A 72,089-nucleotide genomic window follows, 5' to 3' on the forward strand; every position below is an offset into this window, starting at 1 on the left:
GGATAGGGAACTCGTTGGACTTTCTAGCCACGTTCATCTTGGCCAAGCGGGTCATTTTCTTGTCCGCCATCTGCAAGAAGGACACATACAGGATATCTTAAGAAGGGCACCCAATAAAATAGACACGAAAAGAAAATGGAGGGATTTTACCTGTAGAAGCGCTCCTAAAAAAGGCTTTGAGCTCCGACTTGCTGTTATTGCTCTGAGAATATTAGCAGGAGGTGAAAGAAGAAAACTTAGAAATGAGAAGATAGGAAGTAGTAGCCTCTCCTCAATTCTTTATATAAGAGGAAAAGGAAGTTGAAGGGACGAAAGCCCATTAAGGACAAAGGCCCATGGAAAAAGCCCAGAAAAAGGAACATTCCAGAATATTCCAAGGATTCTAGAGGATTCTAAACGGATCAATATTAAGCCCAATAAAGGAGGCCCAATAAGTTTTGGAGAAGCCCAATAAAGGAGGCCCAATAAGTTTTGGAGAGGCCCAATAAAGAAGGCCAGGCCCAAATCCAATTAGGATTTGGAAAATAAAAATACCTTAAATTAAAGCCAAATAAAAAAAGGCTAGTGAAAGACCAAGATTCAGGTCGAATTCCAGGTCGTGGATCCTGCCCGAAAACTTTCGAGCAGGCACCCGAAAATAACGGATAAAAGAGACCAGGATTCAGGTCGAATTCCAGGTCGTGAATCCTGCCCGAAATTTTTCGACTAGATACACGAAAACAACGGAAAAAATAGGACTGAATTGAGGTCGAAACCTCGACCAGGAATGAGGTCGAATTAGCCAAACATCTTTCAGGAATGAGGATTAAAAACCCAGGTCGAAGTTCGACTAGGATCCTGATCGAATTTCAGGTCGTGGATCCTAGTCGACCTTCGACCAGGAAGCAAGAAAACCAAAGAATTTTTGAACAGGATTCAGGTCGAAATATCGACTAGAATCCTGGTCGAAATCCTTGTCGATAGGCTCATGACCAAAAGCTAAAAAAGGTGGGGAAATTTTCGACCTAGATCCAGGTCGAAATTTCGACTAGGATCCTGGAACCTAGATCCAGGTCGAAATTTCGACTAGGATCCTGGTCGAATTCCAGGTTGTGGATCCTAGTCGAATTCCTTCGACCAGGATGGCAAGGCTGACCCCTATTTCAACTAGGATCCAGGTCGAAATTTCGACTAGGATCCTGGTCGAAAAAGGGCTGGAAATCTGAAAAATTCAGAAATTAAGGATAAATCCCAGAAAATTAGGGAAAAATCCAGAAAATTAGGGAAAAGTCCAAAAATTAAGGATAAATCCCGGAAAATTAAGGACAAATCCCAGAAAATTAGGGGAAAATCCAGAAATTAAGGACAAATCCTAGAAAATTAGGGAAAAATCCAGAAATTAAGGATAAATCCCGGAAAATTAAGGACAAATCCCAGGAAATTAGGAAAAAATCCCGGGAATAAGGGAAAAATTCCTGGAAATTAAGATAATTCCTGAATAAAAGGAAAATTCATTGTAAATGTGTAGGTCGCTCCACACTTTACGCGAAAACAAAACCCTGTAAGGGAATAAACAGACTTAACTTCTGCGAAACCTAATCAATGTTTCCCAAAAGTTGGGGGGCAAATGATAGGGATAAATAAATTATGATAGTATAATTTATTTACTGTAAGGTGTGGGCTGCTAGGCCCAATAAAAAGATATATGATACTCAGACCAGAAAGGTTAAGCCTGATGGACCAGATCAGGCCTGATGGAATAAAAAAGGCCCAAAAGCCCTGATTATTAATTAATTTCGTAATTAATTAATAAGGGAAAAATCAGCTATTGAGAAGAGTCCCGATAAGGATATAAATCCTTATAGATTAGCCTCAAGGGGACCTAAAAGGATAAGGAATCAGTTTCCTACTATCTAGGACTCCAAAGTCCATTCTAATTATGAGACTTGCCCACCAAGTCTCCTATACCAAGTCCAATTCAAGGACTCCCAACATCTATATAAGGGGCCTCACCCCACAAATCAGAACTACGTTTTTTGGCTTGATTCTCTAATTCACAGAGATACGTAGGCATCTCGTAAAGGCAGAATTAAGCTACAATACACGAGAGCAGCCATTAAAGGCCTTGAGCTCCCGAATCTTAGTAATAAATACAGCAAATAATAACCTTAGTTTTTTATCCATAACAAATGAATTTATTATGATTTATTGAAAATTATTTGATTAATTATAAAAATAATTAATCATTTTTAAATAATTAATAAATAATAACTAATATTTAAATAATAAATAATTGAGAAAATAATTCAATCTGATTTTTAGAAATTAATTCAGAATTATTTATAATATAAATCAATTAATTAAATAAATAATTAATTAATTTATAAAATAAATAAATCTGATTTTATAATAAAAAATAAATAAAATAAAAATAAAATTAATTCCCAGAAACATCTGTCAGAAATCAAATCCTGACAGAAACAGATCAAACCCGGGTTAACCAAACGGGTCAACCGGGTCACAATCCGGGTCATGAAGAACATGACCGGATTTTTCTAGAATCCGGTGACTTCACCGGATTCCGGTGAATCAATTACAGGCCCAAATCAGCACCGTTTGGTACGGTTTTTGGGTGCTTTTCATTGCAAATCACATCAACAACGCAGTCCAACCATGTGTTCAACAAAATCATCCCTGTAATAATTCTCCGGCCAAAATCGATCAAACACCTACCTAAACTCCAGCCAAAATCCTATCTTTTGATTCTGTAAACGAAACTTAATGTTCTATAGTGCAAATCAAAGCTAAGAACATATACAATCAAAGCCCTAACCTTTCAGAAACCAAAGATTCACAGAAAACATCGAGTTGTAATTTGAAAATTCAGTATAAACCCTAATAATCGTGAATCACGATACAGACATCGTTTAATCGATTAAACACCATGAATCAACTGTAAATCATCTGACAAAACTATATCAATCATCAAAACATCAAAATGACCCTGAAATCAAAAAGGCCTAATTCAAACATAAACCCTGGAAATCGAAAATAAAAAACGATGCATTAAAATATGAAATTAATATCAAAAATAGAAAGAACAGATCAAATTAAATAAATATTAGGCTATTTATAGTAGTAAAATTAATAGTCCTAAATAAAATTAAGGCCCTAATTCTACACTTTTTAAAATTAATAGGCCCCTAATTTTATAATTTTTGAGTATTAAATTTAAATTTATAAATATTTTATATATACAATATATATGCCAAAATTTCCCAAAAATTGTGAATAATGCAAAAATGCAAAGAAATAATATAAATGAAAGTCCTATAATTTTATAAAAATAAAAATGTGATTTTTGTGGGGTTTTTAACACCCAATGGGGCCCGAAAAAGTCATTTTTCGCAAAACGAGAAAATTTATAAAATACCTAGATGTTCATAATAATGCGATGGTAAAAGCCGTTTGATGAAAAATAAGGCCCATCATTTTATTTGAAATACTTGCTTTAAAATCATGGTTCGGGTCGTAAAATGTTTAAAATGAAAGCGATAAATGTAAAATAAAATATCTGAAAAGTATCTTAAAAATACCGGAATGACTCAGAATGCACGTAACACGTAACAACTAGGGTTTGACAGATACTTACACATAAATGACACATTAACACACATAATTTATTATAAATATGATATAATACAGATGTAGATTTCCCAGACGTTATATTAAAGGTGAAGTGGAGTTCATCATTAGAAGGGCTAAATGGGATGGTTTAATGTACAATCTAGGAAAACAGTATTTCACTCATCTCATGGGGGAATTTTATTGCAACATGAACATAATTAAAGGGGTAGAGGGCATCTTGCATTTCACTACTACAGTGAATAGGAAAGTTATCTGTGTAGATAACAAGAGCATAAATAGAGCACTGCATTTACCTCTTCATCTATGTGAGGACATATTTTCTCTGTTTGTGTTTAATAAGTCTGAATTTGAACTTATGGTAGGAATGTTTTGTAAGTCTGATGTGCCTGATGGTCTCTATGATGTCAACTGTGGTATTCACTTTAAACATTTTACTAGCACTTTCCAGCACCTTGCTCTCATTATTAGGTCTAATGTTATGCCTAAGCCTAATCGGAGCAAATATTTTGACTTCTTTGATATGAAAATCATGCATCTGCTTGATAATAACAAAATCAATTTCAGTATCTCCTATGTCATTCTCTTGAACATGATAAATGCTCATCTTGTTGATTATATGCCATATGGTATGTTAATTACTTCTCTCTTTGCAATCTGCAACATTCCAATGCCTGAAATCTTTGCAAATCTGGCTGATTCACAAATCACCAATGACCATTTTAGGCCACAAGTGCCCCTGATGCACTGTGAACCTCAAGAGGTCACCCCTGTTTTCATTCCTCAGTTCATCAGAGAGGAAGATGTCTTTCTCTCTAAATTTGAGTCTGTCAAGGCCATGTTTAATGAACTAAAAATGGAACTTAAGAGAGTAAAAACTGAAAATGATGAGGTTGAGGAAAAGGTAGGAGAACTAGAAGGCATCACTGCATCTTGTAAACATAGGATTGCATATTTAGAAAACCTAGCTGCATCTACACTAGGAACAAATTGCATGTCTGACCAAGAAATTGTCAATTCCTTTCAAGTTCCTTTGAGTGAGAACATTGCAATGATTCATGAGTTAGAAGAAGTAGGTGTGGAAGCTAGAGGTCAATTGGTTGATAATCTGCCTGATTTAATCCATGTTTGTGATGCTGATGGTAATGTTATTGGATGATCTGTCTTGATGTTCTTGCTACTGAATGATTAAATACCTTGTTGTGTTGCTGCTTCTGCACCCTTTTTGCTGATCTATTACTGATCTGTTGTATTTCTATTGGTGTAATTTGAATTAAACCTTTGGATTTCTGATTTGATGTTTGTAACCTTAAACTCTGTTTTAATTTGGTTGAACCTAATGTAGTGTATACACTTCTAATGCTTTGTAATCTGTAAGATAGGTGCAGAACTTTATTCTATTTAATCAGTGAACCACACTGAATGATATGAACACTTTTGTTCAATGAAATATAATCTGCATTCTGCTACATCTGGTGTTGCATACTCTATCATACTAGTACTATAATTTTTGCTCTTAAATTCACTAACAAATCTCTGCAGGAACATAGTCAATTCTGACTTTAAAATTTTTCTAAGTCTTGGTATTAGAATATACATTTGTGTTTCCTTTTGGTGATGCATTCTGGCTTAGTGTTATGTTCTATGATGTTCCCTAATCAGCTCTGTCACTAATCTGTGAAGTTGATTATTTCTAAAAACTGTCTTTAGATTACTCTGTCAGTTTAATCTTATCTACCAAATTGACTGTCAAATTAACTTTCTATAAATGTTTGCTCTTGTCTCTTTCAGATCAGTTGAAAGTTAAGCAATTTGGTAACTGGTATATGTGTGTATTATCTAACTAATATGCAGGCTAACCACACGCATGCACAGCTCAAAACTGATTAAGCTTAGCTTATGGAAACATTATGTCAACATCATCAAGTCTCATTTTGCTAAGGTATGACAGGTATATTTTCTTAACCTATAATAATCCTATTTCCACACACACATCAGGCTGTTGTAGCAAGTCCCAGTATTAAACCAATCCAACTGAATCTTTTGTGGTAAGTGAATGAGTAAAAGATATTGAGTTTCATTGTATATGTAATAGATTGTTTCGAAATGTCCAGCTCCTTAGAATGTATTAGCTTTCCAAAATGTATAATCTGCTACTTGGCTCTGAAATAGAAATAGAATGTATTAGTAATTAGATGTTGTAATATGATAGTAGCTGGTAAAATCGATTTGATCGAATAGAATGTATTAGATCTCAGACCTTGTAACATGAACACTGTTTCCATTAGTGACAGTTTTTATAAATTATGATTGAAAATTATGTATTCTAGAACGTCAATCACTAAGGAAGTATTTACATGAATTATGGTCTTTAAGGATTGAACAAAATTAAAGGTTGGCTTAAGTCTAATTAGTCTAAAGCTAAATGAATTCTATCAAACTGAAAAGAACTTGCTAAAACTAAATTGACTGATCATTGATTTAAGTATAGTTCTATCAGAAGACTAAGTCACACCATCATACTTATCAAAACTGTTTTTAAACTGCAATCTTTAGTAATCAATAATAGTGAAAAAGGACACATCATAAATAGATATAATCAAACACTGGATTTTGTACAAACAATATGCTATCTTTTCAGTCAAACCATGCATGTATAAGCATCTCTTCCTAATGCTAAGCTACATGTATCATATCTCAAAAGTATTGTTTTAACTGCTTTCCTTCCATACATACAAAAACAGACCAAGCATACCATGCATATCATTTTATTAATTTCTACATGCTCAAATACATGTATTTGACTAGAAATATTAATCAAAATGCCATGTTTTCTAACGTTACTGTTTTTTAGATACAATTCTATATATTCTTTTTGGCATATACCAAACAAAAGGGGAATAGAAATTATGATCATATTATGATAAATTTGAACAAGGATAAGAGAATTGGACCCCCTCTTTTTCAAAATTTAGAAAATTGCTATCTTTTTGATATACAAGGAACTATCTGTGCTTCTATTATTGTATGATATATCTAACAAAGTATTTTGCAGGATCTCAAGAAAGAGATTTAATCTCTAAGTACATAAATGCTTTATGTGCAAAATATTTTTCAAAAATTCATGCATACACCAAGGGGAAGCACACACTATTAATTTTATGTTTGTTTGGCAAATATCAAAAAGGGGAAGATTGAAAGGATATCTTCGATATATTATTTATTTTGGTATTTGTACAATTAAACATAAAATTAAGAACACGTAGATCCTCTCCATTAGGACATGAATTTAATTGATCCAAATCAGAGTCAAAAAGTCAAACTAGCAAAATCATGTCTTTTAAACAGATAAAAGAGATATTCCATTTTTGTAAAATATCAAAACTATATCTTTATGGAATATATCTCTAAGGTAATATGACCAAAGAAGAAACATCAAGATATGATATTTCTTAGATCTGTGTTGCAACAGGAATATAGCAACAAGCTCGAATAAGGAATATTGCAGAAATATTCTTTAGAGGTCTCGTGCTATATCAAAAAAATTCAACTCTTCACTCCAAAATATATCTCTACCCATATTAAAGAGTTTTTATTCAAAGATTATTAATATTCAAGGTTGGAATATTAATATCCAGTTCTGCAACTCATTTATGAATACTTACAGTAATTTTCTCCCATTTCGTAAAATCGGCATTTCTCGGAGAAAATATTTCAAAAATACTCAAACACATTTCCTATCATCAAAATACATTTTATATATTAGGAAATATATTTTAAGTATTCATACAAGTCAAAATTTGGTCAAAAGACCCATCTCCTTTATTTCAAGACCAACGATATTTTTATTCGGAAGAAAGGCTGACAGAACAGTTTCATTTTTAGATAAAATACTTACACATTCTAGAATGACTTAAAATTTGGTATGGATCATTTAAATGGTATTTTATAAGTATGGTAAAAATTTCGTAGCATTCAGAGAATTTTTGTGCGGGCACAAAAATCGAGGTAGTTGGTCCCACAGTTGACCACGTTTGACCTAGTTACCATTGACTAAAGTTGACCAAAAATTGCAGGACATCATTTTATAATATTTAGGTAATTATCATATTTTTATGATATTAATTTAAGAGTTTTTGGGGTGATCATAATTAATGGTGCTTAATCCTTAATTAAAGTATTTAAAGAATGATTAAAAGAAAAGATTAATATATATTTAATATATATATATATATATATATATCAGCTGAGATTTGAATGAGTAATAGCTTGTGCTTCCTTCCCACTTGCAAAGAAACACAACCTACTTGTCATGTCATCAATCCATGTGATACACTCCATCCACCATTCATTACTTCTCAAATCTCCACCATTCAATCCACCCAACTTCTCCTATAAATAAACCCCCACCCCAACCCATTTTCTTCAATCTAAAGAGCCACAAAGTTGCTGGAATTTTTTCAAGAAGTGTTTCTCTTCATCCCTTTCAAATTCTATACACACACTTCTTCTCAAAAACCTTCTCTCTCTTCTATATACTTACATATATACAAGGTTTTTGAAACTCAAGTTTAGTTTCACCCAGCCAAGCTTTATCCCACCAAGTGATCTCATCCACTACCACTTCCCGGCCTCCCAAAGGGCTGCCCAAGTTCGACCAAAGTGCCAAAATCCAGCCGAACCTCCGACGAATTTTTCCGGCGAACTTTTCCGACCGTTTTTCAAAAGTGGTTAGTTTTAGCTTCTTATTTGAGTCCTTTGTATTTAAGCTTTGTACTTAACTTCTCTACTTCATCTTAAGCTCTAATACAAGCTCTCTTATAAAGGAAGTTCTCGGGGAGAACTTAGATTCGAACTCGGAATTCGAATAAGTACTTGATCTTCATAGAAATCATTCCAACGAGAAGATCTAAAAAGAAAAGTACTTTATCTCTAAGGGGAGATTATATTTGACACAAATACGAGTTAGCCAATTATTTCTTGCACTTTAATTGGATCTTGGCTAACACTCATTCGTGCTCATAAAATAATTACGAAGTTTAAGTGTAATCCCTTCTAGCATCTTTAGTGCTCTACGGGGGATTATTACTTGTCTCATATAAACACTTCGTAATTTGTCAAATCTTAAAACGGATCGTACGAGTTAGACAATTACTTAACGCTCTTTAATTGGATCTTGTCTAACTAATAACGTACATATAAAATATTACGAAGTAAAAGTGTAATCCCTTCTAACATCTTTAGTGTTGGGGGGGATTATAGCTTGTTTCATATAAACTACTTCATAATCATCCGTTATTTAAAGACGAATCAAATCCACGAGTTAGCCAATTATTTTCACGCTCTTTAATTGGATCTTGGCTAACACATATCGTGTATATAAACAATTACGAGACATATCGTATAAGCCCCTTCTAACATCTTTTAGTGTTCCGTGGGGTTATTATTCGATATATATAAATTACTCGTAATTATTCGTCTAAACTTCAAAAGCACGATCTTACGCCAATTACTTGCACTTCTATTATTTGGATCTTGGCTAAGAATCATAAAACTTATACAAGTGCTTGAAGTTAAAAGTATATTTTGACCAAATAAGTGTCAAAATAGAAGTATAATAAAATCCTTAAGCCTACGAGTGTAAAGGATAAGTTATAATTCCGAGATTGTAACTAACGTATTCTTCGATTTATAAATACATAATCGAAAGAAGAAGAATACTAAAGAAGTCATAAGCCATAAGTGTTTAACATAAACAGGGACTTCTCATATTACTCCACAACTTTATTAAATTTATAAAGGAGTAATTATAAATATACTTGACCAACTTGTATTATTCTTAAGTCAAGTATTGTTATTTAGTTTTAATATTCTTATTTGAATATTATACTAATTGTGGGCTAGTACAGTAACATACTAGTTCAAACCATCTTTTCTATACTTGGTTTGTTTCGTAGATTTTCTTGTTAGTTTTGTAGTGAAGTGAAGTGACGTGAGGTAATTCTCGTTCTAAGATCCAAGTCCTAGACGTACTAACGAGGAGTTAGTAGTCTTCGCACCGTGAAGAAGAAGAAAGACCCAAGACCGGATCACTAAGATCCAAGACCGACAAAAGCTAAGGAAGCCAAGTCCACACAAAGGCTATACAACAACTTTGAAGAAATAGCGGGGAGTTATTGTCTAAGATAAGTTGTGTAGGTATTACATTTGTTTTGAGGTGATGACCCTTGTGTTACGCACCAAGACAAATACTTGTAAAGGGTGTAAAGGTTTCTCCGCCTACTAAAGGAGCGAGTTTATTATAAGGGAAAATCCCTAGTCCGGGAGAGGAGTTTGGGGACTGGAGTAGGGGTGAGCGAATCTATTAGAAGTTGCACCATCGCGAACCAGGATAAAATCACCGTGTGGTATTTTCTTTCCTTGCACTTTATCTTCCGCACATATAAACTGCATAACCACTCGGTAAAGTTTTAAAAAGGGATAAAATATTTTTAAAATGCCACAACAATTTTTAAATTGGTAATTAAGCTATTAACCCTCCTTCTAGCTTAAAATAGCCCTCTTACGGGACCTTACAGTACCTACTCTAAAAAATAAGTCATGATGAAAAACATGATCGCAATTCTGTATGGATTTGTGGGGGATTGTTAGAAAAATGGATTATAAATCATAATTTTTATTATGTTCTTGATGATAATCCTAAAATCTAATGATTGGAAGTTGTTCCATGATATGTGAACTTAAACTTTTATATATGGATCTAAGTATTTTCTTAGTGAAATCCATAGAGAAATGGAGTTGAAACTAGTAGCTTGTAAAAACTTGAAATGGAGAATGTGTCATTTGTCCCACATTGAAAATAAATAAGGTGAGGATTTTATTTATTTGTGATTTAATTTTTTTAATTAAAATTAATTTATCAGTCGGGCTGGATTATTGTCTCTGTTGGGCTTGGTCACTTTGTAAGTGGACTCAGTCAGATTCAATGAATCTGGACATGTAACTGATAATATATATTCAAAATTGAAAATATTAAAACTGATTTAATGTGTGGATTAAATACAAAAGCTGTTACATTTTATTTAAATTAAAAATCCGCGGTTTTGATTTATGTATTAAATGAGCAGTTTTGATTTCTGATATTAAAGTTTATTAAAATCTATTAATGGCAGGGTGGTCAGTTACACTTAGCCTCTACTATAAATAGAGGCCTAAGTTGATGAAAAGGCACCACACCCTACATTCTTCTTCTCCCCTCTATACTCTGTGCTCTCTCATATTCAAATAGTGTTTTTCCGGCGAAATGAGGTTCCAGTCGAAGTTGGGCTTTCGAGGTGCTGTCAACTCAAAACTCGGAGCTGTTTTATCCTGGAGGAGTTATTGCATAGCATCCCAAAGCAGGCAGGTGGGGGCAACTATCTCTTTAAGAGTAGTCAGGGCTTCGAGTAAGGTCTGGCGACTCAACTGTGTTCTTTCTTGGTGATTTTGTATCTGCTAGCTACCATCTTTATCAGTCACTCTTTCGATATGTTAAAGCTATGGTTACGGGTACAATTTATGTTCTCTCTTCGGTATTTCAGTTACCGATTTGTTTATTGTTTGCCTGCATGCATTGTTACGTTAACTGTTATCTTGGCCTTGTCTTGCTAAATTCAAGATATAATTGCCCCTATATTGCTGTAATAGTTAGTATTATTTCCTAACATTACATATATATCGCATTTAAATTCATAGCTTAGGGAGTTCTATTAGGTTAATGTTCTAAGAGAGTTTGTAATCTAACATGGTACATAATTAATCTACTCAGAGCCCCATCATGAATTTATGATGGTCCACTTAAGCCACAATTTTTGAGTAAGAGAGTGTATCATAATCCCCCTTAAAAAATGTTATGGGGTTAACCCGTACATTACAGTCCTATTATATGTAAAAGGTAAACTTAAATTGAAGTATATTGTAGACTAAAAAGGCAGGGATCAAACTAGTTAATTACTCCATATCAGTATTATCGGTAGAAGTTCTGTAGACCAAAAATGAAACAGTGCCCGAATATGCAGAAGCCAGTGCCTTTCCAACAGAGGTGGGCTGCGAAAATGCCAACTGGGATTTTTCTAAGACTGAATCTGAACAAAAGCTTTTCCTGCATTAAGATTTCAGATTGTTAAAGCAAATGAAAAGAAGCTTTTAGACAAAAGATATTTCGCCAAGAATAGGAAGAACAGACTCAGTCTATCAATCATCATCCAACCTTAAAGTGGCTTTAAAATGCTACTATATTGGGATACTGCATTATGTATACATTATTAGGTTTTCTCAAGGCAGGCTTTAAAACTTTGAAATCCATGACGCCAACAGAAAGTTCGCTATGCTTTTCTCGGTTCAAAATTTCAGAGTAATGAATGCAGCAATTGCTAGAGTAATTGCTAGAGTGTACTTTGAATCAGTTCCGCTTGTTCATTCAGATTACAAAAACTTACTCCCTCCGTCCCTCCCAAATGTTTACATTTTGGGTTGGACACGGAATTTAAGAAAAATGATAAAAATGGAGAAAGTTAAAAAAATGAGTAAAGTAGTGAGACCGATTAATATTATATGTAAAAAGTGGGTATAGTGGAGAGAAGTAGTGTATGTAGTTATTTTTAAAATTATAAAAACTTCACTATTTTTGGAAAATTTTGAAATGTGAAAAATTGGAAGAGATATCCCAAAAAAGAAAGTGTAAACAAATGGGAGGGACAGAATACTCGCTAAACAAAATACATGTATCTACCCACCTACTCATATCCCAAACTAACGATCTTTGCCTTACAGAGACTTGTTATCGGTCATACAAGTCTATCCACCGAAAAAGTGAAAGCACAGAACGTGATAACCAGAGTAGAACTGATTCAGTGTCTTTTAATCGAGAATTTGACTGCTGATCGTAAAACATGTTTTTTTATGTTTAATCTGTAAGTGGCTTAAGTGCTGTACCAAACTAAACTGCACCTGCAACACATTAATCAAGTACAGATCTTTTTTAAAATTAGTATAGTTTGCAATCGTTTAGAATATTTCACAATAGATATAGTTTTCTATTCCTCGTGGATGCAGCTCTTTCCAGCATACCTTATTTGGCTTTCCGGTTATATATATTTCTAATTGTTCCACGTACTATAACAAGGGATGCAAAAAACATTTATATCAAAACATAGCAGGCATACCTTAAAGCATCCAGCAAATGGGTGGCAATTTGTTTTCTTCTGTACGCCGGAGCAACCCAAATGGCTCTAATGCCACAAACAGCAGACATGGCTTCCTTTTCGCACAAAATTACTCCTCTAAGGCTCTCATCTAACACATGGGAAATTTTAGAAGATGAAGCACTCTTCACCCGTTCTCTCTGGAAGCTCACGCTACCAAATTGCAGAATATCCGAGCCTGATCTTGTTTTCTTGCTACTATTACTACTAGATGTCCCATCTTCTGCGCTACATACGATCCTATAAGCCTTTTCTATTGGCTGTGCAACTAAACAGCCAGAAATTCTGTTGGAGGAAATAAAAAGGTAGACCTGCAGCATGAAAAATTATAGTCAAGCGAACTTGCAGAGAACAGAAATTCTAAAATATAGAATCAGCAATACATGGACTTCATAATTCATGACTTGTGAAGGTGCATAGAGCAGTTGCTTCTAATTGATACAGGAGTCAACGAGAAGCTCTATTGCTTTAAAGATGATGAAGCAGGACTCTGATAAAATGCAGAATTTTGTGACTGTCAAAAACTCTGAATACCTTACAATCCTTGTTACATATCCATCCCTCACCAAGCTCCATCTCCATCATTTTGACAACCTCCTGAACCTATCAGGCATTGAAGTGTCAATAAACATTGAAGGAATAATGATTTAAAAAATCATCTACCTAAAAACTATACTACAAGAGTACAAGTTAGCAACAAAAAAAAACAAAATACTACAGAAATAAGCGATATAAGAAAACAATGTGAGAACAACAAATATTAAATCAAAAAGTAGTTGTATACCTTTTTCCACTGAGCAGGAGGATCACCGTCCAACACTAACAAAATGCGCCCCTCTTCCGCTACATGGATAACCCTTTCATTACGCCAACCCTTTCAAACACGAAGTACCAATTGAATAAATGAGGCAACAAATTAGGCAAACAACCCAATCGCAGACCAAAAAAAAAATCTTTGTACCTTAAATTGAATCCCATGCGTATAAGTTTTGTGAAAGGAGTTGTGAAGCTTCTCATCCTCTTGGTCACCGGTAGCATACTTGAACCCACATGTACTACATGTATGCAATAGAAAATCAGATTGACCAAACTCCAAATGAAACTGTGCATAGTTTCTTTTCTTAGTTAGAACTGTCGAAGACTTATCCAGAACCAGTTTAGACGAGGAATCCCCTGAATTAGAAATCTGTAACCCTTCTCCCATCAAACTACCATCATTACCGCTGTAATTCGAAAGATAAATGTGAACATTACAATAAGACATGTTCCAGCACAACAACATGACAAAAAAATGCATTTGCAGAATTAATCATATCAAAATCACAACAAAAAAGAAAACATAAGATAAACTGATAAACCATCACGATCTTCTTACACGAGACCCCCAAATCATCTTTACTAAACAATTCCCTTGCTTCAAGCAAATAAGTAATCGATAATTCAAATATAGACAGCAGATTAACAAAATAACTACTGGCACAAACAAAGCTAAATTACTGTTGTAGCTAATATCAATTTTCTCGGTAACGGTCAATTACATAAATTTAAATACTGACGCATACAGACACTATCAGGAGTTACTAAACGAAGACAATGGAACTACACCCCAAAATATAAAATTGATATAGATGCCATAAACATGTAGAAATACAAAATTTGAAGTGAGGCGATAAGAATATACCTATGTATAATTGGAGGTCTGCGTTTGTATTTGACAGTAATTTCATGTTGTTTGATGTGCTTGTCCTCCAAGAAAATGTCCGAATCACGTGTTTTCGGGGTAGAAGAAGAAGAAGGTTTAAAGAAAGAATGAATCTTGGATTGCATTATCAAACAGCTTCCAATCGTGATATCTAAGTTCTGGGTTACGAGGGTTTAGAGCTGATTAACAAACTGAAAATCATTTGTTGGAGTTTCCCGCGTTTAGGACCACCTCAAATTCTTCTACTTTCCCGCCAATGATTTTCTTAACAAATATTCCTTTTTTTAAAAGATAATTTCTACTGCTTTATTTATTCATATTTTAAGCATTATAAGTTGTACATAACCCAATAGTAACTCATAACTCAAAATTACTTTTTTACTTTCAAATCAAGAAAATAACTTTTATTGATTTTTTTTTTGGATTAGTGTAAACATAAATCTCGACCTCAAAGATAAAGAAAATAGATGTAGACTGGTTTATTGTATTCAGAAAAAAAACTGCTTGAAATTGATTTCTATTTACATTAATTACAATTTAATTTAAATTATTTAAATTACCCCATGCTGGTGAGTGGTGACCGAAATGGATTCACAATATAACACTCTAAAACTTTATGTTATTCAAATGTTTCACTGTTCAAAGGGAAATTTTTAATAACCCTTATTAATAAATGAAACTCCTTTTTAAATGATATTATTAATTTTGCTTTCACCAATTTTTAATTTCACTTACTATATTTTATAGTTTTATTTTTATATGTTTTTTAATATTACTAAACTTGTGATTACATCATTTATTCGTGGTATATTTCTATGTGTGTTATACTTATAATTTTATTAAGTTTGGTATTATTTTTGTTATTTTATATTTTTACGTGTCATATGATTATATTAAGTTTAGTTTTATTTTTGTTTCTTTATACTTCTACCTATTAAGTTTGGTTTTATTTTTATTTCACCCTTTTGCTTTAAGTTTTGTGTTCTTTATTCCCTTATGTATTTCTAATTTAATATATTATATGTGTTTGGTTTCATCAACTTTTGATTTACCCTTTTTGAATTTCATTATAATTCTAAATGTATATTTTTTTATCATTTTTACTTCTTTATAACTATATATTTGTCAAATTCTCTATTATTGGGCTTTTTTTTATAAATACCCAAGTTTTATAAATTTTTTGTAAAAATACTGTCATTTTTTAAAACAAATTGCAAAATTACTATCTTTCAGAAAATATTTGTAAAAATACGGAGATTACATTTGCAACTATATTTGCAACTGCCAGTAATCATATATGCAACCAAAAGGCAAATTTGAAAAATTTTGTTGAAAATTAAATTAAAATAAGTTGGTTGCAAATGACTAATAATAAATACACTGCGAATACTAATTCCAACTAAAAGTAACCCCAAAATAAACTAAAAATAATCAAACCCACCAATCACTAGCTTAGCCACCTCCAACCACTACCACTCCCCCATCACCAGTTATCCATTTCTCCACCTCCATCTGCTACATCTCCTCAATATTTACTTCAACTCCTTTCTCACTTTCATAACAGGCTGTCCAAAATTCTTCACTTGGAAACGAATCATCTCTCATCACACTCTGTTTCACCACATCTCTCACACCTTTTCCAAACTCCACACTCATCTCCGCTAAGCCTCTCCAAAACTCCACCGCGTGAAACTTTCAATTCCGATCGCCACCGCCGTACAAAACCGTCAGAGTCGCCGGAGGTGCTGCCGCAATTTCGATTCCGACGCGGTCGGGAATGAAGGTAGTCTAATCATCTCCCCACGACGTTGTTTCAGACATTTTGAAGAGAATTAAGGTGTATAAAGAGAGGGAAGATCAGTAGATAAGCATTGATTAATGTAATTGATTAAAAAGTGTAACGCAAGTCTCTGTACAAACAATAGATGTTTAATTTTGATAAGATTGTATTTTTATAATTTAATTGTTTACATGTTCAAAATGATAGTAAATTTGCAAGATTTTAAGTAAGGTAGTTGTAAATAATTATTTAAAAGTTGGTATATTTGTCAAATTCCCTATTATTTAACCCGTTTTTTTAATTTCAATTGTTATATTGACTTGAACTTAATAATTATATTTCTCATATGACTTAATAATATATTTTAATAAAATAATTAAATTTCTGAAATCGTAAAATAATTATAATATTTTTATTATGATCATAATACGAATATCGTACTCAATAGTTTGGGTTAGATTTTCTGAAAAAAATTAGAAATTTTGACACGATACTTATATTATTACAATTTTTAATAATTATTTTAAAAATTAACTAGCCCGTGAGAATCACGGCACGTGTTATTAACTAAGTTTAAATAATAAACGAAGCAGTATGACACATTGCTTGCTAACTTTGTTATACCACATCACCAGACGTACATGACAACAACATACAATATTGTTTTAGCTCAATGAATCCTGGTTTTTATCTGCAATACCTGTTTTAATATACCAGTATAGGGTACAAAAAGACTCAAGTTCATACAACACATGACATAAGTATTTTCCCTCATTGTTTCTCGAAAACCAAGTCCAAGCTCAAAATGATAACAGGTTAATTTTACTCCGAAGAAGTTGAGCTGAAAGAATTGAATGGTAATAATATATCTTTTTTCCTTGCTTCTTCAAGTTGGGACCTCACTGTTCAACTCAGAAGAATTGAGTGAACCTCTGCCTTTCGTGCTAAAATTCGAGTGAAAAGTTATAGGTCAGAAGTAAAAATGCTTTATTGAACCCATTAACATTCTCACAGGGTACTCTTGCCACTAGCAATGAGAGCATCTGCTACCGAGTCCAAATCCTGTGGGAAGAAAACCCTGCACACAAAATAGTTTCAACCTTAAGAATTTCAGATCACTTGTTGAACAAGGGCCTAATAAACCTTAGTGCAACCAAGAGCCAAGAATGAATTATTTTTTAGAGTAGCTACCCCAGCTCTTTGTCAATTTTGATCAAAAGGCAATTAAATTTCTTTAGAGCATTTCAGATATTACATCATATCTTTCACATGACAGAATCACCCAAGTGGATAACCTGAGAGACTGAGAGAGTTGCAAGATATCAGATAGCAGTTCCATGAGTAAAGGTTACTTGCCAATATGCTTAAGCTGGGAGTAGAATCCAGAAATAAATTACAAAGCATAGCAAACCAATGAGATACCTGCAAGTGTTGTGATACAAGGTCATACTTAGTTCATCTTGGTTCGCAATTCCTTTACAGCCAGCAACCACTTCAAGAACTTGCCTGGAAAAAGCCATGTATTTTAACTATAAAACCTCATTTCAATCAAAAAGGATTGAGCATGTTCATTCCATATAAGAAGAGAACTGAATTCAGAACATATTGACCCTTATATACAGTAAGTGTTTAGTAGGGGTATCTGCAATATCATTTAAGTGGCTAAAAGTGTTTAAAATTACTTGTTCTTTGACAACCTAATTATTACTATAATTAGTGGTAGACGTTGTAATGATGAAAACCACTTCAATTTTGGAGGTTTTAGGTTGCATTGTGTATATAAATTTATCACATTAACATAAATTCTTCATTTGAAACTAGCTACAAGAATAATTACTAGTAGTTACTGATCGAAATAACCAATCAAAGTCATTTAGGAATCACAGACATGTTCTTCTAAGCTTCCTCGCTCTCTTTATGGGAGAAATCAAATACAAACCTTGAAGAAGGCGAATTGGGTGTATATATACTACACTCATTTAGCAAGAAAAATATTCTGTAAAATTTATGCAACCTAATAATTTTTATGAAAAGGCTATGAAACACGAGTGTCGGCAATAAGCGAAGGAAACAGAACCTTAAGCTCTTGCAAAAAATTATATCGGGACATTCTTTCTTTACCTCCGAATGTCGAACAAACTAGTAGTAAGTGGGTTAATAATGTGAACCTTAATCCCAATGGCTCATTAGATAGAAAAATGGTTGCACTTGGCAAAAACGAGAATATGGCCTCAACTATGAAGAGACATTTATGCCAGTGGCCAGGAACCACAGTGTTTGCGTCGCTTCCTCTAAATACTGACCTTCACATCAGGTCGATGTAAAAAAAATGTTTTCTTAAATGAAGATTTAAAGATGAAAATTAAATGAAATTTCCTCGTGAGATGGCAAATTTGCAAAGAAAGTCTTCGTATGGGTTTGAGGCAGTCTCGTTAAAAATAAGTTTCGGATAAGTTTCGCAGTACTCTTCTCAACTTCTCTCTTTAACAAAGTGTTAATATGATTCGTCTCTCTTCTTTCATAAGACACCAGGTGGCGAGGTATTTCTCCTAGTTTATGTTAATAATATTACCAGGTAATGGCGCTGCGCTAATATCAAAACCAAAAAATACTATGCATAGTACCTGTCAAATGAAAGTTTAGGGGTTCTTAATAATGTTTTGGTTCTAAAAGTTCATCTTGAGATCAAGATTTATTCCTCAATGACAATAAATATATAAGAGAATTGCTTTTTGCACCCCTTAATTTTGGCCATATTTCACTTTTATATACCTACTTTCAGAAATTGCAGTTTGCATCCCTATTATTTAAAACCCGATTCAACATACACCTTTTTTGCCTAATCCCGTTAATTATTTAGCCCATAATTGTTACAATATTTTTCATATTTTTTCTACAAGAATAGATTGAAATATATTGCAGAAAACAACAATCAGGGCTAAATAATTGACGAGATTATGCAAAAAGGGTACAAGTTGAATCGGGTTTTATAGAAGGGGGATGGACTGCAATTTCTAAAAGTAGGTACACAAAAGTGTTTTTTGACCAAAGTTAAAGGGTGTAAAATGCAATTCTCTCTAAATATATCAAAGATCTTATTCAGCTAGTTGGTTTAAGGGAGGCTATTGATGTTGATACACCAATAGAGGTGAATGCTAATATTGAAAAGATGAGGGAAGCTTTTGCCTAATCCTTATTATAGACCATTGGTTGGTGGTAGCCACCTATTTTTAAGACCTAATGTCTCATGTCATGTGTTGCCCATATTGTTAGCAGATTCATGCAATTACCTCGATATAAGTTTCTTAGTGGCAAACCAATGATGCTGGAATTACCCGCATCATTGCAATTATATTATTGTCGTAAATATTGATATAGGTAACAGATGTAAATTTGTGAAATGTAACAACTTTATTATGCTCATTTAAGTGATATTATAGGCTTATTCAGGGGACTTGTTAGCTGATTTGTAGCTCTAAATAGCTCTGTTGTACTTAAAACACAACAGCTTGTTTGCGTGAAAGGACATTCAGACTTCAAACATTATCTTACATTTTCGTCACATGACACGGTTCATTTGAATCCTTTCTTCGTTTTTCTTTATACATTTTTTTTGCTAATTATCTGCTCTCAAATCTTAGGTAAACATCTTTATTTTCACTCCTTTTCAACTTCTTAACGTTATATGGTTCAAGTCTATAATCTTTGATTAAATTATCTTTGGGCATTTATTGTAATAAATCTACATATTCCCATTAGAACCAGCCTAAAGAAGGCCAGTCATGCCTTGCCTTTGCAGAATTGATTTAAGAAAGCTCTCATTTTGATTAACTACAAAGCTTTTGATTTATCCGGCAAGATAGCACTCAAAAATCTTAAGCTTAAACTGTACATCAATCACCTAACAAAAGTTTTAGGAAACAATACTCTCAACTCCATACAAACTTTTTGACACGTCATCCATTTGCCAAGTTAAAATATCATAAAATATTTATGACCTAGTACCTTTGATTATTGCCAGCATATAAATGTTCTTTACATCTAGCTCAACATGATAATGTAACCTAATCGGGAATTGTGTGTATTTTAACAGCCAGTTCCTAAAGAAGTAGAAATCATATAAATAAATATAAAAGCTCACCGAACTAAACAGGGCTCATTTCGACCTTTGACAAGGCACTGCTCATCATACTTCTCTTTCTTCTTTGAAGGCCACGAAGACCTCACATAGCTCATCCCAGCATGAGTATTCTTGATTTCGCAATAAGGGGAATCTGTCTCTATCATCATTCTTCCAATAGGAATGCCTCTTACAACATCAAGATTTTCAGGCATCTTTAGGGAACAACCATTTATACCTGTGATCATATATTAGAAGACATACAGTTAAGATCTCAAGGTTATTCAATGGCATATAAATGGTTTTTAAATATCTACATTTACATAAAAATGACTTTCTGCAACAAAATTAACTTTTACTGGACAAGTGCCCCCCACCCCCCAAAAAAAACGTAGTCCACATTACATGAACTGAACAATTACCAAAAGCACATAATGAACCTTTAAAAGAACCCAATGCAATAACATTCCAATAAAAGTGTCTATCTAACATTAGTAAACAACATTTGCAAAAAATATTCCATGTTAACTTTAAGCATCCCTATTTGGTTCTCATATCAAATGTTGTGATCAGTGTTAAAAGCTTAAAAGAATGTAGTAACATATCACCTATGAAGAGATTATTGAACGAAAGAAGTCTATCACGATCTTCTGCAGTTCCAGTAAATGAGTGGGCAACGCCAGCAGAGAATCTGTCAAATTATAAAAGCTTCTACATCAGTGGAGGAAACAAAATGGACCAAATAAAGAAAAATTGTATTAACTTATGCAACTAAAATAAACAATTTCTATGTGCATCAATCACGGGAACAAGTAGCAAGGAAGGCGGCCTGCTTGTTAACCTAATGCCGAAAACTGCAAACTCATCAGATTAGCCACACTGTTCAATGCCTATGAATTTAGATACAGATGATGTATCATAGCCGTTAACTTGTTTTTTAAGATAGTTTTAACTTATAATCAGCCACTACAGCGTCAAAAAATTCCATTTTCAGGCGAAATACAATACCACAAACACCAGCACCAAAACAATCATCACACTGAAATGTTTATCCAACTGTTGGTTATTCAAGCATCAGCCATTCAAACATCTATTCTCGCTGACATGTAACAAAAAGTAAAAATATTATATTTTCTGATTAATACACTAATTCTTCATTAATAGTTGAAAAAAATACTACTAAATGCTGTTAATCTTGCATACATAGAATCATCTGCTAATCCATAATGATTTAGGCAGGTGAGAACTACTAATCTGAACTAACTAAATAAGATACATAGCATCTTTGCGAGTTACTAAACATAGCCCAGTCTGGAAATAGCTAAGAACCAAAAAACTTCTCTAACACGGAGATAAGCATTAAAAGTGACTATGTTACCTTATACCTAAAACAATTGACCCTCATATATACACCCACTAGTTAAATGACATTTTACAGATACTAATTAGAGGGAAAAGGTAAAAGAAAGGCACAAAAACAGAAATCAGCAACCAAATTCATGCTATGTTCTACCTCTCCTTGTTTTGCTCGAGAATGTGACAAAAATCTTCAGCGGCTGCTCGCATGTGCAAAAACATTGGCAACTTCATGCTAGCTGCTAATTCAAACTGCTTGTTAAAATACCTGTTTCATTGGATAAAAGTAGATGAAGAATGATTAGGCATGTACAAGGGATTGAAAGGATTTACTGTCATTGTATCCATTTCTCGGGATGCCAGAGCATACCTTTTTTGAGTCTCCACCGGGCAAAAGTGAATCCTGTCATAGTCCAACCCGCATTCACCAACTGCTACAACCTTGTGCAACATATTATATGTCAATGTTCAAATAACATCAACTAATTCCACATTAGTAGCTTGTTTATATCACTTTTAATAGGAACATAGTAGGGGTTTATTTAATTTGTAGAGCATGCATAGTTTATCTCTAAGTATTCTTTAATCACCAAAGTGCTTTATGTGATATCGTATATAAGGCACACCTTTCCTTTTTCAACTCCCTCCCTAGCCAACGACAAGAGCGCCTCAAAGTGTTTTTCAGGATCCCCACTCTCCTCAAATTCCTGATAATAAACCATTTTACAAGAGAAAATGTCTACGTGCGGTTATAGTTTTACTGTACAATTAGCCAATAAAGAGATTTAAAGAACAAGAACTCACGCTGCATCTTGTTGGGTGAACACCCACAGTGCAGAAAAGCCTTGCTGCCATTAATAACAAACAGCTGAAATTAGTCAAGCCAAGGGTCAAAGTAAAGCAAAATTAAAAGGAACATCAATGTACAAACAACCACACCATCTGTTTCGGCAATAGCAAGAGCATCTTTTGATTCCTCAAGTGATCCACCAGTGACCTAGAACAGTAGACTTGATCAGCATTGTGAAAATGTAGCAGAACCCAAGCTCATATAACAGTAATACAACCAAACCTTTATGTAAAATTATCGATTATGTTTAAAGGCCACGACAGACAGATAATAACAGCTTGCATTTATTAATTATTGATATATTCTTCCCCTACCCTAACAATTAGTCCCAGCATTGTACAGCTGGCCAATTTAATTAGACTTAAATAGAGTAGTACTCGGTACATTATCTTCACTTTATGCGAAGGGACTATATGTGTTCTTTTCAGCAAAAGTAAGCGGTAGACAGTTGCAATATTAAAAAGCACAATTTTTTTTTAATAATTTTTCAGAACAAGCAGACAATATCTTAGGTTGTAGAGTGAAAGAAACTTTATTCTACAAAAGCGTTTTTCTGACACAGAAACACTCTATTACTTCATCCATCCCCAACTAATAAATGCCTTAAACTGATTACCAAGAACATTAGAATAGCTATAATGAAAAACCAGTTAAAGAATATTCACAATAATCCGATCAACTCCAGCACTCCATGCCCTACTGAGAACAGTTGAAATATCTGCCAAGTGGCACTGCTTGCCATTATATATTCCTTTGAACATGCCATCTGTATAATACATGTACGGGTTTCATACCCAGAGTAAGGAAACACCAGGAAAAAATGACCCGTTATGTGATCATAGAAGAAACTAGATTGAAGTTAATTTAACTTGCCTGTGAAATTGACAGCTATATCTGCTCAGATAGAAATAAAATATAAACATAGTTACGGTTAAAGAGATGAACAAATAGGATTGAAACTGAATCAAAATTCAAAACTAAATGTAAGCACAGTTTCTTGCCTATCATGCGAGTTTTGGCCATGGCTGACTCTTTTCTGCCGAAACTGTGAAGAAGAATGCTTCTTTGGTGTTTTGACAAACAGACCAGCTTAGGCTGCAACTTGATAGTCGAAAAATGTTACACTCACATCACGGCCAAATTGACGACAATAATAATGTTCTTTCAAATAAAGATCAAAACTAAACTCTTTCTTAGTAGCTAAAACACCCTTTAATGGCATGGTACAGTTTTGGTCACATAACATCTAATATTTGATATATAATTGATGAATTTAAAATTTTAGATTAGAAACCTATCGTAATCACAAATTAACATTTTATTTTATCACTTTTTCAATTATAAAATTATTTTTGTATTAGAATCCTTTTTTGTAATATGGAAATTTAATTATAAAATTAATTTTCTATACTTTTCATTTAATTAACGTTAATATACTAATATATTTTTCATTTTTTATATAGAATCCTAGAATAATTACCGGTTAACACTTTGTTTGGAATCCTGACATCAAATGATCAAAATACCATTAGAATTTGCAAATATTTATAATACATCTATATATAGTCAAATAAGATTCAAGCCCGAAATTCACCACCTTTACCCACTAAACCAACCCCCTGGCAAGAATTCCAAAATTCAAAACCCAAACTGTACAATCGGACCACAAAAATCTAGACCATCTGGAACCTGAAACGACAATCAAATGCTTAAAGTAACACCACATGCATCCATCGGAAACACTTTGTTCCCGAATCTAGGAAAGAAAAAAAAAAGAATACAATTAATTTTCTCTTATCTCCCATTTTTCCCAAAAGTGGGAAGAAAATTTCAGAGAAAAATATATAGAGAACTTCTTCCCTAAGTTTTAACTTTATATTCTTTTCTTTCCAAACAAATAATTCAGGAACAATTTGTGGAAATATATTTTTTACTTTTCTTTTCCTTTCTTTGCGAAAAATGTTTTAGAACACAGTGCAAGGAAACGGATAAAAAATATTAAAAAAGAGAGAGTTTTAGTGAAAAAGAGGGATTAAAAACTGGCCAACAGAAAAGGTAACAGTTGAAAAACATGCAAAGTTTTAAGAAGATCAAGATCAAGATCAAGATCGGATTCCGGAATGAGTAGTTTGATTAGATACATAGTGTTGACAATTTTTTTTCAATAGCACAAAACAATGATGAGAAGAAAGTGGTTTTCATATCTCAAAAATCGGGAGGCAGGTTGCAAGATTTAAGGAGATGAGAGTTGATTTGGTCTGGTGGTCTAAGCTTGCGCACTATTAACATGATGTTTCACTTGGACTTTGGGCAAGGAAGTAAGTTCATCATATAGTAGTCTCATCAATTTCATAGCTTCGTTGCAAGATTTGAATTTCCTAGGGATGAAAATGTTCTCATCTCAATCTGATGTCAAAGATTGGATCTTTTTTTTTTGCTTTTTGGTTAAGAAGCTAAATGCAGATTGCACATTTAGTTGAGAATTAAACAATTATTTAAATAAAAGAATGAAGGGGGAAGTTCATTTTCTAGCTCCGCCAGAAATATTGTGTTTTCACATATTCTCCAAGTTAATGCAAGCAGGTCGGGTCCAAGTAAAGCCCGATTTCGTGTAAGTAGATGCACGATTAGCTTTTACAAACCAACTTGTAGGCCACTAGGCATCGACGTGATAACCACGCAGGGATACATATCTAACTCAGTGATAGATCTTAAGAGAGGAGATTGTTGAATACATTTACGCTACTTATTTTATTCTGCAAGTACATTTTCACTCTATAATATGGATTAAAATCAGCCGATAACTTCAATGGGCTTGTAATTGTGCCTCTCAACTAAATTGCGCTTTGCGCCTCAACAACGCCTTCACTGAACCGAGCCTCCAGCCTCACATGTTGCGGCACACAATTTATTGAAATGTTTGCACATATACGCCTCACAAAGTTTTTGACACCATTGCTTTCGGGAATAGGGGGATCCAAAATAATGTCCCACGGTCTATGTTCTTTTTTCAATGACATTGCATGAGCCAAGACGTAAACCCAAAGTAGGACCATTAGGAAGCGACATTTAATTCTAAAAGATCATGGTTGAGCTGTTTTAGGCACGACGTCTGTGGGGTGGGAAGACTGATGGACGAGTAGATCATAGAATTTCATAGCAAAAAGTAACCCAAAAGAATAGTTACAAGTACTTGGAAACGGAATATCAGTAAGAGAAGGAGAGACATAGGTGATGATGTTACTGAATCAGGACATGGTAGCTAAGGTCGAGGTCTATTCGAGGCGTGTCACTGGTCCACTTCATTTATCTCCGCCAACACCTAATCTGTTTTTATGTCAGCCTATACATTCCGCACCAAACACAGTCCAAGATGGCCAGAAAACTTTACTAATAGAAAAAACTTGGTAGTATGCAGCACCCTCTGCCACTGCGGCCAATGCAGTACGAAACAAGTGGTTTAAGCATGTACTACTTAAATAGGTCCAATCTATGACTTTGCCATGTATTTTATATTTTGATGTATGTCTTTGCATTTACATTCAAATTTCAAATCTTCAGTATTCATAGAGGCGTGTAACCAATTTTTCTTTGGGAATCTATATCAAACATGTAAGAGTCATACAAAACAATAAAATCAAAGATTAATTAACCTCATAAATTTAAGTTACAAATTCAAATGAAAGTAAAAGAACGTACAAAACTGTACTTAAAGGGGCCGGGGCATCACCTGAGATGAAGAGCTCTGAGGAGCAGCAACAGGCTACTGCCTACAAAGTGGTTTTAGTTTTTTTTTTTTTTCCTTGAGAAGTTGTTTTAGACGTTGATATTGTTTTTTTTAAACAAGTTGATAGTAGTAATAATCTTTTAATATGAAATGACGGGTACACATATGGGCCAATACGGCTTCATAATTTGTACAGTGTACAATGGGCTAATATGGGCCAATACGGCTTTATAGTTTGCATATTGTATAATTGGCTAGAACTAGCTCTATAACTCGTGTAATGCACATACATGTTCTGTTCTATAGTGCGTGAATTAATATTATTTTGATTGTAATTATCTACTATATATTCATGTTATTTCATGATGGATCGATTAACTAAATATTTCTCTTAATAGAATTGAGATCGATGTCGTACTTAACGTGTTTTTTCTTAAAATGAATTGAATATGCAGAAATTAAATCGAAATATACGATCAAAATACAATACAAATGAAAGCACACATATCTCATGAAAATAATTACAACTCATAAGAATAAAATATTGCAGAGTATATTAAAGAGTTACTATAGTTGTTTACATGATACAATTAGTGATACAAAATATAATGAATATCAGGTAATCTTACTTTCCATATTAGAAAATGTAATGATTGAATATGAAAGCCGACATATTAAATATAATATTGTATAATTGACAATATAAATACCTTTTTCAATATACATCATTTTTTTATGATAAATATATTAATAGATAGGTCAGTAATCAATGGTTATGAAAATTGAAAAATGGACTAAATCGGTTGAACTACTGATTTACGGTTTATCAAAAATAGAGAATTTATGGAAATGCTAAATCGAAATAATATCGAACATATTTTTATATTCTTTTTAAAATATATAAGTAAAATAATTATATCTGATATGTGTAAAATTGCATTTGTACATCCGTACTAAGTTATAACATTATTTTGTGTGCATTATTTATTAAAATAATAAGAGTCTTAATCATCTTCACGCATCTCTCTTCTTTTTCCCTTATCATTTCACTATCTATTCGGCAACAGTCTGATTTTTTCATTTAAAATCGTCATTCTTCACCAACTAGGTGATGCATGTAATATCCGGTATGTAAATATTGTATAAATTGTTTAAATGCAATAACATGCGTGTAAGTTATTTTAAAAATATCTCTGTTTTAAAAATAATAATTATTAAATTTTATCTGTGGTTCTGAAAGTGCCAGAATAATTGTTGAATAATTGTTACGTGCGAAAAATTCATTTATATGAATTTTATGATTTTTTTTAGAAATATTTATAACATGTGTAAACGCTACGTGTTTTTTTTATTTTATACATCATGTTGCGTGCATTTTTTTTGTTTTTATATTTATTGTTGGGATTTATTATTATATTATTAAATATTTGGTTTAAATTAAATTAATTTTTTTTTATAATTTATTAAAATATTATTTTATTAAATATTCTCCGAAAATAATTATCTAGAGTCGTGTATTTTAATTAATTGATCTATATATGTCATATATGTCATTATTTCTGCAAATGGGTGTTTTTTTTATATAAAGCCGAATTCGTGGTTTCGAGACACGTCTTGCAGCTACGTGTTGATTTTGCTGTTACGTGTTGATTTTCCAGCTGATTTAATCAGTGACACACCTCACTGTTTCTATCCCTATCCCAGCATAATCACATATCTTGCACCTTCCTTATTCAATACACCTAAAACACATACCCTATTTCTTTTATTCTAAAACAAAACCACACACACACCCAACCGTATACACACGCGTAACAGAACACCCACACAGACACCACCATCTCTCCCTGTTCTTCATCTATCTCTCATACCGCCTTCATCGCCACCGGCGATTCTTAAAGATTCAATCCTTTCTTTAGTGTTGAAGCCTAAAGCCCAAGCAAAGTTGTTCCATATTCCCCTGTTTCAAGGTTAATTTCGAATCATTTCTTTTCGATTCTAGCCGAATTAAATTCGTTGTTTGGGAGGGTTGTGCTTGATTATTGGATTCTAAAATTTTTGGCTGTGTTTCGCTGCTATCCTCGAGTCCGTGTATATAAATTTTATAGCCGGTTGGAAGGGGTTTGATTTTGGGTGAATTATGGATAAGTAGTGGTGTGATATGTACTATAAGCAAGTGAATTCGAGCTCATTTTTTGTTTTGGTTTTGGTTTTTAACAACCGAACTCGAATGCGGCCGCCGGAAGCCGCCCCTGCTAACTGATTTCTTTTGATTTCTCCGGCCAATTTAGTTGCTAATTGTTGTTGTAAGTAGTGATATACGATTGTATATGTTGTACTCGTTGATTTCATGATTAATTCTTTGGAAAATTGTTGTAGTTTATGATCAAGTGGAATATGTCATGTTTCGTTTCTTTTTGTATGAATTTATATTCTCGTTTTGTGTAATTCGATTGTGTTGATTCGAGTTTAGGAAAATATCAGTGTGTGGTTACTATTTCTGTTTATTCGAATGGATTAAGGAGGCCATAGCCGCGTTTTTCTATAATTTTTCTTTTCTCTTTTCTCTTCCTTGAGTTTGGCTGTGTTATGTTGCTGGTTGCGCAAGGAAAAAGGGATGGCAGGAGGGGATTTTCTTTGGTTAATGTTGTTAAGGCTGCGTTGGTTTTGTTGGCAGAGGAGGTGATTTAGTAGGGTATTGTTTAGTTTTGGCAACTGTTGTTAAGGTCAATGTTGGGTTGGAAGGGTGGTTTGCAGGAGAAATAAGGGAGGGTTGGCGTGTGATTTTGTTTCCAGGTTGTGTTGCTATTAGGTGTGGCTGTAATGTCTAGGGAGGAGAAGTGCGGGGCTGCAATGAAAATTGCTGGCTTCGCAGGAGGAAGACGCTGACATGAGAATGGTTTTGATTTATCTGCTACGTGACTTATCTGCTTTCAGTTTAGCTATTTAAATGCCATGCTTAGCTATAAACGAATGGGTAGATAGTATCGTTGAGACGTTTAGATACGTTAATTGAGTTGTGCCTGTTTTTTTTTCTAAAATCAATATTTTGGTTTATAGAATCCTGAGAGCCTGGCCCTTAGTAAAAGTCAGGCAGCCTAGTATTTCCTGTTCAGCGTGCAAAGGCAAGTTTTTTTTGTACTATTCTAATTCCAGAATAGTTAATTGTTTTATACATCAAAATGATTGATGTTGATTATTGTAATATCCCATATATTTTCAAATATTATTATTATTATTCGGAATTGTTTATGTAATTTTATGTGAATTTTGGTGAATCATCTGAAAAGTGGAATTGATATCTGAATGTTTATATGTGACATTATTTGAATATTTGAATTTTTATATGTCCAGAATAAAATATAGATAATTGTGGTATTTTTTTGGTAATTTTTGGAGTGTTATATGATTTTATAATGATTTATGAATTATTAATTATTTTCAGAATAATTATAAAATTATTTTATAGAGCCGGGAATCTTCCAACTTCAACCGTTTTGCGTTTTTACAACCCAAAACTCTTCCAAAAACTCCTTCCTAACCTAATCTGGTAATTCCGGACATTTTCCGTGTTTTGACTTTTTCGATCCGGATTACGGTTTGACCCGTGCACGGCCCGGCGCAATATTTTCAATACGCTAATCATTTCGGTAATCAACAAAACCCGTATTCTTAAAAGACGGGATATTTTTACGTTATTTTCGTATATGGTGTTTTATAAAAAGCCCAATTTTGATAATTATCCTATTCTGGTATTGAATTGTATCGTTTTTACAGTTACTTAGCGGCTAAGCAACTAATTTAACGATCCAAAACGATCCAGAACGATCCAATATTTCATAAATATAAATAGCCTATTTATTATTTCATTTATTTTGTTTATTCATTTGCAACCAGTTAAAATACCGTAAATACAGAGAAAAACCCGAGAAACCGATACGTTCAGGAGAATCAAACACACGAACGAAGGCGTTATCGAACTCCGATTCGGGCGTGCAGCATATCAAAACGAAGCTCTCGAAATCTTCTTTCTGAATCAATCATCAGTTTCTGCCCAGAAATCACAGTAATTTTCTTATTTAATTATTTATATTCTAATTTTTTTGATAATTAAATTATGAAAATTTGTTCTTGATGTTGTTAATGTGATTTGATGCTTCCATGTTGTAGAGTATGTTTTTCTGGTCAATTTGGTATATAATATGTCAGATTTTGAGTTCTGCATCATGTAGAAAAGTGGCTTTGATTCTCGGATATGAAAATTAGGGTTTTGAAGTTTTGAATGTTCTTAATTGGATTTAGGCGTTTTTGCTGTGGGGGTTATTTGTTTAAATTGATTGCATGGTTAAGTAGATCGTTATGCAACGAATCGAATGGTACCACTGGTTTTAACAGACGGTGTCGGGAAGGTGGTGATCGGAAAACGGGTCGAAACGGCGGCGGAATTTTCAAGCAATGATTCTGGCTGTTTCGTTGATGTATTGAAAATTCTGGCTGTGTAAATGAGTTCCTGGCAACGTAGTGAACAATCCCTGTTGATTTGGTGTATTTCTGGGTCGGTTTTGGCTCGCCGGAAAAGCTCGGGATCGCTGTTAATGGCGATCGCCGGCGACCGGTGACGGGGACGAGGACAAAGTGCAAGTAGGTCCCCTGAGTTTTGCAATATTTTCATTCCAGTCCCTTTACTTTCAGAATTGTATAAAAACAGGATTTCTGTTTTGTTTACTTTCAAAAATTATATTTTCTTTTTATAAAATTTTCAGGAACTGATTTTAATTATTTTAAAATTCAAAATTTTTTTTTTAAAATTTATTTTTAATTACAAAATAAATCTTAATTAATTAATTAATTAATTTTAGTTGATAATTAATTATTTAATTGGTCAATTAATTTAAATATTAATTGATTAATTAATTTAATTAGTTATTAATTAATTTTAATTGATTATTTAATTAGATTTAATTATTTATTTTTGATTTAAAAATTCCGAAAAAATAAATTCGAGCTTTAAAATATTATTTTAAATTATTTTCCAAGCTCGATAATTTTTATAAAATTATTTTCGAGTGTTCGAGCCTTATTATTTAATTATTAAATGATTCGGAGACCCGTTTTATTCCGAAAAATATTCAAAAATTCATAATAAATCAACCGTTTGCCCGTTTAATACGAAGCGAACGCGTACAGACTCAGAAAAATATTACGCTTCCAATAAAAATACTTTTGAGACTTAATTTCTTTTGTATTACAATATCATTTGATTTGTGTATCAGTTTGAGTCGATATTTGATCGATAAATGTTAATATTGAATTGATTTTAATTCTGAACGCCTTAGAACGTATCTTTTAATGATCTGACTTATGTGTTACATGAAATATGTGATTATGTGTTATATGAATTCCATGACTAGGTGTTGCATGATATGCATGCTATATGTTTACAGTTTTAAAATGCCATGCTAGTTATAAACGATCAGATAGATGTCCAGATGTATAGTTACGTCGATTGAGTTTGGTTCTGTCAATTAAGATAGTTCTTTTGTTTATAGAATCGAGTAGTAAGGAGTGCAGTCAAGTGTTAGACGGAGATAGTAGCCATCAGTTATAAGCTGAGTTATAGTAAGAAGTTATCAAGCATACCAGGCAAGTACCCCTAACTTCACTTATTGTTCAAGTGACGTTTATTTCGAATCATATTATGCAAGTACCTATATCTTTATTCATCATTCAATTGATATTGACTCTGAACTTTATTCTTTCAATTTCCATACTATTCTAAGTTCAGAATAGTTAAACGCTTTATATTTCGCTATAAATTACTCTATACAGTAGAACATTGAATTGAGATTAGCGAATAACTAATTGTTCTAGTTATTTCGCCATCGATTGTTGAGATAACTCTGGACCATGAGAAATGGGGAGTTATATGGTTAAGGATGTCCTTTGATTCGGCTCCTTTGATCAAAATGTTTTATGGGTTGGATGAATGCGTAAGTGACCGGGACGGACGGTCCAGCGGAGGGCTATTTCTATATGTTGTATGAAATATTATGACACCATTTTTGCCACAGGCAGGTATATTGCCTTTTTATTTGAGTACTCATATTTTGGGGACATGTTTCTATGAATCATGACCTTGTGCTATCACACGGGCTGATCAGCATGTGATAGACGTCCGTCGGAGTTAGATTCCAATCTAAAAATTATCATTTATTGTTGATAGCTTGTGAAGCTTTATTATTGATCAAATATTACTGCTTTCATCCCTTTTGTTCAGTTATTATCAGAATGTGGTTTATCATTTCAAGTACATTTTATATTGCTTGCTGAGCATTTCTTTCGCTCATACTTGTTTATCAATCTAATCTTTCAGCTAAGCCAGAGCAGGCTTGAGATCCAGGTTTGGTCAGAAGTCGAGTGCTTGTAAATAGTGGTGTGTATTCCAGGTAGACTGTTTTGGGACGCTTGGATAGTCTAGAGGTTTGTAATAAAATTTGAATAATTTGTAAAACTAATTAGACTTATGGTCTGTAATAACAGTTGGTTTGTATTAGTGCCTGTTCCATACTATAATCTGTGATCGATCCAGTGCAGGTAAAGGGGTCGTATTTATTATATTATTCCGTTGTGATTATTTTATTACAGTTTAGTGGCAAGTGACCCCCAAATCTAGACCCTGGGTTCGGAGGGCGTCACAGGTTGGTATCAGAGCTACAGGTTATGGTCACTGAAACAGGCTTAGGATTGTCATAAATGAGTCATAGGAAGATTACATAAGATAGGCGCGTGTAGTTTAGCTTTTATAGGATTAAATTTAGGTTATTGGGTTAGGTTATAGTTAAGTTATTTAAGTTCCCTGTTTTGCGTTTAGCTTTAGGCCTTGTGTCATTGCCCTGCTATTTTGTTGGTTTAGTTAAGATTTTAAGCAAGGATTTAAAAAGTTTGGATAATTCGGAGTAATTTTCTTTGTGTTATTATTCTTGAGATAATAAGCAGGATTATGTGATAATCATGTCGCTTGTGTTAATATGGTAGCAAGTTCATGATATTTTGGGAAGAGATACTGTTTGCAAATTTTGATATGCTAAGGAATTGCTACATATTTGACACAATGCTTGACAGATTATTATATATGTTGCTTGTTTCTTACCAGAGTAATGGCACCAAAGAGAAGGAATAATTCAGGAGAGGATAGTACCGAGAGCCATACAGATCCAGCGATTATCCAGATGTTGGGACTAATGCAGCAGCAGATGTTACATCTTACGCAGCAGCAACAATAGCAGCATCAGCAACAGCAGTAGCAAGCAGCAGCACCACCTGCAGTGACTTTTAAGCAGTTTCAAGCAGTGAAGCCACCTGAGTTCAAGGGAAGTGCTGATCCTGTGGAAGCCAATGCATGGCTCAAGGAAATGGAAAAGGCTTTTGAATTAGTCGGAGCAGGAGCTGAGCAGAAGACCAAGTTTGCAAGTTACTTTCTGAAGGGTGAGGCGAACTATTGGTGGGAATCCACACGAGCATTGGAAGGAGGTGAGTTTATAACCTGGGAGCGATTCACAAAGCTGTTTCTGGAAAAATATTTCCCGAGGTATATGAAGAACCAAATGGAGATCAAATTTTTGAATCTGACCCAGGGTGATCTTACTGTGGCTGAGTACGAGGCTAAGTTTACTGAATTGGCAAGGTTTGTGCCAGACCAGGTTGATACAGATGAAAAGAAAGCAAGAAGGTTTGAGCAGGGATTGAAATTTTGGATTCAGAACAGAGTGGCCATGTTTGAATTAACTTCATATGTGGCAGTGGTTCAGAAAGCAATGGTGATCGAAAGTAGGAGTGACATGTCTCAGAAAGGAAAGGATGGGAAGAAAAGGAAGATAGAAACCTCAGAAGGAGATCAGCAGCAAGGTAATTTTCAAGGCCGTTTCAACAAAAGGTCAGAATTTCAGGGTAATAGGAATGTGGGATTCAGAAGACCACAATCAGGAACTGGAGGACAAGGCAACCGTTTTCAGAATTCAAATCAGCAGAGGCCCAATCGTCCACCAATACTAGATTGCCAGTTTTTTGGTAGGAAGCATTTTGGGAATTATAATGCTAATGTGACGTGTTTCAAGTGCGGCAGGAAGGGACACTTTGCTAATGTGTGTCAGAATCAGACTCAAGGTCAAAATATGGGAACTGGATGTTATAAGTGTGGAAAGCCAGGACATATCGCCAGGAATTGCCCAGCACAAGGTACGACGAGCAACACCCCAAGGCTTACAGGTGCTCCATCTCAGAATGTGCCAAGGATTGAAGGACCACTAGCAAAGGACCAGCCAAAGGCCAGAACATTCAACATGACTATGAAAGATGCTGTTCAGAGTTCAGACGTGGTTGCAGGTACGCTTCCAGTCAACTCCGTAGATGCTAAAGTTTTATTTGATTCTGGAGCTACGAGGTCATTTATTTCTCAAGATTTTGTCGATAAACTGCATTGTGAAGTTAAATTGTTAGAACAAGCATTAATGATAGAGTTAGCTAATAAGGACCAAGTTTTTGTCGACCGAGTATGCCCGAGGTGTGATGTTGAGATAGGAGGACATCATTTCTATGCCAACTTGATACCTTTTAAGTTGGGAGAATTTGATGTTATTTTAGGAATGGATTGGTTGTCAGAAAATAACGCCCAGATTGATTGTAAGAATAGGAAAGTAAGACTTCAGACCTTGGGTAGTAAGAAGAAGGTGATATTTCGAGGAAATAGGCAAGAGAAGAAGTTCTTAACGATCGCTCAAGTGAAGAGGTTATTACATCAGAATTGCGAAGCATATTTGGCTCATGTGGTAGACACCAACAAAGAAGTTCCAGCACTAGAAGCGATTCCAGTTGTCAACGAATTTTCAGATGTCTTTCCAGAAGATCTACCAGGATTACCTCCCGACAGAGAAATTGAATTTGCGATTGATCTAGCACCCGGAACAGAACCAGTCTCTAAAGCTCCGTACCGGATGGCACCAGTGGAGATGAAGGAATTGGCAACTCAGCTGCAAGATCTTTTGGAGAAAGGAGTTATAAGACCCAGTGTATCCCCATGGGGCGCACCAGTACTGTTTGTCAAGAAAAAGGACGGGAGTATGCAACTGTGTATTGACTATCGAGAATTAAATAAGCTGACCATTAAGAACAAATACCCATTGCCGAGGATCGATGATTTGTTTGACCAATTGCGAGGCGCTGTATGGTTTTCTTAAATAGATTTAAGATCCGGATATCATCAACTGAAGATCAAGCCTGAAGACATTCCAAAGACCGCGTTTAGAACCAGATATGGACATTATGAGTTTCTAGTGATGGCATTTGGATTAACCAACGCACAAGCAGCTTTCATGGATCTGATGAATCGAGTATTCAAGAAGTATTTGGATAAATTCGTGATCGTGTTCATAGACGATATTCTGATCTATTCCAAAACAGAAGAGGAGCATGCAGAGCATTTGAAGATAGTTTTGGAGATACTACGACAGGAGAAATTGTACGCAAAGTTTTCTAAGTGTGAATTTTGGTTAAAAGAAGTACGATTTCTTGGGCACGTGATTAGCAATAAAGGAGTGGAAGTGGATCCAGCAAAGATTGAAGCCATAATCAACTGGGAGAGGCCAAAAACACCAACGGAAGTAAGAAGTTTCATGGGATTGGCAGGTTACTACTGAAGATTTGTGCAAGATTTTGCAAAGATAGCTACGCCATTGACAAAGCTTACCAGAAAGAACCAGAAATTTGAATGGGATGAGAAATACGAAGAGAGTTTCCAGGAATTAAAGAATAGATTAGTATATTCTCCAGTGTTAGTCTTGCCAGATGATCAAGGAAATTTTGTGATTTATAGTGACGCGTCGTACAAAGGATTGGGATGTGTTTTGATGCAGCATGACAAGGTGATAGCCTACGCTTTAAGACAGTTGAAACCACATGAAGAGAAGTATCCAACTCATGATCTTGAATTGGCAGCTATAGTGTTTGCATTGAAGATTTGGAGGCATTATCTTTATGGGGAAAAGTATGAGATCTACACGGACCACAAGAGTTTGAAATATATTTTTACCCAGAAGGAATTAAACATGAGACAACGAAGATGGTTAGAACTAATCAAGGATTACGACTGTACTATTAACTATCATCCAGGTAAAGCAAATGTGGTGGCCGACGCTCTGAGCAGAAAAGAAAGGTTAAATATGATAACTTCATCAGAGGAGTTGATCAAGGAATTTGAGAAGCTAGAAATAGAGGTTAGTATCCCAAGTTTGTCTACAGAGGTATTGTGTGCAATGTCTTTTCAACCAGAATTATTGGAGAAGATAAGAAGATGTCAGGAGGAAGTAATGAGCCATGAACGAGACAGTTTGACAGGAGAAGAGATAGGGAGTCAAAAGGATGATAAAGGGATATTAAGATTTTCTTCCAGAATATGGATACCCAACGTAGCCGAGCTGAAAGATGAAATTCTTCGAGACGCTCACAACTCCAAATATTCTATTCATCCCGGAAGTACGAAGATGTACCGAGATTTAAGAGAAAACTATTGGTGGCCAAGCATGAAGAAGGAAATTGCAGAATGGGTAAGTAAATGTTATACTTGCCAGCGAGTTAAAGCGGAACATCAAAGGCCCAGTGGACTGATACAACCGTTGGACATTCCAGAATGGAAGTGGGAACATATCACGATGGATTTCGTAGTTGGATTACCGAGAAACAGGGCAAATCATGATGCTATTTGGGTTATTATCGACAGATTGACGAAGTCAGCGCATTTTCTTCCTATCAACGAAAGATTCTCAATGGATAAATTGGTTCGATTATATCTTAAGGAAATTGTGACACGACATGGAGTTCCAGTATCCATAGTTTCAGATAGAGATCCTCGATTTAATTCAAGATTTTGGAGAAGTTTTCAAGATTGTCTCGGAACAAAGCTGAATATGAGTACTGCGTATCATCCGCAGACGGATGGTCAAAGTGAAAGGACGATTCAGACTATTGAGGATATACTAAGGGTATGTGCGCTAGATTTTGAAGGAAGTTGGGACGAACATTTGCAGATCTCCTACAACAACAGTTATCATGCCAGTATTGGAATGCCGCCTTATGAAGCTTTGTACGGGAGAAGATGCAGATCTCCAATATGTTGGGAGGAAGTTGATGAGAGAAATATTTTAGGTCCAGAATTGATCCAGCAGACGAAGGAGAAGATAGAACTCATTCGGAAAAGATTAACAGCAGCTCAAGACCGTCAACGTAAATATGCAGATCCTACCAGAAAAGATATGGAATTTGAAATTGGAGAAGTAGTGTTATTGAAGGTTTCACCTTGGAAGGGTTTATCAAGATTTGGAAAGAAAGGAAAGCTGAGTCCGCGTTATGTTGGCCCTTTTGAGATTTTGAGGCGTGTGGGAAAAGTTGCGTACGAGTTAGCATTACCACCTCACATGTAACATATTCACAATGTGTTCCATGTGTCAATGTTGAAGCGTTATTTGCCTGATTCGAACCATGTGATAGAATACGAGCCAATCGAGATCCAGCCAGATTTATCTTTTGTAGAGCAACCAGTGCAGATTTTAGATAAGAAAGAAAGGGTACTTAGGAATAAGTCTGTATCTTTAGTGCGAGTCTTGTGGAGGAATCCCAAGGTTGAAGAGTCGACTTGGGAATTGGAAAGCGAAATGCGATCCAAGTATCCTCATTTATTTTCCTAGGCTGATTCTGAGGACAGAATCCTGTTAAGGGGGGTAGATTGTAATATCCCATATATTTTCAAATATTATTATTATTATTCAGAATTGTTTATGTGATTTTATGTGAATTTTGCTGAATTATCTGAAAAGTGGAATTGATATCTGAATGTTTATATGTGACATTATTTGAATATTTGAATTTTTATATGTCCAGAATAAAATATAGATAATTGTGGTATTTTTTTGGTAATTTTTGGAGTGTTATATGATTTTATAATGATTTATGAATTATTAATTATTTTCAGAATAATTATAAAATTATTTTATAGAGCCGGGAATCTTCCAACTTCAACCGTTTTGCGTTTTTACAACCCAAAACTCTTCCGAAAACTCCTTCCTAACCTAATATGGTAATTTCGGACATTTTCCGTGTTTTGACTTTTTCGATCCGGATTACGGTTTGACCCGTGCACGGCCCGGCACAATATTTTCAATACGCTAATCATTTCGGTAATCAACAAAACCCGTATTCTTAAAAGACGGGATATTTTTACGTTATTTTCGTATATGGTGTTTTATAAAAAGCCCAGTTTTGATAATTATCCAATTCTGGTATTAAATTGTATCGTTTTTACAGTTACTTAGCGGCTAAGCAACTAATTTAACGATCCAAAACGATCCAGAACGATCCAATATTTCATAAATATAAATAGATTATTTATTATTTCGTTTATTCCGTTTATTCATTTGCAACCAGTTAAAATACCGTAAATACAGAGAAAAACCCGAGAAACCGATACGTTCACGAGAATCAAACACACGAACGAAGGCGTTATCGAACTCCGATTCGGGCGTGCAGCATATCAAAACGAAGCTCTCGAAATCTTCTTTCTGAATCAATCATCAGTTTCTGCCCAGAAATCACAGTAATTTTCTTATTTAATTATTTATATTCGAATTATTTGATAATTAAATTATGAAAATTTGTTCTTGATGTTGTTGATTTGATTTGATGCTTCCATGTTGTAGAGTATGTTTTTCTGGTCAATTTGGTATATAATATGTCAGATTTTGAGTTCTGCATCATGTAGAATAGTGGCTTTGATTCTCGGATATGAAAATTAGGGTTTTGAAGCTTTGTATGTTCTTAATTGGATTTAGGCGTTTTTGCTGTGGGGGTTATTTGTTTAAATTGATTGCATGGTTAAGTAGATCGTTGTGCAACGAATCGAATGGTACCACTGGTTTTAACAGACGGTGTCGGGAAGGTGGTGATCGGAAAACGGGTCGAAACGGCGGCGGAATTTTCAAGCAATGATTCCGGCTGTTTCGTTGATGTATTGAAAATTCTGGCTGTGTAAATGAGTTCCTGGCAACGTAGTGAACAATCCCTGTTGATTTGGTGTATTTCTGGGTCGGTTTTGGCTCGCCGGAAAAGCTCGGGATCGCCGTTAATGGCGATCGCCGGCGACCGGTGACGGGGACGAGGACAAAGTGCAAGTAGGTCCCCTGAGTTTTGCAATATTTTCATTCTAGTCCCTGTACTTTCAGAATTGTATAAAAACATGATTTCTGTTTTGTTTATTTTCAAAAATTATATTTTCTTTTTATAAAATTTTCAGAAACTGATTTTAATTATTTTAAAATTCAAAAATGTATTTTTTTTAAATTTATTTTTAATTACAAAATAAATCTTAATTATTTAATTAATTAATTTTAGTTGATAATTAATTATTTAATTGGTCAATTAATTTAAATATTAATTGATTAATTAATTTAATTAGTTATTAATTAATTTTAATTGATTATTTAATTAGATTTAATTATTTATTTTTGATTTAAAAATTCCGAAAAAATAAATTCGAGCTTTAAAATATTAATTTTAAATTATTTTCCAAGCTCGATAATTTTTATAAAATTATTTTCGAGTGTTCGAGCCTTATTATTTAATTATTAAATGATTCGGAGACCCGTTTTATTCCGAAAAATGTTCAAAAATTCATAATAAATCAACCGTTTGTCCGTTTAATACAAAGCGAACGCATACAGACTCAGAAAAATATTACGCTTCCAATAAAAATACTTTTGAGACTTAATTTCTTTTGTATTACAATATCATTTGATTTGTGTATCAGTTTGAGTCAATATTTGATCGATAAATGTTAATATTGAATTGATTTTAATTCTGAACACCTTAGAACGTATCTTTTAATGATCTGACTTATGTGTTACATGAAATATGTGATTATGTGTTATATGAATGCCATGACTAGGTGTTGCATGATATGCAAGCTATCTGTTTACAGTTTTAAAATGCCATGCTAGTTATAAACGATCAGATAGATGTCCAGATGTATAGTTACGTCGATTGAGTTTGGTTCTGTCAATTAAGATAGTTCTTTTGTTTATAGAATCGAGTAGCAAGGAGTGCAGTCAAGTGTTAGACGGAGATAGTAGCCATCAGTTATAAGCTGAGTTATAGTAAGAAGTTATCAAGCATACCAGGCAAGTACCCCTAACTTCACTTATTGTTCAAGTGACGTTTATTTCGAATCATATTATGCAAGTACCTATATCTTTATTCATCATTCAATTGATATTGACTCTGAACTTTATTCTTTCAATTTCCATACTATTCTAAGTTCAGAATAGTTAAACGTTTTATATTTCGCTATAAATTACTCTATACAGTAGAACATTGAATTGAGATTAGCGAATAACTAATTGTTCTAGTTATTTCACCATCGATTGTTGAGATAACTCTGGACCATGAGAAATGGGGAGTTATATGGTTAAGGATGTCCTTTGATTCGGCTCCTTTGATCAAAATGTTTTATGGGTTGGATGAATGCGTAAGTGACCGGGACGGACGGTCCAGCGGAGGGCTATTTCTATGTGTTGTATGAAATATTATGACACCATTTTTGCCACAGGCAGGTATATTGCCTTTTTATTTGAGTACTCGTATTTTGGGGACATGTTTCTATGAATCATGACCTTGTGCTATCACACGGGCTGATCAGCATGTGATAGTACGTCCGTCGGAGTTAGATTCCAATCTAAAAATTATCATTTATTGTTGATAGCTTATGAAGCTTTATTATTGATCAAATATTACTGCTTTCATCCCTTTTGTTCAGTTATTATCAGAATATGGTTTATCATTTCAAGTACATTTTATATTGCTTGCTGAGCATTTCTTTCGCTCATACTTGTTTATCAATCTAATCTTTCAGCTAAGCCAGAGCAGGCTTGAGATCCAGGTTTGGTCAGAAGTCGAGTGCTTGTAAATAGTGGTGTGTATTCCAGGTAGACTGTTTTGGGACGCTTGGATAGTCTAGAGGTTTGTAATAAAATTTGAATAATTTGTAAAACTAATTAGACTTATGGTCTGTAATAACAGTTGGTTTGTATTAGTGCCTGTTCCATACTATAACCTGTGATCGATCCAGTACAGGTAAAGGGGTCGTATTTATTATATTATTCCGCTGTGATTATTTTATTACAGTTTAGTGGCAAGTGACCCCCAAATCTAGACCCCTGGTTCGGAGGGCGTCACAATTATGCAAGTTTTTATACGCTATTCTACTTCCAGAATAGTTATATGTTTAGAGAGCTGGATTAAACTGTTTTATAAAATTTTGGAAGACATTGCATGCATATAATCATTGGGATTATTGAAGTCGTGTTATTCTAGCAATTGTTTTGCTAGAATATAATTCATTTTCAGATAAATAATGAATAACTATTCTATCAATATTTACTCTATACAGTGGATTTTGATTGCATATTTAGCGGATAACTAATTATTCTAGTTATTGCGCCATCAGTTGCTGAGATTAATCCGGACCATGAGAAATGGGGAGTAGATTATAATAGGATATCGATTGATTCGATTCCTCTATGACAGAAAATTATTTTGATTGGAAGATGCGTAAGTGGCCCGGGCGGACGGTCCAACATTTAGGGCGTTGTACTAACTGAAATATGTTGATACAATTTTGTCCTTTGGCCACAATGTGCCTTTTTATTAAAGTATATATATCGGTTATGGCCGGTATGTAGCTTTGTGGAGTACTCATTTTTGGGATCTAAATTTTATGAATTATGATCCAGCTCTATCACAGTGGATAATCAACATGTGATAAGGCATCCGCCGGAAGATTGTGATTCCCAATCTAAAACTTATCGTTTACTGTTTTATAAGCTTATTAATAGCTTTTGTTTTATTTAGATATCATTTATCATCTCTTGTTCTTTCTTTATCAGCATGATATTGTTGTTACCTTTTTGAGCATATATTTATACTGCTTGCTGAGCATTTCATAGCTCATACTTGTTTTATTATGTCGATCTTTCAGAGAGGACTTAAGATGCCTCGTTTGTTGCACACTGCTAGGAAGAAGGTGCCTCTGGTGCATCCTCAGATCTTTAGGTTTCAAGTACCTCAGCAGCTGCAGGTAGGATTTGGAAGCTGGTACAGTTTGTACATTAGTGTGTAGTGTAATAATAGAAATAAAATGATTGTAAAACTTACTAGACTTTTGAAGATTAGTATAACTTCACGTAGAGGTTATCCTGATCAGGTTGTAGTTGTAATAACTAATGGTTTGTGTTAGTATCTATTTCATATTATAACCTGTGCTCGATCCTTATGCATGCAGGGGTCATAATTAGTATTTTCATTCCGCTGTGTATATTATTTCTTAATTTATCAGTTAGTGACCCCCAAATCTAGACCCCGAATTTGGAGGGCGTAACAGGTTGGTATCAGAGCCACATGTTATGGTCACTGAAACAGATTTAAGAGTTGTTTTAAATTAAGTCATAGGAAGATCACTTGAGATAAGTATGTGTCTAACTCATTTCGAGTTCAGTGCAGACTATCGAATATAGCCTATTGGTCATGAGTTTCCAGATGTATATCTATAAGCAGTGATGTGATCCCAGGAGGAGCTAGTAGAGGATGAAGGTTCAGTTGAAACGGGTTACTCCGGTGGATGAATAGGACCTCCATCTCCTTCGTTAGATTCAGATGAGTTAGTCCAGAGCGGACCCATAGCAGTTACTGAACAGAGAGTTGAAATACCGGTGGACCCAGTAGTGGAGATGGTGCAGCAGGTAGTTTCAGATCCGAAGGTAGTCAGGGTAGCCGAGAGGGCTGTGCTATCAGTACGTACTGAGATAGCAGTGAATGTATCTGAGGCGGGTGAGACCCGGGTTATGAGGGTCATGGAGGAGGCTCGCATGGCTGTTTCTCGAGAAATGGTTCATTCAGCGACCAGGCATACCAGGGCACCGAGTCCAGCAACCTCTATTGCTTCAGTTTCTTCCAAGACTCCTGCAGCAGTGGCCCCTAATACGGTTCCCTTCCATGTATATGCAGCAGTGGGGAGAGAATGTGATTTCCTCAGGGTTCAGAATGCTGGAATAAGTCAGACAATCAAGGAGATGGCACAAACAACCGCTCAGAGAGGAGGTGTTTCAAAATCCGAGGTACAGTCAAGAGTTCGGGCAATTGAGCAGGTTGCTAGGGCTAGGTTGGCAGAGCTTCCGTCCACTAGTGAATGGGACGTGGAGGCCCGCAGAGTTACAAGGTTGGTGAGCTGGATTCTGTCAGAGCTACGCGCGGTACATGAGCCGCGTGGCTAGATGATGAGAGACGAGATGGTTTAGGAGGCGAGAGACCCGGTGTAGAGCGGAGGGTATCTGTCTCCTGTTTTGTTGTGTATTGTGGCGAGAGCCAGTGAAATATGATACAGTTTAGATGCGAGGAGAGTGCTAGCGGTAGCTGGATCAGATTGATGGAGTGATGATATCTTTTGCAGTAGAGTATACTCCTTATTCTGTCACTCTTATTATCAGAATGTATGTTTTCTTTAGATTGTATTAGGTAAGTTGAGCTATGTTTTGAGTTGGATGTATTCGTACTTTTTATAGATATATATATGTGTGGGGTTGTACAGCAACTCAGTGGTCATATCAGCTTTATTTTATTTTCCGTTTTAATTATATAGTATTAATTTCTTCCGTAGTATCTAAATTCATTAAATTCAGAGATATAATATTTCAGTTTAAAATTTAGAAAATTGTTCAGATTTTGTATTTATATCTAGGTAACTGTTTATTTGAGCACTTTATAGTAGTGACCATTATTTTTATTTTATTTTTTTGTTGTTTTGTTTTGTTTTTGTCATTCCTTACGAAATAATTATTCTCTAAGATTTGAAGCAAATACAATATGCAACAGGTATTAAAAATGTTGGTAAATTTATAGCGTGGATAAAAGGATTTTATGCATGAAAATTTTTTTAGTCATGTTATTAAATTGCTACATATTTATAGCCATGCTTAGCAGATTATAAAGTTTTCCAATTTTATTTTCAGAAAATGGGTCCTAAGAAGGGTAATAAATCAGGGGGAAACCGTACTGAGACTTATACTGACCCAGCAGTTATTCAGATGCTGGGACTGATGCAGCAACAAGTGAACCAACTTGCACAACAACAGCTACAACAACAACAACAACAGCAGCAGCAGCAGCAACAACAAAAACAACAAGCAGTTGTGCCTGTGATAACTTTTAAAAAATTTCAAGCAGTAAATCCACCTGAATTCAAAGGGAGTGCTGATCTAGTTGAAGCGAATGCTTGGCTTAAAGAAATAGAAAAATCATTTGAATTGATTGGAGTAAGAGATGAATAGAAAACCAAGTTTGCCAGCTATTTTCTCAAGGGGGAGGGAAACTACTGATGGGAATCCAAAAAGTCATTGGAAGAAGATCAGGTAGTAACCTGGGAAAAATTCACAGGGTTGTTTCTAGAAAAATATTTTCCAAGATGTATGAAGAACCAAGTGGAGATTAAGTTTTTAAGTTTAAAACAAGACAATTTGAGTGTTGCGGAATATGAGGCAAAGTTCACGGAATTAGCTAGATTTGTTCCCGATCAAGTTGACACGGATGAAAAAAGGGCAAAAATATTTCAGCAGGGGTTGAAATATTGGATTCAGGATAAAGTGGCTATGTTTGAGATGACTTCTTATGTGGCAGTAGTCCAGAAATCAATGGTCATCGAAAGTAGAAGTGACGCATCTCAAAAAGAAAGGGAGGCAAAGAAAAGGAAATTTGAATCTTTGGGAGGAGGACCACAACAAAGCAACTTTCAGAACCGTTTTAATAAGAAGCCAGAAATTCAGCCAAACCAAAATGTAAACTTCAGGAAACCATCTAATGGAAATGGGAACCAAGTTAATCAGGCCAGGTACCAGAGTCAGCAAAGGTCTAATCTCTCTTCCATACCTTATTGTAGATACTGTGGTGGAAGGCATGTTGGGAACTGTTCAACCAATGTGCTGTGTTTCAAGTGTGGAAAGAAAGGACATTTCGCTAATAAGTGTCCAAGTTTGATTCAAAGCCAGAAACCAGGGGGCAATTATTTTACATGTGGAAAACCAGGACATCACTCCATAAATTGTCCTACATCAGGATTGGCCAATAATACACCCAGGATCACAGGTGCTCCATCTCAAAGGGTACCAAGGATTGAAGGACCTCCAGCTCAACCCAAAGCCAGAACATTTAACATGTCAATGAAAGATGCAGTTCAGAGTTCGGAGGTAGTTGCAGGTACGCTTCTAGTAAACTCCATAAATGCTAAAGTTTTGATTGATTCTGGAGCTACCAGGTCATTTATTTCTACGGATTTTGTTGATAAACTGCATTGTGAATTAGAACTGTTAGACAAAGCGCTAATGATAGAACTAGCTAATAAGAATCAAGTTACAGTAGATCAAGTTTGTCCGAAGTGTGACATTGAGATAGGGGGACATTATTTTCAAGCTAGCTAAATACCCTTTAAGTTGGGAGAATTTGATTTTATCCTAGGGATGGATTGGTTGTCGAAGAATAATGCTCAAATCGACTGTAGAAATAGAAGAGTGAGACTTCAATCAGGGGATCAAAAGAAAAAAGTGGTATTCAAGGGAAATAAAAAAGAGGAGAAATTCTTATCAATAGCTCAAGCCAAGAAATTGCTAAGCCGGAATTGTGGAGCATTATTAGCCAACATAATAGATACCGAGAAGGAGATTCCAAATCTAGAAGCTGTTCCGATAGTTAATGAGTTTCCAGACGTATTTCCAGATGATTTACCAGGATTACCTCCCGGCCGAGAAATTGAGTTTGCTATTGAATTGGCTCCGGGAACAGACCCAGTTTCCAAGGCTCCATACCGGATGGCCCCAATTGAAATGAAGGAATTGGTAGTTTAGCTACAGGGTCTTTTGGACAAAGGATTTATAAGACCAAGTGTATCCCAATGGGGCGCACCAGTATTGTTTGTCAAAAAGAAGGATGGGAGTATGCGGCTATGCATTAATTATCGCGAGTTGAATAAATTAACCATTAAGAACAAGTACCCATTGCCAAGGATAGATGATTTGTTTGACCAATTAAAAGATGCTATATGGTTTTCTAAGATTGATTTAAGATCAGGATACCATCAACTGAAGATCAAGCCAGATGACATTCCAAAAACAGCTTTCAGAACCCGATATGGACATTATGAGTTTTTGGTAATGGCATTTGGGTTAACAAATGCACCAACAGCTTTCATGGACCTGATGAATCGAGTGTTCAAGAAGTATCTGGATAAATTTGTGATCGTATTCATAGATGATATTTTGGTTTACTCCAAAACAGAGCTAGAGCATGTTGAACATATAAGGATAGTTTTGGAAATACTACGACAGCAGAAATTGTACGCAAAGTTTTCAAAGTGTGAGTTTTGGTTACGAGAAGTACAATTTCTGGGGCATGTTATTAATAATGAAGGAGTAAAAGTAGACCCGTCAAAGATTGAAGCCGTGATGAATTGGGAAAGACCAAAGACTCCAACAGAGGTGAGAAGCTTTATGGGATTAGCAGGTTACTATAGAAGATTTGTACAAAACTTCGCAAGGATAGCTACTCCACTGACAAAACTTACCAGGAAAAATGAGAAATTTGAATGGACAGAGAAGTGCGAGGATAGTTTCCAAGAATTAAAGAACAGATTAGTATCAGCACCAGTACTGGTCTTACCAGATGATCAAGGGAACTTCGTAATTTACAGTGACGCTTCACATAAGGGTTTAGGCTGTGTTTTGATGCAACATGATAAGGTAATAGCTTACGCGTCAAGGCAACTGAAACCCCATGAACAGAAGTATCCAACCCATGACCTAGAGCTGGCAGCTATAGTCTTTGCATTAAAGATATTGAGACATTACCTCTATGGAGAAAAGTGTGAAATCTACTCGGACCACAAGAGTTTAAAGTATATCTTCACCCAAAAAGAACTAAATATGAGACAAAGAAGATGGTTGGAACTGATCAAAGATTACGATTGTGCAATCCACTATCATCTAGGCAAGGCAAATGTGATGGCAGATGCTTTGAGCAGAAATGAAAGATTGAATATGGTCATTTCATCTGAGGAATTGATCAAGGAATTTGAGAAGCTTGAAATAGAGGTCAGTATTTCAAGTACATCTATAGATATGATATGTACTATGTCCTTTCAACCAGAATTGTTAGAGAAGATAAGAAAAAATCAAGAGAAAACAATGAGCCATGAACAAGAAGAATTATCAGGAGAAGAATTAAGAAGCCAAAAAGATGACAAAGGGATCCTAAGGTTTTCTTCCAGGATATGGATACCTAATGTAGCTGAGCTAAAAGAGGAAATTCTTCGAGATGCTCACAACTCCAGGTATTCAATTCACCCAGGGAGTACGAAGATGTATAGAGATTTGAGAGAAAATTTTTGGTGGCCAAGTATGAAGAAAGAGATTGCAGAGTGGGTAAGTAAGTGCTACACTTGCCAAAAAGTTAAAGCGGAACATCAAAGACCCAGTGGTTTAATACAGCCATTGGACATTCCAGAATGGAAGTAGGAACATCTTGCAATGGACTTTGTGGTTGGGTTACCAAGAACCAAGGCAAATCATGACACTATATGGGTTATCATTGACAGATTAACTAAATCAGCACATTTCCTTCCTATCAACGAGAGATTTTCATTGGATAAATTGGTTCAGTTATATCTAAAGGAAATCGTGGTTCGACATGGAGTACCAGTGTCTATAGTGTCAGATAGAGATCCTCGATTTAATTCAAGATTTTGGAAAAGCTTTCAGAACTGTCTAGGGACAAAGTTAAATATGAGCACTGCATATCATCCGCAGACAGATGGTCACAGTGAAAGGACAATCCAGACTATCGAGGACATGTTGAGAGTCTGTGCTTTGGATTTCAAAGGCAGTTGGGACGAACATCTACCCTTGGTTGAATTTTCTTACAATAACAGTTACCATACAAGTATTGGAATGCCGCCGTATGAAGCTCTATATGGTAGAAGATGTAGATCTCCAATCTGTTGGGACGAAGTAGGTGAAAGGAAGATTTTGGGTCCCGAATTGATTCAACAGACAAAAGAAAAAGTGGATCTCATTAGGAAAAGGTTAGTGGCAGCTCAAGATCGACAACGCAAATATGCTGATCCTGCCAGAAAAGATGTGGAATTTAAAGTTGTAGAGGCCGTACTATTAAAGATTTCACCTTGGAAAGGCTTATCCAGATTTGGAAAGAAAGGAAAGTTGAGTCCTAGTTATATCGGACCTTTTGAGATTTTGAAGCGTGTGGGCAAGGTAGCTTATGAGTTAGCCTTACCACCCCATCTGCAACACATTTATAATGTGTTCCACGTGTCGATGCTCAGGCGTTATTTTCCAGATTCAAGTCATGTAATAGAGTATGAACCTATAGAGGTTCAGCCAGATTTGTCTTTTATTGAGAGACCGATTCAGATTTTAGACCGGCAAGAAAGAGTGCTTAGGAATAAGACTGTGTCTTTAGTGCGAATCCTGTGGAGAAATTCTAAAGTTGAAGAGTCAACTTGGGAGCTTGAAAGCGAAATGCTTGTCAAGTATCCTCACCTATTCTCTTAGGCTGATTCTGAGGACAGAATCCTGTTAAGGGGGGAAGGTTGTAATATCCGGTATGTAAATATTGTATAAATTGTTTAAATGCAATAACATGCGTGTAAGTTATTTAAAAAATATCTCTGTTTTAAAAATAATAATTGTTAAATTTTATCTGTGGTTCTGAAAGTGCCAGAATAATTGTTGAATAATTGTTATGTGCGAAAAATTCATTTATATGAATTTTATGATTTTTTTAGAAATATTTATAACATGTGTAAACGCTACGTGTTTTTTTATTTTATACATCATGTTGCGTGCATTTTTTTTTATTTTTATATTTATTGTTGGGATTTATTATTATATTATTAAATATTTGGTTTAAATTAAATTAATTTTTTTTTATAATTTATTAAAATATTATTTTATTAAATATTCTCCGAAAATAATTATCTAGAGTCGTGTATTTTAATTAATTGATCTATATATGTCATTATTTCTACAAATGGGTGTTTTTTTATATAAAGCCGAATTCGTGGTTTCGAGACACGTCTTGCAGCTACGTGTTGATTTTGCTGTTACGTGTTGATTTTCCAGCTGATTTAATCAGTGACACACCTCACTGTTTCTATCCCTATCCCAGCATAATCACATATCTTGCACCTTCCTTAATCAATACACCTAAAACACATACCCTGTTTCTTTTATTCTAAAATAAAACCACACACACACCCAACCGTATACACACGCGTAACAGAACACCCACACAGACACCACCATCTCTCCCTGTTCTTCATCTATCTCTCATACCGCCTTCATCGCCACCAGCGATTCTTAAAGATTCAATCCTTTCTTTAGTGTTGAAGCCTAAAGCCCAAGCAAAGTTGTTCCATATTCCCCTGTTTCAAGGTTAATTTCGAATCGTTTCTTTTCGATTCTAGCCGAATTAAATTCGTTGTTTGGGAGGGTTGTGCTTGATTATTGGATTCTAAAATTTTTGGCTGTGTTTCGCTGCTATCCTCGAGTCCGTGTATATAAATTTTATAGCCGGTTGGAAGGGGTTTGATTTTGGGTGAATTATGGATAAGTAGTGGTGTGATATGTACTATAAACAAGTGAATTCGAGCTCGTTTTTGGTTTTGGTTTTGGTTTTTAACAACCGAGCTCGAATGCGGCCGCCAGAAGCCGCCCCTGCTAACTGATTTCTTTTGATTTCTCCGGCCAATTTAGTTGCTAATTGTTGTTGTAAGTAGTGATATACGATTGTATATGTTGTACTCGTTGATTTCATGATTAATTCTTTGGAAATTGCTGTAGTTTATGATCAAGTGGAATATGTCATGTTTCGTTTCTTTTTGTATGAATTTATATTCTTGTTTTATGTAATTCGATTGTGTTGATTCGAGTTTAGGAAAATATCAGCGTGTGGTTACTATTTCTGTTTATTCGAATGGATTAAGGAGGCCATAGCCGCGTTTTTCTATAATTTTTCTTTTCTCTTTTCTCTTCCTTGAGTTTGGCTGTGTTATGTTGCTGGTTGTGCAAGGAAAAAGGGATGGCAGGAGGGGATTTTCTTTGGTTAATGTTGTTGTGGTTGCGTTGGTTTTGTTGGCAGGGGAGGTGATTTAGTAGGGTATTGTTTAGTTTTGGCAACTGTTGTTAAGGTCAATGTTGGGTTGGAAGGGTGGTTTGCAGGAGAAATAAGGGAGGGTTGGCGTGTGATTTTGTTTCCAGGTTGTGTTGCTATTAGGTGTGGCTGTAATGTCCAGGGAGGAGAAGTGTGGGGCTGCAATGAAAATTGCTGGCTTCGCAGGAGGAAGACGCTGGCATGAGAATGGTTTTGATTTATCTGCTACGTGACTTATCTGCTTTCAGTTTAGCTATTTAAATGCCATGCTTAGCTATAAACGAATGGGTAGATAGTATCGTTGAGACGTTTAGATACGTTAATTGAGTTGTGCCTGTTTTTTTTCTAAAATCAATATTTTGGTTTATAGAATCCTGAGAGCCAGGCCCTTAGTAAAAGTCAGGCAGCCTAGTATTTCCTGTTCAGCGTGCAAAGGCAAGTTTTTTTTGTACTATTCTAATTCCAGAATAGTTAATTGTTTTATACATCAAAATGATTGATGTTGATTATGCAAGTTTTTATACGCTATTCTACTTCCAGAATAGTTATATGTTTAGAGAGCTGGATTAAACTGTTTTATAAAGTTTTGGAAGACATTGCATGCATATAATCATTGGGATTATTGAAGTCGTGTTATTCTAGCAATTGTTCTGCTAGAATATAATTCATTTTCAGATAAATAATGAATAACTATTCTATCAATATTTACTCTATATAGTGGATTTTGATTGCATATTTAGCGGATAACTAATCATTGTAGTTATTGCGCCATCAGTTGCTGAGATTACTCCGGACCATGAAAAATGGGGAGTAGATTATGATAGGATATCGATTGATTCGATTCCTTTATGACAGAAAATTATTTTGATTGGAAGATGCGTAAGTGGCCCGGGCGGACGGTCCAGCATTTAGGGAGTTGTACTAACTGAAATATGTTGATACAATTTTGTCCTTTGGCCATAATGTGCCTTTTTATTAAAGTATATATATTGGTTATGGCCGGTATGTAGCTTTGTGGAGTACTCATTTTTGGGATCTAAATTTTATGAATTATGATCCAGCTCTATCACAGTGGATGATCAACATGTGATAAAGCATCCGCCGGAAGATTATGATTCCCAATCTAAAACTTATCGTTTACTGTTTTATAAGCTTATTAATAGCTTCTGTTTTGTTCAGATATCATTTATCATCTGTTGTTCTTTCTTTATCAGCATGATATTGTTGTTACCTTTTTGAGCATATATTTATACTGCTTGCTGAGCATTTCATAGCTCATACTTATTTTATTATGCCGATCTTTCAGAGAGGACTTAAGATGCCTCGTTTGTTGCACACTGCTAGGAAGAGGGTGCCTCTGGTGCATCCTTAGATCTTTAGGTTTCAAGTACCTCAACAGCAGTAGGTAGGATTTGGAAGCTGGTACAGTTTGTACATTAGTGTGTAGTGTAATAATAGAAATAAAATGATTGTAAAACTTACTAGACTTTTGAAGAGTAGTATAACTTCACGTAGAGGTTATCCTGATCAGGTTGTAGTTGTAATAACTAATGGTTTGTGTTAGTATTTATTTCATATTATAACATGTGCTCGATCCTTATGCATGCAGGGGTCATAATTAGTATTTTCATTCCGCTGTGTATATTATTTCTTAATTTATCAGTTAGTGACCCCCAAATCTAGACCCCGGATTTGGAGGGCGTAACAATGCATATATTTCCTCTTCCTTTTCTTCTCTTCATAGCCTCAAATCGTGTTTTTGATTCATCAATTTTTGACCGGAAAATTGCCGATTTTGATCAAAAATGGCAAAAATATTGTATGCTCCGATTTTGATCTATTATATTGTTTGCTTGTCTTCTAACAATTTATCGGCGAAATTTTCGATTTCCATAACAGTGCAGTAATCTTATAACTCTTTTATTTATACCTCTAAAAAATTTTTTAATTGGTTAATGTAAGAAAAATGATTCACCTTACTATTGTAAAATATTAATATAACCGTAATGAACTTGATATTTTAATATTTTATTATATATATTCGAAATCTTCAAACCAGTCTTAATTTATAATCGATTTGGTCATATAATAAGAATCTCACCTTTATTATAAACCCCCTCATAACCCACTCTTTTATTCATGTTGGGGTCTTCAGTCGCAGTACCTCCGAAAGAAACATAATTCTGCACCATCTGAATAGTGCCCGGCTTGATTTCAAAAGTATTAGCCTGAATAGCCGGATGAAGGATGCTTGACTGAATATCATCAATTTTAGGCCGAGAAAAGTCCATAAGAGCTGGATCTGCTGGAACTATACGATCACCCATGATTACTGGTTCTTCCTGCTCACTCTCTTTATCCGAATCTTCAAAATCTATCTTCTCCAGAATATCAAGAACTGAGTCTGTCTCCTCAGCCGTATCTAGAGTCCTCTTGCGAGTGCGAGAACGTGTTTCCATAAACGCTCGCTAGAGTACCTGAAACACAACCGGAAACAATAAGTAACAAGTCTTAATCAATGAGTCCTAATGACCACTGATGGCAGGTACATAAACTAAACAAATTAACACCGAGTCCCCAGCAGCGGCACCAAAAACTTGTTAGGCACAAAGCATGCGCTAATAATTCACCCAAGTATACGCGTTCGTAAGTAATATAGAATGATTTCTAGTTCGTTCCCACAGAGACTCTAACTAATTATGTTCAATTAACACTCACTCACCAATGTAAGATTACTTCTCAATGTCAAGACAATAACACTTAATGTTGATTAACTAATTATTAACTACAATTAACTACGAGAATAAAACACTTAAATTATTACTTGAATTAACAATATTAAATACACATGAGATCATAACTTCATTACTACTTCCCTCAATAGTCATTGTTATTACCCTTAGCATGTAACGGTGATGATATTAATCGAACAACACGAAACTGATAAAAGCCAACTTTCGTTGTACTAGTACCATTCTACCAAACATCCATAATTAAGATAGAAGTTGAATATGCATCAATTATGTTGAGACCCTATGTGTCTACAGAATTTGACAACATAACGATTTAAGCGCAAGTTATTCATTATGATTACACAGGGCAAGTAAAATGGTTAGAGTTACCCACTAATCATGCATACACATACATGAACCTATGCTAGCATGACAAGTTCTAAATCTCAAGATTCGCTGTCACTTCACAAGAGATTAACACGCTATCTTATATGTCCGTGACACACATAAGACGAATAAGCACAACCTATGCTAGATATCATACAATCATCACACACCAACGTATTAAACAATTAACTAGAGAAATCCATAGTAAATCCGCTACGACCCCATGATCACGATTAGCCCATGATAGAACTCATCGTCACCATGGGTTCATATGAAAACATGATAATAACACAACAATATAAACTAATAAAATACTTATTAAAACCAGAGTACGTCACAAGAGTAAATAGGTTCAAAGTAAAGAAAACTAGCATCCACTGTTACAACGAATAAAAGTATCACAAAAAATCGTATGCTTCCTCTTCTTCGTCACGGTGTGCTAAAACGGTCTTCTTATTCTTCTCTCCTTGCTCCTTGCTTGTTACTTTCTATCGTGAAACGTCTCTGAAGATTACTTATATAGAAGTCCACAAGAATCAGCCGTCTCAGAAGTCTAGTAGAACACAAATTATAAAAAGCAGAATTAAAAATCTCGACCCCAGGCGGCCGCCCCAGCTTCCCAGGTGGGCGCCTCAGCTTCCAAGCGGCCGCCCCAGATCTCCAGGCGGGCGCTTGGGACACTTTTGGAAAATTCTTCGTTCTGGACCTGATTTTGCTGATTTCTTCGCATAACTTCACGCAACCGATTCCAAGTACTTCCCTAGGCTTATTTTGATAAATTCTTCCTACATACGCAAGTTATACCCTGCAATGCAAAAACACTAGAAAAATGCATCAAATACACAAAATACTTGATTTCAAGACATCAATTCAAGCCATATAAGACGTTCTAAGTGGTATAAAATACCACTTATCATCTACCAAAGCTTCCAACTCAGGAATACGGGAGTAAACAAAGTCTCGATCCTGGGCTAACTTCCCACCAACACTGATAGGCACAATCTTAGGCATCTCAGACTCTAGCTCAGGGGCTGGGGTCTCAGACTCCGGCCTCAAGGGTGATATCTGCATAGGGATCTCACTACTCTCAGATGGATCCTTCTATGGATCTGAACTAACATACACAGGCTCCCCTGAAAAGGGTGGAATGGGGTACACTGGGGTACCAGTCAAACTAACCTCTGAATCGGAATCACTACCACTACTGGGATCCTGAGAGAAAACACAAATCAGCAACCAAAAAACAGTATTAGGGTTAAATAAAACTTCCAACCAACTCACACCCTAATTCTAGTTGCCACTTTAACTTATATACACTTTCCTTAGACTATACCTAATAGTCTAACCCAACTCTATATGAGTCGAACTCTCTCGCGATATAGATATATACCCAAAATACCCTTTTTACTCCTAACTTGTCTCATGGACTAGATCCTGTAGCTCTGATACCAACTTGTGACGCCCTCAATCTCGGGGTTAGGAAATAAGGACCCACACACCTTTAATCTATGAATTAAATAAGCATAAACCCCGATTAACTATTAACAGGATCAAACATGATAAATTTTGAGACAAGATTACAACTACCAACCATAAAATATAATTTACAACCCAAAATAAAACCAAATTTACATAGTCGATCCTGACTTGGAATCGATAGATAACCCATTATATCTTAACAACCTTTCGGCTAAGCGCTTGCTCACTCAAAACCTGTACTACCTGCTCTAACAACCGGAAGCCCTCAACGCGGTAGGGACCACCAGGTACGCTCTTACGAGCAGTGCGCCTAAGCCTGGCCATCTTCTTGCTTAACTGCCATGGTTAGATTAAACAAAACATATGAGTATAAAACTCAGCAAGTAACTATAAAACAGTTCTACGATACAAAATCCATAATATACCATTTCTGTTTTCAGGGCATTCTACTTCAATATTTCTAGGTTGCAGATTTCTATCTTTTGGGCTATGAAAGGGTTACGAAGAAAATCTTTGGGCTTTCAAGGAACAAGGCTCAAGATAGGGTGAAAGCCGACATTCATCACAAATCATTAACAGTAACACAAATGATCTTTCAAATGGAAAACGATAATCTTCTCATCATTGGGAATCAATTATATGATCAACAGAATCAAAATCAGGGTTCACAAGCTGTAAGCTTCACAATATCACAATCAACTATTTTCAAAACAATATAAGCCTTTTTCATTTTCAAAGAATCAATTACTGAATAGGAAATTCAATTCCTTTTTTAAATAGTTATGGAACCCTTGATTGGACTTCTTTATCTTTCAATTCATAATAATACGGGTGATCAGCCCGTACCGACCTCCATCCGATCTTTAAGGTACCTATGGCATAATTTCAGCCTTAAATCGGACTAGCCCCGCTAGTCTCTTAACATGACTGGACTAGTCCCACTAGTCTCTTACGTCTCAATCTAATCCATTAGGAATTCGTTTGGAAAACCTTGTGTTGGAAAAGAAAGGTTTTACTAAATTCATTTTATCATTACCAAGAATATGAAATCATTCAGACTCTTTCAAGTCGAAACTAATTCTTAAGTTCAAATTTCAAGAATTCAAAGATAAGGAAATGAATCAAGGATAAACATAGTTCAATTCTAGGGATCTTGATCAAATGATAACAAGGTACTTAAGTTAGGGAATCAAAACCATTTCAAGGATCAATAAGGTATAAGGTAAACAAAGGTATGAAGGATCATTACACAAGGGGGTTCGTAAAGGTTCTTATAGGGTTTACAACAATTCATGGTATTAATAAGTAATCAGGATAAGAAAAGGTTACCAAAGGGTTTGAACCATAATCTTATCAATAACAAGTTCACAAGAATAATGACAGGGTATCTCAAGATTCAATAACAGGGGCACATTACTATAAAAGTTCAATACTTTACATGGCATGAACAATATCCTCTTTATAACCATTTACACAAGCAAGTAGAGTTACTTGCCTGAATTCGCTTTCCTGTTTCACAAAGGTTGAACTACTGCCACCTCGTATACTTTTCCTTTTCCTATCCTGAATGCCCTCACGCTTCGAATCTACAATCCAAAAACCAAAACCTTAATTAGATTCCCACTTGACGTTCCCAGAATGCTTTAACATTTCCCTTAATCGGAATACCCTAAGAGTATTTATATAATCAATTATAATCACACAACATATCTATACCATAACTCGTATACTTTAACCATATAGTCTTCGATTCACGCATTATGATGCAAATATGACACATAGCATTTAATCCTTGCATTTTCAACTCTATACTTGAGTTATCATATCAATTATATACCCTTGTAACTAGACGACTCAATCCTTCCTTTTTCAATACTTAATTCGAACCCAAAATAATCAAACAAATCACATATCTCTTAGAAATTACACATGCATTCACTTAACATCAAATCAATCACTTTTATATCTATATTTTATTCGGCTATAACCACAAAACACAACCCAAAAATCAAACATTAACATGCAAGCACCAAAATTGCATAAAAACTTGGGATCAAGTCACAACTCATTCCTTTAAATCATCTTTTAACCTAAACGTTTACATGCAAAACTTTATCTTGACATGCATCCAAGTTTTCATTTCGACTCTCACTAGTAACTAATGCAATTAGCACATAAACTCACAAAATCAACTCAATCTTCTTTTAACCATAAGACCCATTCGGGTTTTTCAAAAGAAACACACATGCATAGATAAATTTTTGACATGAAAAGTTCTAAATCACAATTTCAACTTGTTTTAAGCCTTAACTTGGACATTCAATTCATTTCCCTTAAAAAAATCAAACCTAACTTACTCGATTATACTCAAATCTTACATGCAATCATCAATTCACTTCTTTTAAACAAATAACCATTCTAAATTCCCACTATTATTCTAAAACAAAAATCCACAATCATTTTGTTAAACAAAAAATAATTTAATAACTTCAAAAATCAAAAATCCATTCGGTTTTTAGGCAATCACCACAAGCAAATACCGAAATTAAGTTTTATGAATATTAGAGCTCAGTAATAACATCATCACTCAACACCGGTTCACCGGAGTTCATCACCGGTGGCGGTGGCTTCACGGTGGTGCCCTCATTCGAGGGTGTCCTACCACAAAACCCCCGATTTTCCATCAAGTCCTCAAAATAACTAACATGCACAACTTATATATCATTCATTTGCAAGGATTCATGCTTAAACAAAGTAACAACAACAAGTACCGAGAGGTTCTCGGTGAACGCACACACATCGAACACACACAACACACATACACCTACATGCAAGTGTGTTCTTGCATCTTTAGAGTATAAGAAGCTTAAATATTGATTCAAGATTAAATTTTAATGGAGGTTATGGAAGGAACAAGAAGAGAGAGAAAGATTATACCGAGAGAGAGAAAAGAGAAAGCCGGGAGAGAAATGAGAGAAAAAGAGAGTGAACCCGATGAGAAAAAGAAAAAGGCGAGGGGAGTGAGATTATATATAGTGAGTAGCCAAGGGTATAAAGGTCTTTTACCCACTAGCTTCTAGGATTTCCCCTTTATTCTTTAGTTCCAATTTCTAAAAACAATTTTGATAAATGAATAACCCCCTCGGAAAAGATGAGAAAGCAAAGAATAAATATTTTAAAACGTAGATCTCGAAATTAGCTTTCTAGCCATATTTTCAGAATAATTTTTGAGGGAACGGTTGATTAAATACGGATTTTACAAGATTGCGCTGAAAATAACATTTTAACTCCATAAAATCATTTTAAAATGCGACGATCACGAAATAAATATGTCTATCATTTTTAGAAAATCTCTAGGACTATTTTGAAGAGAACAATACAAATTTCACGCCTTGACCATTCTCGAATAATTTTATAAAAATCTATAAAGGTTCAATAAACCTTATTTTAATTCAAATAAATCCCTTATATCCATTTAAAATCAATAGATCACGTAATCATGCATACATGCAAGCAAGCACATATATATCCACACATCACAACTCATATTTGACCATACAATTTCCCCTTTTTATTATTATTTTCCTTTTTCGCATATCGGGTCACGTCATGCCTGATAGCCCAACGCTCAGCGTTTCATTTACGCTTCACAATCGATTATCTTACCAATCGACACATTACTAGAACATAATCCTCACTTAAATATTCCATTTCACATATCAACACATATTTCGCTTTTAAATACTTTAATACCTTTATAAAACGGGTTCCGTTCTACCTGACGGCCCGACAACACAGCTTAACCCCTTAGCTGACTTTTTAAATTGGAACGCATCTATCTACGCTCCCAGATACTATTATACAATAAAAACAATTTACCATCACTTAGTCACATAATTTATAATCATACCACAGAAGTCATACTTTATTCACTTAATTACGTCGCGAAATTCTCAGTCGTTACAACCGATCTAGCTAAAAAATATTGGGTTAATTATCAAATTAGTCACTTATTGTGACGACTGAGAATTTTGTGACATAATTAAGTCAATAAAGTATGTTTTATGTGATGTGATTATAACTATGTGATTAAGTGTTGATTAATTGTCTTTACTGTATATTAGAATATAGGAGCGTAAGTAAAAGCGTTCCAATTTAAGGAGTCAGCTTAGGAGTTAAGCTGTGTTGTCGGGCCGTCAGGTTGAACAGAACCCGTCCTAATAAGGATTTAAAGAATATAAATTGTGAATTATGTGTGATTAAGTGAGATGAATGTTTAAATAAAGTATTTCGTCCTAAGTGACGTGTCGGTCGATAATGTTAATGAGAAGCGTAATCAAAACGCTGAGCGTCGGGCCGTCAGGTTGAACGTGACCCGGTACGCATAGAAAAGATAAAGATTAAAGAAGGACAAATTCTCTAATTAGACCTGAGTCGTTATGTGTTCATATATGTGTGATTTCTTGTCTGTGTGCATGACTATGTGCTCTGTGACATTTTTATGAATTTAAATGAATTATTTGATATAAATAAAGGTTTATTTAACCTTCGCGCATTTTTATAAAATTTTTTGAGTAAGATAAAAACAAGGGATTTGTTCTGTTATTGTCATAATAGTCCAAGTTGGTTTAAAATGGTGGACAGATTTATTTTTTGGTCGTTGTATTTTAAATTGATTTTTATGTGCTAAAATGCTATTACTAGCACGAACTTGCGAAAATCATATAAAATCAACCGTTCGCTCAGAAGTTTATTATGAGTAATGGTTGGAAAGCTAATTTCGAGATCTACGTATTAAAATTGTCATTTGCAATAATTTTCGACTTTCCGAGAGAGATATATTTTATATTTGATTTTTATTGTATTTGAGTAAAAAGAAAGGATTAAATAAGCATAAAAGGGATTTAGGGATTTAGTAGATTACTAAAATGCCCCTGGCCCTAATACCATATAAACACCCCCTTTCTTTCTTTCTTTTCCAGTGATCACCCTTCCCCCCTCTCCCTCATTTTCTTTTCTCTCTCACTCTCTCTCTCGAACACTCTCACTCTCTCTCTCGGCTCCCTCCATCTCTCTTTTCTCTCTCTTGCGTGCAACACCCAATCTTCACTCAAACTCAAAGATATTGCCCTCTATAGTTTCTATTTTTGGTATACTTCTCAAGTTCCATTTGCATGTGAGTATTTGTGTAAGTTTTTTGGTAATCATCTCTATGGCTGTGTTCAAGGAAATTGATTTCTTGATACAAGATCATAAGAGTAAATTCAAGAAGATTTTGTGATTTAAAACTCAAGAGGAGACCCGTTGCGGACTCTCTTAAGTTCGACCACCACCGACTATGATCCAAGGAGAGCCGGTGGAATTTTAATGATGTGTTAATATGATTTTTAAGCCTTGCATGTTTTGCTTCTTGAAAGTTCAAAAAGGGTTTTTGGTATATCCTTTGAAATTTGAGTATGTGATTGAAAATGGATTGTTTTGATTATTGAGGTGTGTGTAAGTCATTTGATGTTTCGGAAATCAAAATTTAAGGTTGTATGTTGGGTTTATAATTCGGCTTTGTACTAATAAAAAGGGGAATTGGATTTGATGGCTTGATCTTAGTATAAACTAAGCTTAATTAGTGAAGAAAGTGATTGCATGTTAGTTTTAAAGAAGAACATGTAGTGCATGTCATTATTTGATCCTTGAGATTGTAAATCATGATTTAGCCGAATGAAAAATGGGTTTAGAAGAGATTGATTTGATGATTAAGTGAATGCATGCATGTTGATTGAATAATTTGATTAAGGTTGGAGTCACTAGGTGATGTTTTTATGTTTCAAAAATCTTGATGAAAATGAATTGAATGACTAAGTTAAGGTTTAAAACAAGTTGGAAATGTGATATAAGACTTTGCATGTCAAAAATTGATCCTTGCATGTATGATTTATTGAAAAACCCGAATGGGTCATATGGTTAAAAGGGAAATTAATTGGACTTTTGTGAGAATATATGCTAATTACTAATAAGAACTTGGTTGCATGACATTGATTGGAATATGTTTGTGTTCGAATTTGATAATTAAAAGAGGATGTTGAATTTTAATTTTTAAATGAATATGATTCGGATTTTGGACTATAAGAATGAAGCGTAATTGCGCAAAGACCCTTGTAATATGCTTACCAAAGGAGTTTATTGTGTTTGATTATATTAAAATGAATTTGAGTATACGTGGTTGTGTTTTATGTGTAAGACCAAATGGTTTATAGTACTTAAAAGGGGTCAATTCTAATTTAAATGGTTGATTTGATCATAAAGATTAATTAAGGATTGTATGTGAGATTTTTAGCTTAATTGGCTATATTTGAATTAAAGTATAAATAAATGGGATGATTGATTTGTATTATCTATGGTTGTCTTGTTGGCTTAAAGATGACTTTAGGGTCGATACTGCAAGTTTTGCCGTTTGTTTATTCGTATAAGAATTTCTACTAAAAAGAGCTATGTGTACTAATATAAAGTACAATTTGACTTTGAAATAAGATAAGGATGTTTATAAGACGATGGTCGAGTATATAAAGGTGTAAAGGTTAAGAGTAAAATATATGACGTGTGATGTGCTATGTGCTTATGTGTATAAGCTATATTCGTATACTCGAGTCAAGGGTATAATCGAGCTATCGTATTGAGTGATCGTTCTAGGAACGAGAGTTGAGAACTGATTAAGATTTTGGTTTTATTGTAGATTCGGAGCATGAGGGCATTCAGGCTAGGAAAGGAAAGGGTATACTAGGTAGCAGTAGTTCAACCTTCAGGAAAGCAAATTCAGGCAAGTAACTCTCATTTCTTGTGAAAATAGTTATAGAGAGGTTATTGTTCATACCATGTAGAGTATGGAACTGTTAACGATTTGAGATATCTAGTTTTGATCTCGATAAACTGTTATTTTTAAGCTTACTGATTCAACCCGTTGGTAACCTGTCTTTTCTGCTCAACTTATTTGTTAAGCCATGAACTGTTATAAACCCTATAACTACCTTTGCTAACCTCTTTGTAATGATACCTTATTTCTTGATCACCATATTTCCTACTGATCCCTGTAATAGATATTGATCCTTCTAATTTAAGTACCCTGTTATCCTTGATTCAAAATCCTTAAGAGTTGTTCCTTGTTGATCCTTGAATCACTCCCTAAGCTTTCTTTTCTTGAAATTTTGACTTACGAATGAGTTTCGATTCGAAAGAGTCCGAATGATTTCATATTCCTGGTAATGATAAAATAAATTTAGAAAATCTATTTCCAACTCAAGGTTTTCCAAATGAATTCCTGATGGATTGGATTGGGACGTAAGAGGCTAGTGGGACTAGTCCAGTCATGGTAAGAGGCTAGCGGGGCTAGTCCAACTTAAGGCTAAAATTATGCCGATTGGTACCTTAAAGACCGGATGGAGGTCGGTACGGGCTGATCACCCGTATTATAATGAAATGGAAAGATAAAGTGATCCAATCAAGGGTTCTAATTGATTATTTAAAAAGGAAACTGAAACTTTCTGTTCAGTAAATTGATTCTTGAAAATGAAAATGGTTTATATTGTTTTGAAAAGAGTTGATTGTGTTAATGTAAAGCTTAAAGCTCGAGAACCCTGATTTTAATCTGTTGATCATATGATTGATTCCATATAGTGAAATACTGTTTCTTTCCTCTTCCTAAAAGATCTAATCTGATCCTTTAATGATTTGTGATAAATGTCGGCTTTCATCATGCGTTGAGCCTTGTTCCTTGAAAGCCCCGCATTTTTCCTTCATAACCTTTCCTTAACCAAAAGCTGGAAATCTGCCACCTAGAACAAATAAAGCCCTGAGTTTGGTAAAGTATATTGTAGATTTGATATCGTAGAACTGCTTTATAGTTACTTGCTGAGTTTTATACTCATATATTTTGTTTTAATCTAACCATGGCAGTTAAGCAAGAAGATGGCCAGGCTTAGGCGCACTGCTCGTAAGAGCGTACCTGGTGGTCCCTATCGTGTTGAGGGCTTCCGGTTGCCAGAGCAGGTAGTGGTATTTTTGAGTGAGCAAACGCTTAGAAAGAAAGTTGTAATGATACAATGGGTTATCTGTCGGTTACCAACCGGAATCGATTATGTTTATTTAATAATATTTTGGGGTTGTAAGTTATATTTTATGATTGGTAGTTGTAATCTTGTCTCATACTTTATCCTGTTTGATCCTGTTAGTAGTTAATCGGGATTTATGCATATTTAATTATTAGAATAAAGGTGTGTGGGTCCTCATTTCCTAACCCCGAGATTGAGGGCGTCACAAGTTGGTATCAGAGCTACATGATCTAGTCCCTGAGACAAGTTAGGAATAAAAAAGGGGTATTTTAGGTATATATCTATATCGTGAGAGAGTTCTACTCATATAGAGTTGAATTAGACTATTAGGTATAGTCTAAGGAAAGTGTATATCAGTTAAAGTGGAAACTAGGGTTAGGGTGTGAGTTAACTGGAAGCTTTAACCCTAACATTGTTTCTTGGCTGCTGTTTTGTGTTTTCTCTCAGGATCCCAGTAGTGGTAGTGACTCAGATTCAGAGATTAGTTTGACTGGTACCCCAGTGGACCCCATTCCACCCTCTCCAGAGGAGCCTGTGTATGTTAATTCAGACCCAGAGGAGGACCCTTCTGAGAGTAGTGAGATCCCTATGCAGATTTCACCCTTGAGGCCAGATTTTGAGACCCATGCCCCTGAGCCAGAGTCTGAGATGCCTAAGACTGTACCTGTCAGTGTTGGTGGCAAGTTAGCCCAGGACCGAGACTTTGTGTACTCCCGCATTCCTGAGTTGGGAGCTTTGGTGGATAGGCTAGCCTGAGAGTCTAGGCAGAGTGCTTCAGTTATGGATGATGAGTGGCGAGTTCGGGTGAAGATGGTGGAGCAGGTTGCCAGGAGGAGATTAGATGAGGTACCATCCACTAGTGATGCTGATGCTGAGGCCCGGAGACTGCATAAGATCATTCGCTGGATGCTGGTTGTGTTGAGAGAGATTCTGGATGATTAGACGGGACTGTTGGTTGAGCCCGTAGATTGTTGTTTTTCAGCGCCGGTAGGCTTTGGGATACTTGGTTAGATGCCAGGATCCCTTTTTCATTTATCATGTTATTTTTCAGGACTATGTTGTAGCAGTAGTTTTTAGAAGTTAGGGGTAGATAGGGGGATATTTTCCAGTTTTTCCTCTGTTTAACCCTGCTATATTATTGTACCTTATTTCAGAACTTGTGATAGCCAGACTATCCTTTATATACCCTTTGTTTAAATAAATCCTTTGTCTTGTTTTCCATTGTGCACCCTAAAATATCTCATAAACTATTCTAAATATCATGTTTCCATACAACCATATTTAAAATTTGTAATACCTGTGCCATGATAAAACAATACTGATATGAGAATTATGTAGTAATAGGATTGCATGTGCAAAATTGGGTAAAGCTTAAAACCCGCAAGGGAGATTTTATAGAAAATGTTGTTATATATGCCATGCTATCATATTGCTAAATAATTGCTCAATCAGGTTTATAAGAAATGGCCAACTCACCAGATCACCAAGAAGAAGAAATTCCAACCCAAGACCCAGAAGTAAACCCATAAACCACCATGATGAGCAAACTTGCTCAGCTTTTGCAACAACCTGTGGCCCCTAAAGTTGGAAACTTCAAACACTTTCAATCTGTTCATCCCCCAGAGTTCTTAGGTTTGCCAGACCCGATTAAAGCTCAGTCGTGGTTGAGAGAAATGAAAAAAGCTTTTGAGTTAGCAGAAGTTAATGACGACAAGAAAGCTCAGTATGCGAGTTATTACCTTAAAGATGAAGCAAGTTTCTGGTGGGAGTCTTCGAAGGCATTGTTGGAAGGTAAGGACTTAACATGGGAGAAGTTCACTGAAATGTTTCTGGAGAAGTATTTGTCGAGCTATATTCAAGATCAATTGGAAATGAAATTTCTGGACCTTAGACAAGAGGATATGTCAATAGCGGAGTATGAAGTGAAGTTCTCGGAGTTGTCTAGATTCATACCTGAATATGTGAATACGGAGGCAAAGAAGGCTAAGAGGTTCCAACAGGGACTTAAGCTGTGGGTTAGGAGTCAAGTAGCATTGTTGGAGATCAAGAATTATACTGCCTTGGTTCAAAATGCAATGATAGTGGAAGGTGAGCGTGAAGCTGCGAGGAGAGAAAATGAAGGAAGAAAAAGGAAATTCGAAAGCTCGGAGAAAGAGCAAGGGAGTTCAAAGTTTAGAGGAAAGTTTGGAAAGAATGGTGGAGGTCAGAACCAAAAGTTTCAGAAGTTTAAACCCGGTAATGGAGCTCAGAAGAACTGTTTCCAGAAAGCTGGACAACCGGGGAAGGATAACAGACCTCAGATTCAGGAATGCAAGAATTGTGGAAAGAGACACTCGGGAAGGTGTAATAAGTTGGATGTGACATGTTTTAAATGCAACTAGAAGGGGCATTACTCTTCAGAATGCCCAAGTGGAGCGAGGAAGCCTGATTTGGCTTGTTTCAAGTGTGGTAAAGTGGGCCATATGGCCAGGAATTGCAAGGATCTTGTTCAGAAGGCCAATGTTCTTGGGATTGCTGGACCGCCGTCTCTCCCAGCACCATCAGCTCAACCCAGAGCTAGAACCTTTAATATGACAATGAAAGATGCGGTGCAAGATGTGGACGTGGTAGCATGTATGCTTGTTATTAACTCAGTAGAAGTAAAAGTATTGATGGATTCTGGAGCAACTAGATCTTTTATTTATGAAAGTATTCTAGATAAGTTAAATTGTGTTGCATACCCTCTAGAACCTAATTTGATTATAGAGGTAGCAAATCAAGAGAAAGTTATTGCTAGCAAAGTTTGTCCCGATTGTGATGTGGCTATAGAAGGTCGGCACTTTTCTGCTGACTTAATTCCCTTTAAGTTAGGAGAATTTGAGGTTATACTAGGAATAGATTGGTTGTCAAACCATGAAGCGCAAATAGATTATAAAAGTAAGAAGGTGAAGTTAAGAACCAAGGATGGTGAAGAAGTGGTATTCAAAGGAAAGAGGCAAGAGAAGAAATTCCTAACGGCTATTGAGACAAGAAGATTAATACGTCAATGATGCGAAGTTTATTTGGCTCATGTCATGGACGTGGAGAAAGAATCCGTAAGGATCGAGGATATTCCAATAGTGAGAGATTTTCCGGATGTGTATCCTGATGAATTACCTGGACTACCTCCAGATAGAGAGATCGAGTTTATGATTGATTTGGCTCCTGGAACGGAACCAGTATCGAAAGCTCCCTATCGCATGGCACTAGTTGAGATGAAGGAATTGGCAGTTCAGTTGCAAGAATTTTTGGACAAAGGAGTAATCCGACCGAGTGTATCCCCGTGGGGCGCACCGGTGTTGTTTGTAAAGAAAAAGGATGGAAGTATGAGGTTGTGCATTGATTATCGCGAATTGAATAAATTAACGATTAAGAATAAGTACCCTCTACCGCGGATCGATAACTTGTTTGATCAGCTAAAAGGAGCTTCGTGTTTCTCCAAGATTGATTTAAGATCTCGGTATCATCAATTAAAGATTAAAGCGGAAGATATACCCAAGACTGCATTTCAAACGAGATATGGGCACTATAAGTTTTTGGTAATGGCATTTGGCTTGACGAATGTGCCAGCCGCATTTATGGATCTTATGAACAGAGTGTTCAAGCAATATTTGGATAAGTTCGTTATTGTGTTTATTGATGATATACTGATTTACTCCAAGATGGAAGAAGATCATAAGGAGCATTTGAGAATTTCTTTGGAAACTCTGAGGAAAGAAAAGCTGTACGCTAAGTTTTCGAAGTGTGAATTTTGGCTAAAAGAAGTGCAATTACTTGGACATGTAGTTAATAAAGAAGGAATCAAAGTGGACCCAACCAAGATAGAAGCTGTAATGAATTGGGAAAGACCCAAGACTCCTACGGAAGTTAGAAGTTTTCTGGGATTAGCCGGATATTACAGGAGGTTTGTGCAAGATTTTTCTAAGATTGCTGTCCCATTAACGAAGTTAACAAGGAAGAACGAGAAGTTTGTATGGATGGAAAAGTGCGAGGAAAGTTTTCAAGAGTTAAAGAAGAGTCTGGTAACCGCCCCAGTATTGGTATTACCAGATGAAAAAGGGGAATTTGTGATATTCAGTGATGCTTCATATAAAGGACTTGGATGTGTGTTAATGCAACATGGAAAGGTAATAGCATACGCGTCAAAGCAACTTAAGCCGCACGAGCAGAAGTATCCAACGGATGATTTGGAATTGGCAGCTATTATGTTTGCCCTTAAGATTTGGAGGCATTATTTATACGTAGAAAAGTGTGAGATTTATACAGACCATAAGAGTTTAAAGTATATCTTCACTCAAAAGGAATTGAATATGAGACAAAGAAGGTGGTTGGAATTGATCAAAGATTATGATTGTGCGATAAACTATCATCCTAGAAAGGCAAATGTGGTGGCAGACGCTTTAAGTCACAAGGAAAGGTTGAATATGTTAACGTCATCAGAAGAATTGATCAAGGATTTTGAAAAGATGGAAATAGAAGTGAAGACTCCAGAGTTTGGAGGTGAAGCTGTATATGCGATGTCATTTCAACCCGAAATTTTGGAAAAGATTGGATGTTGTCAAGAGCAAGTGATGAATTGCGAAAAGGATAAGTTGACAGGAGAAGAAATTAAAGCTCAAAAGGATGTAAAAGGAATGTACCGTGTTAACTCACGTATTTGGATACCTAATGTTGAGGAACTAAAGCACGAGATTTTGCAAGAAGCGCATAACTCAAGATTTTCAATTCACCCTGAAAGTACGAAAATGTACCAGGATTTAAAAGAGAGTTATTGGTGGCCGAATATGAAAAAGGAAATTGTGGAATTGATAAGTAAGTGTTATACGTGTCAAAGAGTCAAAGCGGAACATCAAAGGCCAAGCAGATTGCTTCAGCCACTGGATATACCATAATGGAAATGGGAACATATAGCGATGGATTTCGTGGTAGAAGTACCTAAAACCAAGTCTAATCATGATGCGATTTGGGTGGTAATTGATCGGTTGACAAAGTCAGCACACTTCTTGCCAATAAATGAAAGATTTTCGTTGGAAAAGTTGGTCAAACTGTATTTGGATGAGATTGTGATGCGTCACGGAATCCCTGTATCTATCGTGTCTGATAGAGATCCAAGGTTTAACTCGAGATTTTGGCGACAATTCCATGATCATTTGGGAACTAAGTTGAAAATGAGTAGGGAATATCATCCATAGACAGACGGACAAAGTGAAAGGACAATTCAGACAATTAAAGATATGTTGCGAACCTGCGCAATAGATTTCAAAGGAAATTGGGACGATCATCTGCCGTTAATTGAGTTTTCCTACAATAACAGTTATCATGCGAGTATTGGCATGCCGCCTTATGAAGCGTTGTATGGAAGAAAATGTAGGTCCCCTACGTATTGGGATGAAGTTGGTGAGCGCAAATTAATTGGCCCAGAGCTAGTTCAACAAACGAAGGAAAAGGTAGAAATGATTCGGAAGAGATTAATTGCAGCTCAAGATCGACAAGCAAAGTACGCAAATCAAGAACGAAAAGATGTGCAATTCGAATCTGGAGACAAAGTCTTATTAAAGATATCTCCTTGGAAGGGTTTAACCCTATTCTGAAAGAAAGGGAAGTTGAGTCCTAGGTATATTGGACCATTTGAAGTACTGCGATGAGTTGGGAATGTGGCATATAAGTTGGCGCTACCTCCACAAATGCAACATCAGCACAATGTATTTCATGTATCTCTTATGAAGAAGTATAATGCTGATGTGAGCCATGTGATCGAGTTGAAACCAGTGGAGATCCAACCAGATTTGTCTTATGTGGAACAACCAGTTCGAATTTTGGACCGAAAAGAGAGGACACTCAGAAATAAAGTTGTACCTCTAGTTGGAGTGTTATGGAGAAATCCATTAGTTGAAGAATCGACTTGGGAATTAGAAAGCGAAATGAAAGAAAAGTATCCCCATCTATTTGCTTAGATTAGATTCTGGGGACAGAATCCTTTTAAGGAGGGTAGATTGTGATGATTGAGAATTTTGTGACATAATTAAGTCAATAAAGTATGTTTTATGTGATGTGATTATAACAATGTGATTAAGTGTTGATTAATTGTCTTTACTGTATATTAGAATATAGGAGCGTAAGTAAAATTGTTCCAATTTAAAGAGTCAGCTTAGGAGTTAAGCTGTGTTGTCGGGCCGTCAGGTAGAATGGAACCCGTCCTAATAAGGATTTAAAGAATATAAATTGTGAATTATGTGTGATTGAGTGAGATGAATGTTTAAATAAAGTATTTCGTCCTAAGTGACGTGTCGGTCGATAATGTTAATGAGAAGCGTAATCAAAATGCTGAGCGTCGGGCCGTCAGGCTGAACGTGACCCGGTACGCATAGAAAAGGATAAAGATTAAAGAAGGACAAATTCTCTGATCAGACCTGAGTTGTTATATGTTCGTATATGTGTGATTTCTTGTCTGTGTGCATGAATATGTGCTCTGTGACATTTTTATGAATTTAAATGAATTATTTGATATAAATAAAGGTTTATTTAACCTTCGTGCATTTTTATAAAATTATTTGAGTAAGATAAAAACATGGGATTTGTTCTGTTATTGTCATAATAGTCCAAGAGACTTTTTAAAAATGGTGGACAGATTTATTTGTTGGTCGTTGCATTTTAAATTGATTTTTATGTGCTAAAATGCTATTACTAGCACGAACTTGCGAAAATTATATAAAATCACCGTTCGCTCAAAAGATTATTATGAGTAATGGTTGGAAAGCTAATTTCGAGATCTAGGTATTAAAATTATCATTTGCAATAATTTTCGACTTTCCGAGAGAGATTTTTATATTTGATTTTTATTGTATTTGAGTAAAAAGAAAGGATCAAATAAGCATAAAAGGGATTTAGTAGATTAGTAAAATGCCCTTGGCCCTAATACCATATAAACACCCCCTTTCTTTCTTTCTTTTCCCGTGAGCACCCTTCCCCCCTCTCCCTCATTTTCTTTTCTCTCTCACTCTCTCTCTCACACTCTCACTCTCTCGCTCGGCTCCCTCCATCTCTCTTTTCTCTCTCTTGCATGCAACACCCAATCTTCACTCAAACTCAAAGATATTGCCCTCTATAGTTTCTATTTTTGGTATACTTCTCAAGTTCCATTTGCATGTGAGTATTTGTGTAAGTGTTTTGGTAATCATCTCTATGGTTGTGTTCAAGGAAATTGATTTCTTGATACAAGATCATAAGAGTAAATTCAAGAAGATTTTGTGGTTTAAAACTCAAGAGGAGACCCGTTGCGGGCTCTCTTAAGTTCGAACACCACCGGCTATGATCCAAGGAGAGCCCGTGGAATTTTAATGATTTGTTAATATGATTTTTAAGCCTTGCATGTTTTGCTTCTTGAAAGTTCAAAAAGGGTTTTTGGTATTTCCTTTGAAATTTGAGTATGTGATTGAAAATGGATTGTTTTGATTATTGAGGTGGGTGTAAGTCATTTGATGTTTAGGAAATCAAAATTTAAGGTTGCATGTTGGGTTTATAATTCAGCTTTGTACTAATAAAAAGGGGAATTAGATTTGATGGCTTGATCTTAGTATAAACTAAGCTTAATTAGTGAAGAAAGTGATTGCATGTTAGTTTCAAGAAGAACAAGTAGTGCATGTCATTGTTTGATCCTTGAGATTGTAAATCATGATTTAGCCGAATGAAAAATGGGTTTAGAAGAGATTGATTTGATGATTAAGTAATGCATGTATGTTGATTGAATAATTTGATTAAGGTTGGAGTCACTAGGTGATGTTTTTGTGTTTCGGAAATCTTGATGAAAATGAATTGAATGACTAAGTTAAGGTTCAAAACAAGTTGGAAATGTGATATAAGACTTTGCATGTCAAAAATTGATCCTTGCATGTATGATTTATTGAAAAACCCGGATGGGTCATATGGTTAAAAGGGAAATTAATTGGACTTTTGTGGGAATATATGCTAATTACTAATAAGAACTTGGTTGCATGACATTGATTGGAATATGCTTGTGTTCGAATTTGATAATTAAAAGAGGATGTTGAATTTTCATTCTTAAATGAATATGATTCGGATTTTGGACTAAAAGAATGAAGCGTAATTGCGGAAAGACCCTTGTAATATGCTTACTAAAGGAGTTTATTGTGTTTGATTATATAAAAATGAATTTGAGTATACGTGATTGTGTTTTATGTGTAAGACCGAATGGTTTATAGTACTTAAAGGGGGTCAATTCTAAATTAAATGCTTGATTTGATCATAAAGATTATTTAACGATTGTATGTGAGATTTTTTGCTTAATTGGCTATATTTGGTTCGAATTAAAGTATAAAGAAATGGGATGATTGATTTGTATTATCTATGGTTGTCTTGTTGGCTTAAAGATGACTTTAGGGTCGATACTGCAAGTTTTGCCGTTTGTTTATTCGTATAAGAATTTCTACTAAAAAGAGCTATGTGTACTAATATAAAGTACGATTTGACTTCGAAATAAGATAAGGATGTTTATAAGACGATGGTCGAGTATATAAAGGTGTAAAGGTTAAGAGTAAAATATATGACGTGTGATGTGCTATGTACTTATGTGTATAAGCTATATTCGTATACTCGAGTCAAGGGTATAATCGAGCTATCGTATTGAGTGATCGATCTAGGAACGAGAGTTGA

The 72,089-nt window shown here is 35.1% G+C and overlaps 2 protein-coding genes across 3 annotated transcripts; both read right to left on the bottom strand.

The window, feature by feature from the left end:
• Positions 1-11,460: 11,460 nt before the first annotated feature.
• Positions 11,461-14,751, bottom strand: LOC141717020 (protein CHROMOSOME TRANSMISSION FIDELITY 7-like). Its single transcript, XM_074519145.1, has 6 exons — positions 14,548-14,751; positions 13,828-14,089; positions 13,651-13,740; positions 13,401-13,469; positions 12,828-13,177; positions 11,461-11,764 (listed from the first exon to the last, which is right to left on the bottom strand). Exons 1-6 carry the CDS (start codon positions 14,691-14,693, stop codon positions 11,614-11,616), a joined length of 1,068 nt encoding a protein of 355 aa, XP_074375246.1. The 5' UTR covers positions 14,694-14,751; the 3' UTR covers positions 11,461-11,613.
• A 2,239-nt stretch (positions 14,752-16,990) lies between these two features.
• Positions 16,991-26,546, bottom strand: LOC141720580 (uncharacterized). Of its 2 annotated transcripts, none has more exons than XM_074523069.1 (13): positions 26,405-26,546; positions 23,676-23,769; positions 23,548-23,568; positions 23,340-23,440; positions 22,764-22,821; positions 22,629-22,672; positions 22,451-22,531; positions 22,195-22,265; positions 21,982-22,092; positions 21,077-21,159; positions 20,490-20,706; positions 17,771-17,854; positions 16,991-17,426 (listed from the first exon to the last, which is right to left on the bottom strand). In XM_074523069.1, the coding sequence occupies exons 2-13, from the start codon at positions 23,695-23,697 to the stop codon at positions 17,357-17,359; spliced, it is 963 nt and encodes a 320-aa protein (XP_074379170.1). In that variant the 5' UTR covers positions 23,698-23,769; positions 26,405-26,546; the 3' UTR covers positions 16,991-17,356. The 2 variants fall into 2 exon arrangements, with proteins under 2 accessions (XP_074379170.1, XP_074379171.1); XM_074523070.1 differs by having other exon boundaries at positions 26,374-26,497.
• Positions 26,547-72,089: the final 45,543 nt, after the last annotated feature.

Source organism: Apium graveolens, chromosome 4 (assembly GCF_009905375.1).
Source record: "Apium graveolens cultivar Ventura chromosome 4, ASM990537v1, whole genome shotgun sequence".
In the NCBI taxonomy this organism is placed as follows: Eukaryota; Viridiplantae; Streptophyta; class Magnoliopsida; order Apiales; family Apiaceae; genus Apium; species Apium graveolens.

Bases quoted from the DNA above. Each gene is read 5' to 3' on its own strand.
- LOC141720580 (XM_074523069.1), bottom strand. From the start codon at position 23,697: ATGGCCAAAACTCGCATGATAG. The intron at 22,822-23,339 runs GTGAATATTCTT...CTACTGTTCTAG, and splicing joins CTGGAGTTGATCGGATTATT to GTCACTGGTGGATCACTTGA. The intron at 17,855-20,489 runs GTGAGCTTTTAT...GGCTTTTTCCAG, and splicing joins AATGAGCCCTGTTTAGTTCG to GCAAGTTCTTGAAGTGGTTG.
- LOC141717020 (XM_074519145.1), bottom strand. From the start codon at position 14,693: ATGCAATCCAAGATTCATTCTTTCTTTAAACCTTCTTCTTCTTCTACC. The intron at 13,741-13,827 runs GTACAAAGATTT...CGTGTTTGAAAG, and splicing joins CGCATGGGATTCAATTTAAG to GGTTGGCGTAATGAAAGGGT. The intron at 11,765-12,827 runs GTATGCCTGCTA...ATCTTAATGCAG, and splicing joins CATTTGCTGGATGCTTTAAG to GAAAAGCTTTTGTTCAGATT.